This window comes from Mesitornis unicolor, unplaced genomic scaffold (assembly GCF_000695765.1).
Source record: "Mesitornis unicolor isolate BGI_N332 unplaced genomic scaffold, ASM69576v1 scaffold28187, whole genome shotgun sequence".
Lineage (NCBI taxonomy): Eukaryota > Metazoa > Chordata > Aves > Mesitornithiformes > Mesitornithidae > Mesitornis > Mesitornis unicolor.
Window position 1 is genome coordinate 23,211 of NW_010194778.1, and position 52,876 is coordinate 76,086.

Consider the following 52,876-nt stretch of genomic DNA (forward strand, 5'->3'; position numbering starts at 1 on the left):
GGTGGAACTGAGCATAAGTGACAGCAAAGGTGCAATGCTGTGGCAAATGCATTTATGATCTTAAAAAAATAAGAATCAAGATTTTTTTGATAATTAACTCTGGAGAAAGAAAAATAACTGCATGACTTAACAGCACCTGCTGCCAGCCAGTCTATGGCGGAGCACTGATGCTGTGGTCCCTTATGACGAGGAAGGGGATGATATTCTTCCCACAGAGAAGGAAGAAATGTTGTAGCATCATCATGCTACAACATGTGAATTAATGCAAGAAGGGGAACTGATAATCAGTAAGTCATAGAATATGACAAAGATTTAAAGAAAAGCCTTCAGATTATTTACAGAAAACAAAATCTGTTCTTCTTTTTGTGCCAGATTTATATATCTGACCCTTTAACTCACAAGGTGCTGCTTTACCTTTTAGGAGTAGAACAGAGCCCTTGTAAAGGCACTGTAATGAGTATCAAAGAAAGGAATGTCAAGACTGACAAAAATCTGTCACACAGTCTTATAGACAAAGTAGGATCTCAGGGCATCTTCACATGCTATTCAGTATTCAAAGATCACAATCTGTGTCCTGCCTCTGCAAAAGTCCACTACAGGAAAGGAACAGGCTACTTTCGCCTAATTTACCTAGCCCACAGAGGAGCCAGGCAGGATTTTGGTCACAAATTATGCCATTATGCTCTTCCCACAGGGAAAAAAATCCAAATAGGTAAATTGCCAGAACTGGCTTCTGCTCCCCACAGCTTTTTGCTGGGGATGCGGTCATTCACAACATCCCACTTATACCCTCAGCTTGGAAATCATCCCATGGTAAGCAAGGCTATTCAAACCTGAGAGCACAAGCACAGAGGCCACTGTGACTGTTAGTAAAATACATGTTGTAAGCAGTCCCTTCTCATGTTCCTGTTCGATTTCTCTTAAGGGAGGTAGGCTTCCTGGACACTAAACTACTAGACCGCAGTCCAGACTTATTTCTTCTCCACCTACAGGTTTATGTATGTTTAAGTTTCACTTTGAAGAAAACTGTAAATACTGACTACCCAATGACTTGACATTAAGAGACTGGCTAAGGAATTGCTGTTGTAAGTCCTTTTAAAGTTTTGTCTAGTGGAGGTATCCTCCATTAGCTTGCTAAAATTTGGTGTTTGAAAACTGAAGGCTTTTGATTAATTTGTAAGGGCAATTCTAGATTTAAAGCTCTGCAACAGAGTGGAAAAAAACCCAACAATGAAACCAGACCAAACCAAAATGAAACCCATAATCTGAGCTTGTAGTTCTTAATATAATGCTGGAGTTTAGTAAAACTTCTGAGTGAAAAAAAAACAACCACAACCAAAACAAATCCAGAAGCTAATGGTCTCAGTTAAATGCAACTGAATGCAGTGGTTTCTTTGTCTAAAGGAAACAAGGTGTTGACATGCTAGCCAGTTCGCATTTTGCAGTTGCATTTCCTCAATTCTCAGAGCTACTTTTCAGCACAGCAGGCAGTTAGCTCACCCTAATGACTGCCACTGAGGCCCAGATGCTTTTGTCAGCTCTTCAAGCACGGAAAACGATTACCAGCAGACAAGCCAGACATTAGGATCAAGGATGGTTCCTAACAGGAGACTTGTAAGAAATCCGCTAATACTTATATTCTCTACTGAACAGAACAAATCCAACCACTTTACAAATCTGTGATCAAGCCTGATTATTCATATACAGGATTATCTTCCATGCTGATGAGACAAATACAAATGCAGTCAATTAAAGAGCGAGTTATTGAAATGAAACCATTTTTCATGTAATTTGGCAAGATAAAAAGCACTGCCTTAAGCAAATATAAAGACGTGACAGTGGCCGTTCCACTGATGTGCCTGCCCACCAAAAGGAATGGCTGTGACAAAAAGATGCGGGGTCCAGCATCATTTGCAGCCATGTACAGGTTCAAAATTGTACCAAGTGCAGCAACAGAGGAAGCTGGGGACCAAAGCATGCTGCCACTTACTTACATGGATACTCAGAATGAAGTAAAAGCAATTACTATTTCCCACATTTTGAAATTACATGGAGAGTATTCTCCATTCTCTTGCAAATTGAATTTCACAACCCTTCAAAGTAATTCGGCTTAAGCTTGAGAAATAGACTCAGTGGCAGCTCTTTATCCAATGGTAGTGGGGGAGGCCAGTGGCTGTTATCACTGATTTCAGCATCTGGTTGAAGCCAGCACAAATCCCCTATCACCATACAAAATACAATTACCCTTTTCTCTCCCCTTCACATAAGAGAAGGAAAAAAACACCTGTTTGTTTGAAAATTAGGACTGCAGCTTAACCCCATATAGTTTCTTATGTTCAGTTATATGATTAAAAAAAAAAGACAAAAAAAAGAGACAAACCTGATTAATGCAGTTCAGGGTTGCATGTGTTGTAATTCTGAAACAATTTACTGACTTTTTTTATACAGTGAAACTTGCCTGTGTCAAATACAGCTTTTAACTACAAAGGCAGCCTCAGGAGACCTTAGCTCTCCCATTCCCTCTCTCTGCTGATTGCTGATTTTGAACAAGTCACTTCAGCTTCTGCATCTCTGTAAAATAAGCAGTCTCCTTTGCAAAAGTCACAGAGGCACACTGATTGGAGAGGATGTGTTGAAAGTCAAATATTAGTATTATTGCCATTACTTTGTTAGGAGTGAGATCCTATTTTGAGCAAAAAAACATTAGAAAATTTGGAGGGATGATCTTCTTGTTGCCACAAAAGCTCGTTTTTAATGTCCAGGGCATGGCTTCACAGCGGTATGTCCACCTTCGATGCCCCAGGGAGCACTGGCTGCTCCTCACTGCCTCTCCAGAAGGGCACAGGGCTCCTGCAAGCCCCGTGTCACATCTACAGCCCCCGTGCAAGTCTACAATAACCCAGGGCATCCAAAATGGACACCTCTGTGTGGGCAGCTGTGTGGAGCCCCACATGACTTCATGCAACATTCAAGTACTGACAATATCTGAATTAGAAAATTAGTGAGCAAATTAAATGCACTGCCTGAAATGACAGGATAATATTCAGGGGAGAGAGTCTTATCTCAGTACAAATCTATTGCTCTTAATTTGTCTTGCATAAACAAACATTAACTTTGGACCTAAATCTTGGGTAATTTGCATATGCCATAGCACACAATGTTGGTGCCTACCTGAGTAGCTTGTGGTTAATGGGGCTGACTGCAAAGGCAGGTGGTTTGCTGCCACTTTGCATGTTTGTTCATTTGAAATTCTCAGCTCAATAGCACCTACTTTCTTTTTTCTTTCACAGCTTTATCTGTCTTGCTGGTGTTGGTGGCGGTAGCGTATGTTAAATCTGCACAGGTACCTTTGTTTAAGACTTTTCTTGCTCTTCCAGTTAAAACTCTATCTCCCTAATCTTTGGTGCTGTCACCTTTAACCTTTAACTTCCTCTTTTCTGCTTCAAACTCATTATTTGGTTTGTCACAAATTTATATACAAAGAAATAGAGTGATTAATGTCTTTTCAAAATACAGATGGCCTCGAGGTAGCGCGTAGAAACAACTTCATGATTTACATTCTCCTCTCGGCTACACTGATGCCCATAACTGAAGTCAATAGAGTTGTACCACCGTGACTGAGAACTTGGCTTGATGTATGAAGCATTCATTAAACAGTTTCATTTATTTGGCCAAAGTCAAGGATCTGTTACCCTTTGATTTCTTTCCATTTCTAGTGTCAGGATAATACATATTTCTGATCCAACTCTCAAAGCATATTAATTTGTAATTATAATAAAATTTTAGCTATTTGGCTGCTTTCAATTGTACTAATAGCTTTTTGCCCTTCTTTGAGAAACACTTCCTCTCAAAGAAACAAAAATGTGGAAGCCCTGACAGTACTAAGAAACTTGCCAAGCACATCCCAGGGAATTTGCAACAGAAGTTCATCCTTCCTAGCCCACAAATTACAATCTCCTCTTGGTCAATAGTGGCTGCAAGTTATTCTGTGCAATGTATGCTTTTTTGTGCTTTCAATGGGTGTTTTCACTCCAGTTCCCAGAGTGAAGTGAAAAAGTCACTATTTCCAGCATTAAATGAGAGCTTTTCTGGAAGCCTTGGCAGAAAGGACTGACATTAGTAGCAGAATAAGCAACATTTATCCCAACTTTTCTACAAAGTCATAGCTAGGAACTTGGAGAGAGTAATGGAAGTTTGTACTGGGGAAAATTGTAACAAAATTTATATTATACCATAACATGCCATAATATTTGCAGATATGAGGTCTACTTTGATTCATGGTTACAGTATTCATGTTTTGTCTTCTAGCAACCTATAATTTCAGCTTCATCAGGACTGTTATAACTATGGGATATTCTAAGAAGATTAATTTATCCAATCTAACTTCTCAAAATGTCTTCATTATCCAATCCACATTTATAAAGAAAGGTCTTGCGGGCCTTAAATACCTTCTGTTCAAGATCCCACAGATTACTTTGCTCCCATGGGAAGTTAAATACAGGCTCCTATGACAAATATGGCAGCAAAGCACATAGAAAAACAATCTGTCAATTATTCATGTATTTGTAACCATCAGTAGTGCGGTACAGCAAGTGGAAATAATGGAAGAAAGCCAACAAAATAATGAGTCATCTTCTCTGCAGATCACCAGTAAATGCTCCGTCAGTCACAAAAAACCACAATTAAGAGACTGCTGGCATTAATGATTAATGATCTATTTAAAACAAGCAAATAAGAATGCACTTTACATGCCCTATCACCTGTGGGTGAGGTTTTGTAGAATGTAATTCACAGACACCCAATCTGGATAGAAATAAAACAATTAATTCATTTCAAATTTTTGTTACAAAACAGTGGCACAGATATCAGAACCACACCTTATGTCACATCTTAATTAGAAAAATGAAAGAAAACAAAGCTTCTTCTTCTGTAGAGAATTAATGAGAACTCATTCAGATTTTACGTTTACTTCAGCTCTAGGCTAAAATGGCACTGGAATGGGCAGAATTATTTCTAATTTGGTTGCTCATTCAAGAAGAGACTTGAAAAGCACATGTTTAAATCCCTTCCAATTCCAGCATTTACTTAAGCACACGTTTAAAGAAAACACATATATTTAAATGCTATCTTGTATAGGAATTACTTTGTGTACTCGGGCCCAAATGTACCATCTAAAAAATCTCACATGCCTTATTCATTAGCAAATAGATTTGATGAAATTTCTTTTTACACTACTGAAAGAAAACCAAGCAATTTCAACTGTTACAGTCAATACTCAGAAAATGCAGCATTACAGCTCTATCTTACTGTTAGCATTTGTAAATAAAATCATGCTCATACTGCGACTTTCACCCATGTCACTGCATTTTTCTTTTCTTTAACCAACAAAGAGGTAAGGGAATGCCAACTGAGCATTTTACTCTAACTTCCTATGTTCTTCCACAAGCGTACAGTCCCTTCTTGTTACCTGACTGAAGTACCTGATTACAGTTTCTTTAATGCTTCTGATTTTTTTATTCCCTTGGTATGGGATCATATAGGTACAGTTTAATACTGATGAACTTGCCCTGCCAAAACTTCAGAAAGAAAACCTGTAATTTGGTTTGTTTTGTTAGTCAGCTGATCAACATGAGCAAAGTTAGCAAATAATTCTGGGGAAACTGTGCTTAAAACCCAACCATTAATTGAAACATGAGCATCTATCTTCAGAAAAACAAAAAACAAAAACCAGAAGCCACACCATGTTATGAAAATGCCATACCTGGTCAGTTTAAAGGTTCCTCTAGTCTGGTATTCTTTCCCTGTGATGGTTAATAGCAGACACCAAGAGCATAGGAATGCAGCAAGCAGAAGCTAATACTTTCCTAGAATACCCTCCCTAATCTGTAACAATTCCCAGCTCAGACAAATCCAACACTTTTCACATACCACCAACACAGAGGGATAAACTTTACATTAGACAACTGGCATTCTTTGACACTGAGAGATCTATTTTAACTGTTGATGAATAGAAATAATGTGAAAGAAACATGTAGGCAATGCATTAGCACTCCTGCTCACTGTTACCAGAAAACAGAGTATTTACCCCGTGAGCTTCACACTAGCATCCCTTGAACAGGGCTGTTGTCCTCACCTGTATCAGCATCCTGCAGTTTTGAGGTGGTGAAGTCTTCTTAGGTTATATAGGTCATTTTACCATCAGCCCAGGACTAAAGAGGGGAAACCACAATACACTGCTTGTGATGTTTAGTACCAAGTTAAATCCACCACTGGTTGCTTCTTAATGTTGGTGAAACTTCCACCTACTAATATTAACAATGTTACTCAGTGTTCATTATTATAATTTTAATATTGCTCTAGAAAGAAAATGAAGTTGCCACATGGTGAATTATCATGTCACACATTTGCTAACTCCCTCTTATGGAAAAACAAACACTTTAATATATTCACATGGTAAGCAAGCTGACAGCTATTTTTAATATATGAAGATATTAGGTGTTTTGCCCCACATTGTAGGATTTTCTTCAGAGGCTTACCTCTGAAGGCTTACCTGTGCAACAGTGAAAAAATAGATAATGATTCCTAGCTAATAGATTTTCCTAGATAATAGATAATTCCTAGATAATTCCTAGATAATAGATAATAGATTCCTGTGGGGACTCATAGCACTGCAAAAACTATCAGAAAAGTTTAAATGCTAAGGTCAGTTAAGATTACACAGGAGGCACTGTCACAACAGATTTGTAAAGCTTTTTGGACAGTTGACTGAAAACATTGGACTGATCTCAGCCCTTTACATATTTAAGTCTAAATAGATGAATATAATACACTCAAAACATTTTTAAACACGAGTCTTGTTTGAATTTTCAGTTTGAATCTTTTTCTTCAAATTAGCTTGAACTTAACAATAAAGAATAAAAAAATAATCAAACAGAAATATATTTGAACAAAAGAGTTTATTCTCCTTTGTTCTTGTTATTTTGCTGATAAAAATGGAAAAACTGTTTTGGGTCATCCCAAATAATTCTTCCATCAATCATTTCTTTGAGGAAAACAGCAACAACAACTCTTCTGCCACTTGTGCAAATAGTTTTAACCATGACTCCCATTTCATAAATAAAATGCTACAACTGCCTTTATCCCTCATTTAATTATAATATATAGCTGTTAGTATTACACTAGAAAATATTATTTCTTAACTTTTTCCTGCACATAGTGATTCACGCTACCAGCATCAAACTCAGGGAGAGGAAATGTTAATGTCAATGACATTATCAGGGAAATATTTTAGTTATTTATGCTATCCTAGTTGCAATTGGACATCACCACAAAAATGTAACTAGGAAATTATGTTTATACACTCAAATACATATGTAAATCCTTGTAATTTTTAGAAGGCAACACATTGCTATTCTACATTGTGGACTGATATAGGAAGGTATTGATAATGCTTTGGTATGGATTATATAAGTTTGTTAGCAAGTCCATCACACCTAGACAAAATGTATTCAGGCTGTCATATTCCATACCACTGGGAGCCTGGAATTAAACAACTAAGTCTTAATACTAATTAAGGAATTATAAGCTTTACTGAACATATTCAATCTAAATGAATCTCCCTAAAGCATTCAGTAAAACTCCCAAGGACCTAGTTTCAGTGAATTCATGACTTTGTTATACATGGAGGCTGGATCTGCACTCCTTTTCCCAAAATATGACCAGGAATAGACAAGAAGGAAGGGGGAATATTCTCTTAAGGTTTTATACTTATTAATGCCAGCACATATGTGAAAGTCACAGGAGAAACTGTATAGGAAGAAAAAAGCAAATTATCAACTCTTGAATCTATTAGTTGGTGGAGTCACCTATAGCTACACGGACATCAGAATCTCACTCTTACTGTTCCCAGCATTATCATAGCATCTACTCACCACGGATACTAATGCTCTGCTTTAAAAACCTGAAAATAATACGCAAGTGTCATTTAAGATAAGTCTAAGGCCATTTATTCTGACCTCATCCTTTTTTTTAAAGCATGAAAATGTCAGAAAAAATGTGTTGTCTGTATTTATAGTGTTATGCTGGGAGCTGAGCAAAACCTTGTGCAAGCTGATGGGCATTTCAACAACCCTGTCAACCTCTTCAGTCTTTCTTCTTGACAGAATCCACCCACAAAATCCCCAAAAATTATTATATAGCTAGATTAAAGATCTAGCAAAATAATAGTGTATATTATACCTTCAAATGTTTTGTTCCCTATACAAGATTTTTTTCTTCCTGGATTCTAAGGATATGTCAGCACCATGCAATCTCTTCACACAAGCTTCTTTCCACATAATTACTGCTCTTTCCAGAACTACTTCTTATTTACCTGCTACATGTTCTTCTAAAATCTGGTAGTTCCACTTCTGTGTTTCTAGATAACAGACATAATCCCTAATAATGTATCTGAATACATCAAAGCCACTCATGGATTTCATCCTTACCCCATCATTGTCTTACAGCAGGCAAGTACTCAGTTAATTTATTAATGAGAGATTAACTGGAGGAAGATGGTATCATTTCTCCCAGGTCAGAATACAAACCTAAGTCTTTGATTTCTGTTTAATGATCAATACATTGTCTCATCCTCCAGAGTGGATTTTAAGGAAATAGTTCCAGTTTCTTAGTCCATGTTTCTATGCACTTCTAGGAGAGAGCTGTATAGTTAGATCCATGGGACAGCTTGGGCTCTTCTCTTCCTCAACGCAGATGTCCCTGACCATCATTTATATTCCCTCTTGTGAGAAATTGGCAAGTCTCACAGGTTCCTTCCTTAAGTCCCTTCAGAGACTTTACTGTTCACCTTTGCATGTAAAAAATTCCAATCTAATAACTTCATCTGGCTTTTATAAGTCTGTACATGGAATCATAGAATCATTTAGGCTGGAAAATACCTTTAAGATCATTGAGTCCAACTATTAAACTAGCACTGCCAAATCCACCACAAAAATTAAGTCCACCACAAAACCTAACATCTACATATATTTAAAACACCTCCTGGGATGGTGATTCCACCGCTTCCCCAAGCAGCCTGTTCCAATGCTTGACAATCCTTTTGGTGAAAAAGAATTCCTAATATCCAATCTAAACCTCCCTTGATATATGTGTATATAATATATGCTTGCAAAACCAAGCTGAAAAAAAAAAAAAGAAACATTTCAACAGAAAGTGGTTAAAATAAAGGAAAACTTTGCAAAGAAATAATACACTGCCTGCATGCAAAATTATTTGTAACAAAATTGCAAATGCTCTAGGTAAAGAGCATGGAGAGATAACTATTAGAAATTACCTAAGTCTGAAGCAATGCCCATATATTATCAAAACCTGAGCACCAGCTATTCAGATCAAATGCTGCACACCAGATGGAACCAAATACTTAAAGACAATTTTACCTAACAGATTAAATGAAAAGTAATAAAATAATTATTAGTTTATTCAAGACAAATATAGGACAAATATATATAAAAAAGTAAATGTTTTTAGAATAAACCTTCTATACTAACTTATTAACTGAACATGGTGACAAGAGTTATTTCATTAAAGAAAGTGATCTGCAGTCTAAGAAACAGGCATGTCTGTGAATGAAACTGTGTTCTTAATAACAATAAGTGAGCAGAAAGGCTTCATGCATTAGTGTCACTGTCATGTTTAGAGGAAACTTCCAGTATACAATATGGTTGTACAACCTACATTTTGAAAAGTTCTGGTATGTTTGATGTTCAACAAAACATCAAGCGACATAATGTTGTAGACAGGTCCTTGCCAGCCATACGTAAAAGCACACTGAACACTGCAACCTGCAAGAATTAACCTGAGAGGCACTCACATACGTACAGCGTGGAAACTATTGCGGTCATCGTTTGCTGCAGCAGCAGGACTGATACTTTGCTGCAGTGTGCTGTGGGAGGTCTGCCAGTGTAGCAGTACATCTCAGCTGAGGTGGCTACCTGCTTTGGGTCCCCATTGCTCAGAGAGGAGAGTCCCCACCCTGAGTCAATCTACCATTCTTTCTCTCAGCTCTAAGGAATCATACACAAAAGTAAAGAAACAGAATGCATTATTTCATGCTTTCTGAAAGGAAATTGTGTGAGCCAAGTATGTAAAACACACAGCACTTCAATCACAGAGATTCACCAAAGGAAACAGTGAACAAGATCTTCAGGCTTACCACAGCTCCAGTGAATGATAAGGGGACTGAACGACTATCACTTTCTTTTCACAGGAGAACAACAGCTCTCAGACACAATGCAAGGATTTCTGTTCTGCCAGGCTACTGAAAATCATCAATGCCTGTAACACTCAGGCCTCTTCAGCCATTCCAAATGCAGAAAACTGTGTAACAGCTATGTGACTACATTTATGGGTCACCAACTCTGCAACAGCTTCTTGTTCCACATGGGTGAAACAATCCTATTTCCATATAATCCTGATGTCATGATGTTTGTTTAGTGTGCTGGGAGGCACTGAGGGGAAACAGCAGAGAGATACAGAGTATGAGACAGAACTGAGCACCACATACGAGAGGGCTGTTCCTAAGAAGGTGGTTGGAAGAGCCTTCTGAATGCAAAGTGAATGTTTCTTCAGCACCAAATCACTGGCTAAATTTGGGGGTGGCTTTGCTCAGCAACCATTAGATATCATATCTCATCTTATGCAAAGGGATGTTTTAGAAATATAGTGCTAATGTGACACAAGCAACATGTTAGGAAAAAAGAAACTCAGCATGCTACAAAAAAACGCTGGTGTGAAGATTATATTTGGTGTACTTGAAAATTAAAATTTACCATATTTTAAAAATGCAAACAGTCGGAACTTGAGACTGGATAACACCAAGATGAGTTAAAAAACCACATACAATAAAGCAAACTTCGTAATAAATGAGCTTGGTCATTTGAACATGAAAGAACAACAAAATTGAAGCTGCAAGTGGCCTCAGATCCATTTTCTCAAATTGAACTTAAAAAGAAACTTTGATTTGCAACCAATTAATCAACAATTTAGACAAGTGTCTTGAGGTTCTTTGGATATTAGCAACGCTGTAATTTAATTTACAAACATTTTTTTTCCCTGTGTGTGCACACTGTAGGGGGTATTTTCAAAGCAGTTCTTAAGGTTTTAGACAGAATCCACTAGCTTAATGGAAAATGCATGGCTTAGCTTCCTTTTAGAGCAACTGGAAACCTATTCCACTCAGCTTTCTCACTGAACAACAACAACAAAGGAAGGAAGGAAGTGGAGGGATGCCAGTGAAAGATACTTCCAAGTTTCTATTAATTCTTTAAAACTCTGTTCCTAAGTCAGAATAGCAACTCACAGAGTGAAGGTGAAAAGGCCCCTTCTATTCTGCTCCTTCTCAGGTAATACCTGTGAAAGGCAAGCCTTTGCAGCATGCCTCATGACCAAACTGCATCAGAGCCAGCCTAGATGGTGCCTCTTGAAGATAATCAACAGCAGATCTAAAGACAAAGCAACCCACACAGAAGTTGGTCTTCTCTGGGCCGTATAGTGCAGTAGATGTTAAGTATCATTGCTGATCAGGTCCAGGCATTTTTATGCCTGTAGTTTCTCAAGCAACAGGTCAATATTTGCCTTTCGTGACTCACTGAGCTGCAGACTGCCTGTATGAACCCTTCCACTCTTAACAAATGCCAACAACAACTAACAGTGAGTCTTATCCTCTGAGTTTGACACAAAACTCTGGTTTCAGATGTAGAAACAGGTTCTCTGTAGACTATAAAGCTAATGACAGTCACTATTATTTATGAGTTCAATGGCAAGACTACATGCTTAAAAGAGTGTATTTCTCAAGTTGATAACTTACACATTAAAGACAGTGTTATAGTGTGTGTATATATATATGTTTATAAATGTGTTAGGGTAAGATTTTCAAAAACATTGAAGTAATCCAGAAATATTAATGAGTTTGAGGGAACTTTTGAAAACCTCATCCTAAGCACATATTCACTTTCTTTTTTGTTTTAATCTTTGCTTTTTAAAAACAAACTAGGGAAAAACATGGCTCTGCAATATGCAACGGAAGACCAGGATGGGCACAAGAATTCTTGCAATTTGACTTCTCTGGTAGCATAATGTCCTTGAAATCTTTATGCCAAAGACAGATTTGACTGAATTAGTCAAGGGATTCAATATTTATTAAGAGGGACAGACCAACAACCATGTGATCACATAAGTCATACTTAAAAATAACAAACCGATGACCCAACCCAATGCACAAGTGTGCTGAATGCCGCTTTACTAAAGCTACCCTATTTATATAACTTCAGTACTCCAACTGAACAGCCAGTGTTCAATATGCAAATATTTTACAGAAGAATGGGAAAGTCAGGTAGCAAATATTAAAACACAGCTAGACTATTTTAGTGTTCACTGTATCCTATTTAAATTTTTTAGAGATCTTACTTGAGTGCCAGTACTAACAATTATGTTTTAAAATAATTAATCATATTATCAAAAATCACTTGAAGAAACTAAAAATGCATAGTATCTTATTTCAAACAAACCAAAAAAGCAAAAAAAAGTCATGGCTTTCATGTATCCAGCTATTTTTCTGTCTACATACAATTAAAATGAGAATACTTCCCCAACTATCATATTTGCATAGAGATCCTACTGCAAGTGAGATTTGTGCTTAACATGTGAATTCCCCAGGTCCTGTCATCTAGCAAGAATGTGTGGGTGCTGACCACTGTTATGCTGGAAGCTGCAGGATTCATTATACACTAGTGAGCACCTGTTGAGTCAAATCCTTGTGATTTACCAGACCCCAGGAGAAGAGTTTTGCCTACTGGGGTCGGTGAATTGTGGACTGGTTGGCATGAATGTCCAAAAGAAGAAGTGGCAGCAGCGCAGGGGCACAGAAAGAACCTAATCCCTGTGTATAAGAACAAGCATTGCAAACCATGCAGTGGATAATTTTAAACCGAGATGAGTGGAAAATAGTTTTCCTCCTAATAACTATGTTGATTTAATGATTAGTTTATCTCCATATAATATATTCTCATTTACTACCCTATGTAAAGTTCATGCACTCAGCTGCCGTTCTTAAAATTGAACTCCTTCTATAGAGAACACCCGTCTCTTTTTCAAATGCTTGCTTGTATTTGACAGGTGAAGATGCTGAGCCAAGCCTGTCATTGTTGCTGCTACAATGAATACCATTTACATCCACTGCTTCAATAAACATAAAGAAATGTACCCTTCACCAGATGTATGCCCTCCAAGGCAATTGACCAAATTTCAGCTCGTCAATTTAATATGAAGTCAATTTAATTCTGCTTAACCAAAACTCAGTGCCTATTGTTCCAAAACATGCAATCATCTCACAGTATATCGCAATTGCTGGATAAGTGGCTTAGTGTTATTGATAAGAGCCTACTGTGATGAGAACAAAGAGGAGTGCCAGAATCCCTAATGAAAAAATAAAAAAGCTATTTTGCACACAACTTCCAAAAATGTTTCCAACACATGAGAGCAGAGGCTGCTTTGTGGATGGGCTGTCATAAACAAATCCTTAGGAATGGATGAGAAATGAGCATATTATTCTTCATTTACTATCACTTTATTTATGATTTCCATTTAATGCAGATCCACAAAGCCATGCCAAAGAGATACTAAAGGCCTGATTGTGCTATCCTAATTCAAGCAAAACCCATGCTCAAAGTCCTTTTTGAAGCCTTTCTGCTTCTGTCAACTTGTGTAATTTTTATTGCAAGCCTTGCAGTACTTGATGTTTTGCTTAACATTCTGGCTCCTGGAGTTATAGAATGTATGAATCTCCTTTATTTTCAATTTTAAAAGAAGTTCATTGCCTTCATGATTGAATAGAAAAACTTGCAAATGAGTATTTTTAAGAGAGTCAAAAATAAAAGTGAAAAAGAAGAAAGAACTTAACTATATTGTTTTGCTGAATAACTTCATAAAGACGATGATATTATTAGATAAAATTCATTATTTCTGAGCCCTAGTGTGTACTTACAGCTTGCCAAAAAGTAGCAACACATAGCTGGTTATTTCCACTTAACAGAAGTCCTGTTCTTGTGACACTTAAGGTCGGGGAATTCTTTTCATGTAAATAAATTTATGCAAGATTTTGAGCCTTCTCCCATCCAGCATGGGGAGAGCGAAAGACCTCTCCTGAAATCTTCAGCTCCTGACCCTGTGGCCATGGGTTCCCTCAAGCGTCAGTGGCAAAGTGAGGAGCAAAGTAGAGAAAACCTCTCATCAGCCACCCAACTGGTGCTGATTTTGCACCAACTGCCTAACTGAGACAAACTGGTCAGCCCAGTCCTTTAATTGCCTGCTCCAGAGTCTACCATAAGCTACAGGACAGCTGTAGCTCAGGGGTTGCTATCTGAAGATCCTGGATCAAAACCCAGACAGCAAACGATCCCTCCCATGATGGCTGCAAATCCACTCATAGCTTGTTAACACTGAAACAGCACGATGCTGTATTTCCCCTGTCCCTCCTGCCTCCTATTTTCCATTCCCGCCCCCCTCCTTACCTGATACCTTTTGTTTACTCTGTAAGCGAATTGAGGCAGGGGCTGTTACTTTCTATGTGTTTATCCCGTGCCTTGCATGAAGGCTGACAGCTCTAGATGCCATTATAATCAAAGAGGGTGAGGGGTGGGATTTTTGAGGTGCTAAGGAAAATGAGGCATTCACCTACCATTGACATTCAATAAGCCTTGAGTACCTTTCTCTCTCCTTTGAAAAATCTACATTTACAAGTATAATAATTAAGATGTCTGTCATCATCAAAAAGTCCATTGTTAAAATATGACACGGCCTCCAAGTAGGGAAAACCTTAATTTAAAGCAGAGTCACTAACAAAAAGCATTTTTTTTCAGAAGCACTACAACCTTATTTGTATAAAATCATGCACAACAGTATTCAACACACTTTCTGGAAGTACCATGTCTATCTTGTATTGCATTAGTTAGGTATCTGCTAAGAAGCACACACACCATCAATTTAAGCACTAACATTCTAGTTTTTTTAAAAGAACATTTCCTATAAATAGAGATTTAAATGATCTTCTTTAAGTATTGTAATTTTTAATTTAATTCAATACCTCTGCAAACAGAGCAAACCATCTCTGACTGATTAGATCATTTGCTTCTATTCTATTTCAGACATGCACTGGTTTGCATGTAAGGTTTTTTCATTAGCAATTGTTGTTCAGCTGCATATTTTCTTCAGTAAACTAATTAATGCCAGAAAGGTAACTTTTCTTGTCAATGTAGCTGACACTCATACAGAGGTTATATATAAATAAAAATCAGAAAAAAAATTTAAAGGACAAAAATGTAAGGGAATGCAGAAATTAAAAGTAGATTTTCCATGAGGTGGTGAATGCCTTCATCTCCCAGTCACATCAAGATAGAAATTGGCTACTCAGCACCCTGCAGGACAGACCCTTGAGAGTCCTATGGGCCACTATCCCAGAAATTACTACATGCAGGTAGAATAAGAAAATGGGTCTTAATTAAGTGAAAAAATTATGTCCTTAATTTGATTCAGTAGCTTTCTAGATCTGAGTTTGTTGCATGAATGACATAGCATCCTGCAGGCTTTGACTTTGGGATGTTATCAATCTCTTCAAATTAAATCATCGGCCTGATTGCAAACTATGTTCTAGTGCAGTCCCTGACTAATTAAGTGTATAGTCATAATGACAACACAGATCCTACCAGGCAGGATGTTTAGACATAGCTGAAGTAAACCACGGTGTATGATGGACTCAGGATGTCATGGGCTATCGTGACACTAACACTTAGTGCTTTCCTCAGAAATGTTGATCTCTGGCTGCATCAAGGGTTCACAGCAGTCAAGGACATGCCAGCTAATAGGTGAGAGAGGTTAATCAAAATCTTCACCCTCAAAATGTGCTTTGGTGAGATGCTGTGCACCTCTGGATGCTCCTGGAGCCTGCCTGAGGCTTGTGGGACATTAAACAGCAGATGCTCATGGTATTTTGGTGTAGCCACTTCAGCCAAGAGGGGATGAGAGAACAACACAGTTGCATTGAGGTCACTCAGCTCCAGTGGCAGTGAGGTGCTCTAGAAAAATTGTGTAAATGCTCTGACAAAGTCAGTAAGGGCCACAGCTAACTTCAGGCACCAGTCTAGAAATGGAAGATCTTTGGAAGATCATTTTGCCTAATCATCTGTTTCCCCTCTTCAGAAAAAATTACACCTCACCATAGTTGTTAGCTTAAGAAACTTTTTCCTCCCCCAAATATGTCATTGAAAAACCTCAAAAATAAAAATCTCAGTGGCTCAACAATCAAACAAGTGAGTAAATCATACAGGAGAATATTCCTGGAAACTGAAGCTAACTGGCAAAGCAACTAAACCAGTAAACTCCCATTGCCCACAGATTATGCAAGGTGCCAACTGGGAATGCTTCCTGTGATGTTCTTCCACCCAAATTATGCTTGGGAGTTGCCTGAAAGAGTGGCAGAGGCCAAAATCATACTGAGAACTGTTATTACAGTTTAACATAGTTAAATTTTAATTTAGTAGCATTAATGTAGACCAAATTCTTCCACTCTATGAGGATGTCCTGCACTTTTAGATGCAGATCTTCCTCTGTGTTCATTTGATGAGGTCTTACATTTCATTGGTGCAAAATACTGAGATGAGAGTAGTTGGATAATAGAGTGAGAGATTCTATTTTAAAAAGAATTAATAACAAAGAAAATTTATTGCCTATTTAAGAAAAACGCTGTAGCTTACTACAGTAATAATTAAAAAAACCTTCATCCTATGATCTGCAATGGATGTCAGTTTTTGGAGGCAGCTGGTTCCAGGTATCTCTAGTTGGGTTTTAGCTGCCCTTGCCTCCTTTTTCCTTTGGATTCTCATGCTTTTTACATAAACAAGGAAAATGCATAAAACCTGTGTTTGTTTGAAAATACAAGTAAAAATGTGGGGTTTTTTAAAGCTCATTTTAGCTTAAATATTTTGCTTCTGTTTATAAAATAACAATTTGTACTTTTTCATCACTGTAGAATTTAGTCTGTAGTGTAAAGTGTACCAAAATACTACAAACAGAAAAGCTGAAGTGTCGAGTTTACTGCTCCAGTCAAATTCCAACTGTGAGTTGAGGTTTTACACAGAAAACAGGCAACTTGACCTCAGCCTCCCAGTCTAATCAGCATGTTCTCCTCCACTCTTGAGAAAAATTAACCTCATTCATCACGTCATGCTCCTGTTCCTCCCTACGGCTCATCACACTTTCTTTGCTCCTTGTCCTACTTCTAGATCTCAGAGCATAGCTGTCATGGTTTGATAGCACAGTGGGTGCACAAGCAACCATGGGAACCAAGTGAACATAGGAAAAGCTTTTAGCAGCATACCTTTCTTTTTGAATTTTGAGGGGTTTTTTAGGCAGAATAAAATAATCTTTTCTGCCACAGAAATGTCCTGGTAAGTTTTAGGTTTTTAAAGCACAAAGTTTGAATGCTATTACTCAGGGTATCCACAAGATGAAGGTACTTAATTCACTCACCTGTCTTCCCCCCTCCTTTTCCCAATAATTAAATTCCCCCACATATTATACAGAGATCTTGACAAAACCTGAAAGCTACTAAATATATCATTACATTCATGAGATGCAAATAACCTCAACAAACAGTAAACAACAGCCTCTGACTTGGAGCCTGAGTCTCCCAGGGTGCAGAATGCTCTTAATTCCCCTCTGCTGCCACTGCCTCTTATGACGAATTCTGCCTGAGAAGACGACCATTCATGGAACTAGAGAAACTGCTAATTCCTTCTTTTCCAGTCTCTTCCAACTTTTTGTCTTCACACCTCCTTCCTGTTCCCTCTTCAAACTGGGTCTCTTTTCTCTATCTCATGGATAAATCACCATTTCATTATATCTAATTCCAGACATATTGCATTTCTACACTGAAAATAATCGAAATAAGTCATCAAAGGAAGAAAGAGTATTTTAAAATGTGCACTACTATGAAGATGGATGACAGGGCAGTAAAACTCAGCAGCAGAAAAATCTGAACTGGTAAGTTTGCCTAATTCAGAAGAAAAGCAAAGTCCTTACTGAACATTGCAACCATGAGCCATGTATGGTACACAACTTTTATCTGTAATTCATGCATTTCTTCAACAGGAACAATTTCATCTGTAGAGTGAATGTGATACAGAAAGCCACACTCAAAGATGGAAATACAGTCACAAAAGGCAAGGAAGCCAACTAACCTGACCAATAGGTTCCTTTGTCGGGGCCTTTCCTCTTCTAGCGGTGCTTGTAGCCAAAGTGGTGGTTGTTTCCATGACTGACGTGGACATCTCAGACTGCATCGCTGTGGCTGTGGACTCAGTTGTCATAGAGGAAGGCACTTCACCAACAAGTCTCACATTTCCTTCTATCACGATGTTGGCATCATTTTCTGCTGCCATATTCAGAACTTTCAAGCCATTGTAGTAAAGACCAGAGAGCTGGCCTTGGAAAGGATGCCCACGTTCCTTGCCTCCAATTTTTATGGTTGCTTGGCTATTGAAGATTGTGAGCTGACGCCCTGTGAAAATAATATTATATACATGCAAAAATGTTGACTGTGAACACTATATTCTACATGAGTGATAACAGATTTTCATGGGGTGAATAATGAGAGCAATAAACTATAAGAAAAGGAATTGACTCATAATTCATTGCTTTTTAATGAGGTGTCCATGAAATGTATAAATTTTGAGAACATTTGCATTTTTCTTAATTTATGACATTTTGGGATTATTTAGGTTTTTTTGCTAAAAGGCCAATCAAATATATTTGCAAACATGTTTAGTACTAAAAATGATACCTCTCTTCATTTTACCCGAAAACAGTGTTAAGCTTTTTGGTGTGTGTCAAGAATGCCAGGTTTCTAATTCCTTAAGAGAACTTTTTCTTCAAGTCTGCCATCATTTCAAAGTTATTTCCACGCAACACAGCATAGGGCCTAGAGCACATGTAAATTTATGTATGTATAGACATATACAAATATGTCTATACATACAGAAAGAGTTTATATATATGCCAACACATCACTTGGTCAAGTGATTTTTAAAGAATATGTTATGCAATAATCCGTCATATCTCTATATAAGTGAATAAAATATTTACATTTTTAATTAACTGTTTCCTTTTTGTATTTAAATGTTTATTTTCCTTCAACATGCACACTGAAAAGAAACACATGGTTCATAATAAGTATCTCAGAGGCAGATTCAAAAATAGATGTCTGATTGGCTTTCAGCAACGCTATCAATTAAAATCAAAGATTTTAGATGTAAAAGCGGCTTCAGGAATGATACACATACCGATGGAGAAATCATGGCACATTTCCATTAAACAGAGAAATCCTCAGCAACAGTACCACTCTTAGTAAATAGAATAATCACTTTAGCAGATTGGTTTCTGCTCACAAAAAGCATGCACACAACTTTAAGTTCTGTTTTAATTAGTGTTTGTTCCAAAATCCCCTTAGAAGGTTGCAAACGTTAAAGGGACTTCATTTTGATTGGCAATTCATATTGCCCACTATTTAAGATACCTACAGTTTAAACAAATTTTTTTTCAGGACCATAATGAAGATATCATAACTACATATATTTTTAGTTAATAATTTAGATGCTGGAACATGTAATATAATCTATGAATGATTTATAATTTTTGGTTAATGTTTGCTATAAGTACCTTCATAGATTGAGTTAGTGGATTATATTTAACAGTCCCTTTAACCTTAAGTTAACAGGGTAAGATTATTAAACAGCTGGTACTTCTAGAAATGTATAGAAATTATTATACAAGGTATGCAAATATTACTCTATATTTTACTTTTTTTAAATTTGTTTTTAATTTAGTTTTACTGAAATTTATTTTTTATGTTTATTAGTGTTACAATGAAGTACTACTTGGTTATGTTCAAATTATTTTTTTATTTGAAGTTTTAATCAATGTTTTTTACCTTTGTCGAGTAGCCATTCATCAACTACTCGACCAAGTCGATATGGAATTCGCTGTCTAGCAATCGCCAGGCGCTCGTTATCATTGTTTCCTTTAAAGTTTAAAGAGACATTTCATTGGTTAAAATCTGTAAGGTCAAAGGTTAAAAGTTAATACTTAAAGCTTGAGCTATACAGTTGCCACATGATTTTTTGAAATTTGGAATTTTAAAAAGTGCTACCTAGAACAGTTCATGGTTCAGACTTTTCATTCATTCATTTATTTTATTTTAGCAAACAAAATTATTCCTATGTTAATTGAAAATTAGAAATCTGCATTTGAGCTAGGTTATTAAACTTATGTTATAGACAGACCCAAAAAACAAATTTAAACATCATCGAATGGCTTTACAAAAAATGATCATTGACTTCAGGGTTTTGTCTTTTTTGATGTTTCTTATTAACTAGTTAAACATGTTCAGGTGAAACAGGTTTAAGTTTTCAAAAGACATCCAACCTCTCACTGCAGGTTAGTCATTTAAAGAAGAAGAAGAACACAACTCTTAATCACCATCTAAGGCACACTTACTTCTGCTGTCTAGAAATAGACCTGCTGTAACTTTTTTCGTCATCAGAAAAAAATACATTCTTATTCACTTCATTTAAATAAATTCCAGAGATTCAAATATACGATACAAAACAGACCAAGGTATTCATTGTACATTCTCATAGGACATGTTGACAATGTCTTGAAGGGACACCAAGGCTTTGACAAAAGTGACTTGCTGAAAGGTAGCCTGGTTCTGAAACATAGAAGCACTTCAAAATTTAGCAAGTGGTCATCTGTAATGGGGTTTCATAAATTAAGAACTAATCAGAACTTGGCAATGCAAAACACAAACCTGTCATATTTGCAAACTGTATCTATTCTCAGTCTGTGCAAAGATCTTTGACTTCTTTAAGTAAGAGAAAATAAATGAGATAAAATAAGGCTGGTAGAATCAGAAAAATATCAGACAACCAGAAGTAATTAGCAATTCACTTTAAAAAATTATTTCTAATTATAACTTTTTATGTCTGAATTATATAGGTGTGAGCCCTCAGAAAACTGTATCTTCTACTTAAAACTTTTCTTAGGAGTTTGGTAAACCTAATATTTCCTTCAATGTACAGGTTTGCGGTGGCAGTAGTATTTTAGACCAACAATACATTTTTTCTTCCATTGTATTCGTTCATATCAGTAAAGAACATGAGAGATAAAAAGAGCCAGATGAGTTAAAAGTGGTCATTCCTAATTCAGGTCCGAATCCAAAGTCTATCTTGCTAGCTCATATGTGCATACTGTCTTTGACTTCAAAACCCACCAATGAACCAAGTCCTGTATCAGAAATGGAAATGTAAGTACAGAATGCAGTAGCCCACGTAGTGCTCAGAAATACATTTTCTTGAGCTAGAAGGAACCTACAGCTAATTACTGAACCAAAGTATTATCCAAATTCAGAAAAACAATGTTCTAGTTTGCCAGACAATTATCCTGGCTATCAGCATCACAAGTCTAACAGGCTTCCAGGGAACAATCAGTACCATAGACCCCAGAAACAGCAAAAGTAACAGCTTCTGTGCCAAAAAAACACGGTGGTTTTATGCAGATACTTATTCCGCAGTGACATGAACTGCTACTTTCCACGTGTCATGTCTCTCTCATTTGGTTTAGCATGGACATAGATCACTATGCCAAAAACTGATTTATTTTATTTTGAGAAGATGACCTTTTCCTATTTACCTTTCAATACAGAATCATAGAATGGTTTGGTTTGGAAGGGACATTTGAAGATCATCTAGTACACCTCCCCTGTCATGGGCAGGGACATCTTTCACTAGACCAGGTTGCTCAAAGCCCATTCAGTCTGACCTTGAACACTTCCAATGATGACGCATCCACAGCTTCTCTGGGAACCACAGAAGCTGGTTCCACAACCTCTCTGGGCAAATGAGCTATATGAACTTCTATGTGCACATCAATATTAAGAAGTCCATGGGTGTATACATAAAAGCATATAATTTTTTTCACATGTACATTTTGTTCTATTCTCAACTTTTAGAAATATTCTCTGTAAAACAATATTTTGCCAAAGCTTTCCTTTCTCTGCCTTTCCAAGATACTGAAAATTTAGAATAAAAGGCTTCAGAACACAACTCTTGTGATGTTGTGAGAATACAGAATGTCTTAACTTTTTATTGCTGTTATGAATTTCTTTAAAATTACTGCTCTTCATCATGTTCTCCTTTACTTACAACATCCATCCTGTGACTAAATGAAAATCTGAGAAGTACCGGAAAAACATGAAAAATGTAATGTGATCAACATGGGAATAAAGATAAAAAGTGTGATCCTTCATGTTTCTGTTCTCGATTTGTATCTTCTATTAAATACCTATCTATTTATCTATCTATATACACAAACCAGTGAGTTATTCCCTAGCAGCCAGTAACTTTTAACACATTTAGCTTTTCAATAAGATGTTTCTACAATTTTTATTGAGGCATTATCAGTTGTTTCATGAATAAGTGAGAAAGCATCCTATTTTCAAAAGGTTTCCTTAACTTAAAACAAATGAATAATGAGGTTTTGTTGCTGCTATGTGTGGTTTTTTGCTTATCTGTATTTAAAATAAAAAGGGTGGGTGGCATTCTTCGATGTCATTTACAAGAAAAGGGTAAATTGTTCAGAAGAAGTTTGCGGGCATAAGGAATCTATTAGTGCAAAATGGAAAGAAGTCTCATGGATGAAGATCATCTTTCACTCATCAGATTCACCCACTGTTCACTGTTGTTCACTGGATGACTTTCATGAAGAAATGCTCCGTAGACCTCAGAAGAACCATAGAATCATGTCAAAATGACACGTTGTTCACAACTGCATATGCTGGGAAGACATTAAACTCTATGTTGCTTATTCAAGCAGAGGGTGTAAATTAGGTGTATTTGGTAGAAGGACCCTCTGCAGTCACCAGTCTGGATCCCTAATGCTATGGCATCTCTCTACTGTAATTCCATTATTGACACATTTATCCTAGACAAGGTTTATTGCTGCCTCTGGTTTCACTACTTGGCAGCTGCTCCAAGACATCTCTATGGTGACAGTGGAAACTCCTCTATGAATTAGCAACATAAATTTAGTCTTGGCCAGCCTATACATTTCCTTGAATTATTTCATTTAAAAGTCATGCAGTATGTGTGTTTTTTGAGAATATTGCACCCTATTATAATGTGATTCTATCTATAAATTATGTTTTATACTAACCGCAGCAATCCTGCACCACTGGGAGCAAAATACAAATGAAAAGCAAGGAAATAACCATTGGATTTGTAAAGGTCACACAGAAAAATAAATGCTGATTACATTAGCCCATCCCTCATCAGAGGAAAAGTTCATTGTCAAATGCATCTCAATTTGAGACTATTACATTAGCTTAAATTCTTCTAGAATATAATGTAAATTGAAGGGCTAGGGGGAAATGGTGTGGAACTTATCCAGATTTAGTTACACATAGGTTTAGTAATGATGGAACTAGTAGACACATAGGTAACTTAACAACTACATTTGGGAAAAAAAAAGATATGTACCACTGAAAATAATGGAAACTACATTAAAAGCAACAAAAGTCCTATTATTGCATCATGAAGTACACACATCTTTTCAGTAGCTGCTTCTTCCCATTTGAGTCATACACTCAGCTACAACAAATCTGGATAGCCCCACCAAATTCAGTAAAACTATGTTCATTTACTTCATTTGGTAATATTATCACCAGTAGGGAAAACATAAATACCACATATGGCTTTTCTCAGTAGTATTCAGTGCACATTCTTCATATTTCCTTTATTTATGCTTTGTTTTACCAATATGGTGAGCCACAAAGAACTTATACAGTAAAAACACTTCCAAAAAGGTTAATAAATATTTTTGTACTCTAAGTAAGCCTCTGGCTTTGAGATTTTATTTCTGTTACCTGTCTGAAAGATTAAGTGCTCTGGCAGGCTTGCTTTTCAACCATAATTCATAAAAAAGAACTGATATACCTGAACTTTAGTTGTAGACAGCTATGTAACAATCCAGCATAACACCTCCTGGTTATATGACCGAGATTTCTTTGATTAAAAAAGCTAGGTAGAAATGATTCATTCAGGATGTGCATCATGACATTGTGTAACCTGATTGAATTCCAGATGGCTTCATTCTTCTGCCAGATAGATAATATTCTGTGGCAACACAGTGTTAATTCTGTACAGGCATAAAGGTTTCAAGGAAATAACAATAATTCCAAAGAATCAAGGTAAGCAGAGAGGAGCAGCAAGGGTCAAATATTTGAGACAGAGCTAAATCTTGTGGCAAGATTGAGAAGAAGCAGTCCAAAAAAACTTTAATCATACCTTTAAATCTATAGGTCAGCTGGGACAAACCAACTATGTGAACTTCACTAATATGTATTTTATCCCTCCTGATTTATTATATTGTCAGTGCTGGAGTGTAATTCTATTTTGTTCTCTGAAATAAAGGTGTCAGTTATTGATGTAAAATAACAGCATCCTTGAAAAAGAGTAAGTAGGAAGGTTGAAAATCGAGACTCTGTGAAGAACTTGAGAATATTTTCTTTGAAACAAACCCTTTAACAGAATACAAATTCACCTTGTTAGTCTCAGTGCTCTGCTAGGGAAATAAATAGTGATGAAACCAAGGTCTATTTCCATTTATGAACAACCCTCCCCTGCTCTCCCTAGCTTTGCTCATCATGATCTTGACACTGCTATTTCTGAATCATGACTCCCCTGACATCTGCAGAGACTCATATCATTCCTGCAGATGCAGTCAGGGATGAAACCTGACTGAAGTGTCAGCGGTATAGGAGGAAACCACAGCAGCTCTGTGGTGCAGGGGCAGACAGTCCACAGTTTCTGACACGTCCAGGCTAAGAAATGAAAGCAATCTCAGTAATGGCCCATACTAAAGTTCTGTTGAATCATCTATTAATGTACACACAGTATATATTATTATTATATATATTTATGTTGGAATAAAGTGGAGATGCAAAGACTGTGGTCTTAAATTTGGACAACAGATTATTTTGCAAGTGCAGCTTGCCTCTGCCCAGGAAAAAAAGGGAGTGATATTTTAAGTGCTTTTAATTGTAAGAACAAAGTTTTACATGACTTGCACATAATTTTGTCATGCTGCTGTTCACACTGGCTCCATGTCTTGGCCATATGTGAATGTTTTCAGAATCATCATAGTTACAACATAAATTGATGTTAACAATACAATAGATTCAGACCAGAATGCATTTTTAATAGACCATATACAGACAGTCTCTAAAGCTATATTAAGATTCAAATAGACTTTAAGATTAAATAGATTTTAACTGTCATCTAAGGAATTCAGTGGCTTTGTCTACATCACTCTGTTTGACCAACGACCCCTTAGAGAAGTCACTCGGGCTGGGGCTCCCCACCCACATGTACACTGCAGACCCATAGTATGTTCCCAGGCTTTCCATGCATGATAAGTAGGGTGTGCTAGGATATAACCTTACTTCATCTGTCACTGTGTAACTCTGGCAAGTCTTGCTCCTAACAGACTTAGCTCCTAAATACTCTGCAGCACATCTCATTGTCTGATCATGCCTGTTGCCTTCATAAATAGCCCTACTATTACCCGCAAGTATCTTGTCCTCAGCAGCCATCAGTAAGCTTGCTTCAATGCCTGCAAACACAAGATTACCTTTTCTACCACAATGCCCTGGGCCCATGATATATGGGCATGAGACTGGGTTGCATGGGGCAGAGGACAAGAGATCCAGGTCCACTTCAGGAAGTAATTGTGTTTGAGGGAAACACTGACACTCCTCTGACCTATATTTTTGCTGAGTGTTTACAGACTTGGCTGGCGGGTGTTTGGTCCAGGAATGAGTTCTGGATGGATCAAATGAAGCTGTGTGTCTTTTTCTGTTGCTAAAATATGCCAGCTTTACCCGTTACAATGTGTGCATCGACAACCTGGGAGAAATGGAGGAGGATACAGTGGTCAGCTTCAAAGTCTATTGTACCAGGAGTTACATATCCAGAAGGCTGATTTGGGCCTCCTCCAGTGCTCAAAGGGAAGGCAGACACACAGTCCTAGGATGTGGGCTTTTTCCTGTTGCACATCTTGAACAAATCTTACTGTCAGCGTGGTGTGAAGATAAAAGTGCAAAGAAACAATAAAGTTAGAGAAAGAACCTGTAGTAGGTATGTAAGAGTGCAACTCTACAATGCCTTACCTTATTCCAAAAGAGCTAACATATAAATAAAGAAACCACCATGAGGTATGACTTCTCCAGACTTCAAAGTGTCAAACCTGGCCTGTTTTACCCTACAGGGACTCCCAAATTCCTTATAATGAATATTAAGTATCCCAAGAGAATATTCTGCACACAGAATGACTGACATCAGTCTTCATAGCAGAACGTAATCTCTCATCAGTGGCTTATAATACTGCTAAACACTAAGCAAAACTTAGGTTGCCTTAAAGAATAATTCAGTTGCCAGATTTATTGAAAGATGTATAAGTTGATTCCCATTCCACTGATACCACACACTGCATCAAAACATCTTACGCTCACCTGTAAGCTCCTTGCTTCATGGTTGCATATTAAACAAACTAAATCATATTTTTACAACTTTCTACAGGATAAAACTGGGAACTTCCATTAACCTCTCAGGAAGATCTGAACCTTCATTTCAAATCAACTACCTTCCGCTTTGCTTTGTTTTGTTTTTTATTATTTTTCACTAGATTAATTAGTAATTAAATGAAGAGGGAGCTCTTCCTGTCTCTCACTTCCTCACTATAATGCAGTATCTGTCTCAGTTTGTGCAGTCTTGGATTGCTTACTTTGAGAGATTGGTGTATTATATCAAAAGCAAGAAAGAGAAGATGAAAAGCAACAAGAAGGAGATAAGAAAACATAGGACTTGTCTGATAAATTAAAGGCCATATTTTGTTATCACAAGTTTTAAAAAGATCCTTTGTACCACCTGCGCAGCATTTAAGGAGAACATATTGTATGGCTGCTGCTAAAATAGGCAGGAAATTTGATAGGAATGATTAAAAAGGAAGATCAAAGTATAAAAAAATGAATTGTTATAAGTACAGTACCATGCCCCACATCACTCCAAGAGTGACACTTTGCAGTTCTCCAAGGTAAAAGGACCCTGAACTGTTTCTAAATCATAATGTCACAGCATTTAAGGTTACTTTCCCTATAGACATTTAACCAGAAGTTGACTGTAAGCAGTTTCTTGTTCAATTGGTTTTCAACAGCTGGAAAATGGAGAATATTTCAACCTACTGTATCTAAAATTAGCTAGCTCTGAGAAAGCAACTACTGAATGCATTCTTCTGACTTTCACTCAGGTAGCAATCTGGGTGATCTTCACTTCATATTAGCAAAGAGCTGCTATATAGAATGTTTCTTGACAGAAATAATATTCACATTATATAAGAGAACAAAGGCAAATGGAAAATACTGTGCTTAGCTCTTATTTTAAATTGCTATTGGTCTGCAACCCCATGAGTATCCGGTATTCAGGTAGAAGCCATTAATGATAAAAGTTCTTATTAACTATGTGGAAGCCTCCCAAATTTAATCACACTTGCAAGTGTGATGGAATGGAAGGAAAGCAAGGATGGAATAGGACAAGCTGCCAAAAGGTCATTGCTTATATCATTGCATTTTATTGCAGTCAGTGAAAGGCTTTGGGAAATTCTATGTATTTTTTCTATATATTATTTCTGGACCATTTGCAACATGAAAAGTTATCTAAAACAATTTAAAAAAAAATCTTCTGGGCTTGAATTCTTCTCTTGTTTATGTGATTTATAAGAGAGAATAGAGTTTGGCCTTCAGTTGTGATCACCAAAGCCACTGGAATTGAACTGCTCTAGCAGACTGGAGGCAGCACAGTATGCAGTGAGGATAATTTCATGTTCATTCCATAAACAGAGACACAAAAAACATAAGAAATCCAAGGCAATCAGCATCAAACCTCATAAACAGCACACAAACTACCTTGACTGCAACTGCATGTATTAAAAATGTTGATTTCATGTTCTTTCATGAAGCATGAAAATGTTAGATTTAACCACCACTATGTCCCAAAGTCCTGGACCATACAGGTGCTTTGTCACACTCACTACATCTGCTGAGGCTGTGTCAGCTTGTTCTCCCAGGGATATGCATGATTACACAGAAGCCAACGGATACAACAAAAGTGAGGTCATTATTTGGACAAGCCTTTGCCAAGCAGATGAAACCAAATGCACCCATACAGATAGAAAATGGCATTTAAGAGATAAAAATCTGTTCTGTGTCAGCAGTGCAGCAAAAAAAGTAGCCCTTGGCCAAAGCAAGCCCCAGACTTTCAGTTCTGTCTAAAAGTGGCATTTCAATTTGTGTGTTTATGCCTTGCAGACATTCTACTATAAAAGAATAATCTATTTCAAATTGAAAGGTTTAAACTTGTACATATAGGGTTTTTTAAAAATGCTTTTGGCAAGACATAGAAAAAGAAACTGTAAATAATAGAAACAGATGCTCACACAGATAAAAGCAGAGGAATGCTTTAGGAATGAAAAACTATGAAGAACAGTCCACTATGCGATAGCATAATGACCATGGGTAGACTCACAGTAGTGATTTAGTTTTATCTGTTAAAAGGTAAAATAATTTGGTTCCCTAATTATACATTAAAAAAAGCTTCATTGATATTTTCCATTGAAATTAATCTATGATATGTAGCATGTCACTATAACTTTTTATGAAATACAGTTCATTTTTTTAAATCTACTAAATGTTTCCAATTAACTAAGTATTTTCCCCTTGTGATTATGTTTCACCTCAACTTCTGTGTAGTCTGACTTAGAAGACTGAGAATTATTGTGAAAAATTTCATTTTGCTTTGAGATTACAATTTTGAAGAAAATTGCACTGCTTATGTGCTCTGGGTTTCCATGTCCAAAACTCTTCTGTAGCCTCCTCCTTTTGTGATTTCGGAAGTTTTTGAGTGAAGGAAAATATAGTTGCCATATTTATCGCTTTCCTGAAATCTGTGCTTCATGACGTCTCATATTCTCTGTGTAAAAATGGGAGAAAAACCCACTGGTGAATAAAGCATTTGTTAGGGGGGATAGATGTGAGAAAGGCTGTCAGTGTTGTCACCAACCACTCCTATGGAAAGTTCATTTCAGTGCACCCTATTCTTCAAAAGAATTTAAAGACATGCTGAACATCAACCGCAGAAGCAATTTTCAAGTGCTGTGCTAAATCATGGCCTGAATAGACCTTTGAAGCTACAGCTCTCTTCTTAGATGTTTTCAGAGGAAAGCTGGTGTCAACGCAGCTTTGAGCAACTAGAAGAGAAAGCCACTGACTCCAATGCCAGATCTGAAATATGGATCTGACCTGCATCAGCAGATATCCCAATTCTTTAAGCCCTTGCCCAGAACACAATTTCATATCAGGAGCTATTCTGTTTTAAAGTTAACAAGGCCACAATTTAGCCAGACAACCGAAAGATGGCAGCTAACTTGCAAGTAGGTCTAAATTTATTGGCTTGACTTTCAGAGTTAGTCTGAGTTGAAACAACAGAATGAAAAAACAATCAATACTGAACTCTTTAAGCGTATACGAATTTGCAAGGAAATATGTAGTCACTAGTCAACTGTCAATATGTTTAATTGTTCATTTTATTTTACAAAAACCTGTTTGCTGGTGCAATATCCTAAAAGTGGACTCTACATTTACTTTGAAACACTATGAAATGTTAAATGGGAAAAAGAACAACTTTTGAAAGAAAATAGCTCTGCTAGCACAGTTTACACATCCACTTTTTCTCAGAAAACCACTTGACCTTTTAAAAACATACTGAAACTCACTATGCTGAAGAAATTAGATAAGGATATTGTCATCTTTCCAGCTTTATGAACTATACTAGCTTGTCTAAACATGAAACACTAATGCATTATTAAAATATAATTCAATATGCTATTTATCTTTATTTTTAAATGACAGTACTGAGAATGATGAAGTATTAAATAAACATCTAATCCTAAGCAGATAATACATTAACAGCTAAACGTGCAGATGGCTTACTAATAAAATATTAATGCATTCCAGTTTAATAAGCATATTTTCAAGACAAAATTCAGGACTCTTAAGAAGGAAGGACTACATCAATCCATCAATCCACCGTCCACCATCACCCATGAAAGTACTGCCATGGAATCAATAGATTAGATGGGAAAAGGAAACTGCCTACAATCTTTGCTTTCATTAATATGTCCATGGATTTGCCACTGTTTCCAAAGTAGAGTACTAGAACTTATAAAAAAACTTTGATGGCTAAGGCTGAAGCAAATCCAATTAATATTAAAATATGTCTAACTGCCAGGATGGATTGTTACTATCAATAAAGCATAAGGCTAAAACACACTTCTGACAAAGATTGGAGTAACATCCCATTTTGTTTTCTGCACAAAACACCCATGATGTCCATATCCACAGAGTGACGGCAGATAAGGAAAGTGTACAGACAGCAGATTATTTTTGACAGACTCTTGCGACATGGTTCATCTCTCCAGCTGGAAAAGCTGTAAGCAAGCTTACTCCATAGAATGCACTTTAACTAAAGTCAGCTACTGGAGAAAATACATGTAACAAACTGTGAGATATCAGATAGAATGGCTAAGCAAGCAGCTAACTAATAATCATTTTCCTAGCAACCAGAATTTGTGGATGTGTAAATATACAAAGCTGAAAAAGAGAAAGATAAATGATACATTAGGATTGGGATAATATTTTCAGTATTCTTTCTCTGCTCTTCTGCAAGCACCTTCTCAGTTTAATACAATAGGACTGACATATTTAAGCCATTGCATAGCTGCTGTTTAGCACAGTAATATTTCTGGATATAGACATTATTTCTGGATATAGAAATTATACCTGGAAATATTCTGGTACAATTTGGTTGATTTTGGAAAAGTAAATCTGCATTAAGAACACAATGGTAGCATAGTACTTAAATATTCTTATATTGATAGTATACTCCTAATATAGACATACGTATAATCTGATCTGCATATCACAGGATACGAATAGTGAGGCACTTGATTCAGTATTCAGCCATAAAAGTAATGTTTGGTTAATGCATAACCTGTAACAAGCTCAAACAGGTCTTCCAGGAAAATATCTTCTCCTAACATGATGACGCACAGTAGAGGAAAACCTTTCAGAAGTGAATTCCAAAGCTTACTTTTGAAATCATGGGCTTCATTTCTTGCTTGAATTTCTTAGTTCTGGTTATGGCTTTCTAGGAACAGCTAAAGAGCACTGTAAGCACTTAGTGTTTTCTCCCCCTCAAAGCACTTATACTGTAATCAAGTCACTACTTAGTTTTCCTTTTCACTGTAAGTCAGTTGTGATACAGCCTCTTTTGGGCTCTTGTTACACATCCTCCAGTTTTTTCCCACAGAACCACAGGCCCCTGGTACAGCCTCTGATACCCATTTCAGAGCTGGCTTCAAAGTGCTGTAAAGGGTGGTAAAGTCCTCCCCCATTCTTAAGTTTTAGCATTTTGTGCCCACAAACCAATTTCCATAAACTCCTGTGTCACAGCACTACATGATGTTTCATATGGAGCAACCTGGAAGATGAAACCTCACAAGTGCTTTCTCAGAATTATACATTTCCAGGACATTGTCTATGTTGCTGTAACCTTCACTCTTCACTTAGACCCATATCTTGGCACTTAACACTGCTGCAGCCTAACTTTCTTAAATTCTCCTGGCTTCCCAAGCAATCATGTTCACATACCACTTTTACCCTGTCCTCACTATTATTTACCACTTTTTTTTGGTCTTTGTAAGCCATTTATTAAATTGTTAGATAATTTCGAGCCCCACAGGACATGTTTCCAGTCAATGACTACTCCTCAATGATAACTATTTGTTGTATGCAATATTGAGTTTATTAGCTCAAGGTGACTAATGAAAAATTAACTATATTCATTGTTCATCACTTTTATGAAGAGCATCCATCAGCTTTGGGACTGACAATGAGATGTGTGACTGTGATATGCAGGCTCCCCAAAGATACTGCAACACTGAACACTACAGTGCTGCACATTTATGGATGGTAATCTGGCTCATAAAGGATGATTTATACACACAAGATACCTAGATGTGCCACAGAAGTTAGAAAGGGGAGGAAGAACCCTGAAGCTGAGCCCAAAACATCTCTGTCCAAATCCTTCACATGTACCTTATACTACCACAGTTTTTTTGAATCAACAGTGCAACCATAGCACTGTCTACAGTCTGAGTTTCTATTTTAGTTCAGACAAAAACACACATGAATTTGCATGAGGGAAAACTACAAGACTAGGACCCTAAAGTGAGATGCTCAAGAATTCTTTGGTTGAAAAATGCTGAGAGACAATTGTTGTACTCTGAAAATGAGAGCAAGACTTAGCCCTATACCCAGCTACAGTTAAAACATTTGGTGCCATTTGTTCTTCTGAAAAGGGCATATTTATGATTCTCTCCCTATTGTGCAACTGTAATATTCAAATTTTAAACCAGAAGTCTTAATAACACCCATCAGATCTGTAAAACAGGACAAATCAAAATTGTCTTATATATACGTAACCCTGACAATATTGTGTTCCATTCAGTTTTTTAATGTCCAGTAAACTCAGTGCTGCTCCAGAAAGGCCATTTAACTCCTTAGAAATAGTCCATTGAGGAAAATAAACAATTCACATCTCAATTAAGCCAATTTGTAAAAGCATAATTTCACTGCCTTTAATTCAGCTAACTTCTGCTTGTAAGGGGTTGAAATCAGAGTATCATTCTCAATGCTTTGTGCTCCTGATACAGCAACAGGCAATTTCTGCTTCAAATTTATTTGAAATTATGTGTACTAAAGAACCTGACTCTTATGAAGCTCACAAGGGTCCTCGGTTATGTAAATAATACAAGCTTTTCTGTTTTTTTTCCTGACAGGTAGGTTAGACTGCAAAAAAAAGACCCTCTGGTTTAGCTACACCTTACTAGGGTCAAGTTAACTCTTTGAACACTCCTGGAACACTCTGAACTTGCTTTTAAATGCATGTTATAGTTAATATAACAGTCCTGTAGAATTGGTTACAGCCAAGTTGCCATTAATCACAAATCCAAAGTATTAAAGAAAAAGTTGAAAGTGTGGATGCTGCAGTTTCAAGATGTTTTCTTTTTGTAACCAACAGCGCTTAATACTGCAGAAAGTTAACCACACCGCAGGATAAAGGGATGGGTGTACATCTTCTTTCCTGTTCACATGGTACAAAGAGAGAAAGAGAGCCTGAAATATATACATGCTCATACGCTCAAGACAGCTATGATTTGTGTCCTCCTGGATACCTGGTTAATGTGGCTTAGTCTCTTGAAAATGTATCTAGGACAGAGCAGGTTACAGTTTTCCCTGCTGCAATATGACTTACAGTGACTGCTTCTGAATTAGTTAGTTTAATGGAAGTTCTTATCCTGAAGACATAAAGTACTATTCTGCTGTCACATCTTTCAACACTAGTAAAATATATCTGGGGACACATGCACCAGTGTGCCCCAAATAAAAAACAAACAAACAAACAAACAAAAAAACCCTCCTCTTCTGAGAGCACCTAAAACACAATAGCACTGCAGAGAAATTAATTTTGTTTTTCATATGATAGATTGTCTGGTTGGAAGTCTCAACATTGCATTGATTTGTTCTATCCTGAGAAAGGATCCCATTTCAGGATTACTTCAGTGTTGCCCCAGAAGCTAATGGAAACAAACTGCATCGCAGAAGAAACACATGGCAGAAGTTCACTCTCATACTCTTCTCTTGCATGCTCTATCAGCCACTGGGAGCGCTAATACCAGTCTTAAAGGAAACGTATGTGTATGCCCTGCAATTAAGTCATTTAAAGTGAGGAGCATCATCACAACCACACCAATGCTTAGTCACGTAAGGGCTACACAAAAGTAACTTTACTGAACTCAGTGGATACTGGTTTGGCTTAGTGAGTGACACATTACAAAGTTTTGTGTAATCCTGAATGAGACAGCTATGAACCTATTAGAGGGCTAGCTGAAAGGAAAGATAATCAGAGGAATCTGGTGTTCACACCTTTGCATTGACAATGTGGTCCTGCCACTGTGAAGGAAAAGAATGACAACGAATATGTTTTAAGACATTGATTCTACCACATTTATCAGCACTGTGTTGTTAAGGAAGCTACTGAATACCTAAAATGCCTTGGTAAAGAATTTGATTGAATCACTTTTTTTTTTAACCAACAACAAACACATTAATCCTCCATTTTGAACTTACTCTACTACATTTTAGAAGTTGTGATACTGCAGGTTACATGGGAAATATATGTCAAACCAAATAAAAGTGTGCAAAAGAATCCCTACATATGAGCAATGTTTCATCTTTTGTGATCTGGCTTTTACTGAAGAGGTAATGGCCTTCCTGAAGAGGTGAATGGGATCAGCTGTGACAGATTTTCCATCTCTCATTTCAAGATCTGTTTTCACTCCCACTTTCTTCCTCTAGCTTGAGTCTCCACAGATTGTGGTCTTCTTCAGAAATTCCATTTCCATATCACCCTGTGCCTCATTATGGTAAGCAGTTAGAGACACCATCCTTAGCCACAAGACACAAAAAAGAACAGATATCTGTTTCTTTCAGTATTTTAGAACACCTTTTTTCTGAATCACTGCTCATTTAACATTTCCTTTCTCCTTCTAAACTAGATGCATTGTGCCATCTTGCTGTATTTAACTGAAAGGTGTTATACCTTCTGTGATCAAGGAATGACAACTGTGCCACACATTTTATCAAGATGTGAATTTAATTACAGGATCTATCAAGCCTAAAAAGAGATGAGCCTTTGTATTTCACCAGGATATCCAAGATGAAAAATAAAGGAAAAAAAGAAAATCTGTCTGCAGACTTAGAATAGCATTATTATATAGCATTATCTGACAGAAAAACCTGATAAGATGTCAAATTAAAAAGCTGATTTGAGAAACTTTACTGAAACCACTTTCTGAAAAGAGACTTACTGTAGTGTCTTGTTTGGATATCACCTAGGCTCTTTATTTAGGAGGAGTGCAGGGTAATTCATAATCTCTCAAAGGGCAGCAGTGCTGTTTTTTTAAGAAAATATTTCAGTGAATTTGGATAAACTGTAACAGAGTTTCACTCAAAGAGAATGTGAAAATAAATCACCATTTTTGTTAGCATTAATCTTGCACATGAAAAATAAAATTATACTGCAATTTAGACATAGATACATGCTGAAAAACTATATTTATTCATAGCCAGAGAGTAGTTAGAACTGTATGAATCATAAAGAGATGCAGGAAATCAGTTGTGCAATTACATGTTGGCAAAGGTAAGGTAGCATGCTGACCTAGTTACATCCATCACTTAACTGCTGGTTTGTGGCTCAGTAACTAAGATTAATTTTTAATCTACTTTGATTCCTGCTAAATTAGTTTCCTGCATCTTACTATACTCTAGAGAACTTGATGAAGTGAGTTTCACAGATTTTCTTGTCTTAATTTTAATTCTCTATGCCATTAGTCTACACACTGCTGTAATGCCTTCTTTTATTCATATTACAACTGAACACAACATCAAGTTCAACACCATCAAGTTCAACAACATCAAGTGAACACCAGTGACGAATGGCATTCCTCATGGGTCAGTATGGGGACCAGCACTTTTTAATATCTTTGTTGGCGACATGGACAGTGTGACTGAGTCCACTCTCAGCAAGTTTGCTAATGACATCAAGCTGGTTGGTATGACCAAGATGCTGGAGGGAAGGGATGCCATCTACAGAGACTTTGACATGCTTGAGAGGTGGCCCTGTGCCAACCTCATGAAGTTCAACAAGGCCAAGTGCAAGGTTCTGCAGATGGGTCAGGGCAATCCCAAGCAAAACTGCAGGGTGGATGGAGAATGGATTGAGAGCAGTCCCAAAGAGAAGGACTTGGGAGTGTTGGTTGATGAGAAGCATCATGAGAACATGACCCAGCAACGTGTACTTGCAGCCCAGAAAGCCAACCATATCCTGGGCTACATCAAGAGAAGCGTGGCCAGGAGGTTGAGGGAGATGATTCTCCCCCTCTTCTTTGCTCTCGTGAGACCCCATCCGGAGTACTGTGTCCAGTTCTGTGGCCCTCAGTATAAGGAAGACATGGACCTAGTGCAGTAAGTCCACAAGAGGGCCGTGAAGATGGATCAGGGGGCTGGAGCACCTCCCCTATGAGGTCAGGCTAAGAGAGTTGGGGTTATTTAGCCTAGGGAAAAGAAGGCTCCAGGGAGACCTTATAGTCTTATAGCCTTCCAGTACTGAGAGGGAACATACAGGAAAGATGAGAAAGGACTCTTTATCAGGAAGTATAGTGATAGGACAAGAGCTAATAGTTTCAAACTGAAAAAGAGTGGACATAGATTAGATACTAAGATATTTTTTACTGTGAGGGTGGTGAGACACTGGCACAGGTTGTCCAGAGAAGCTGTGGATGCCCCATCCCAGGAAGTGTTCAAGGCCAGGTTGGACAGGGCTTTGAGCAACCTGGTCTAGTGGGAGATGTTCCTGCCCATAGCAAGGGGTTTGGAACTAGATGGTCTTTAAGGTCCCTTCCAACCCAAACCATTGTATGATATGATTCCATGATAACTGTATAAATACAAGTAGCTATCAGCTTCCTCTAATACTCACTGAACATTTTGTCTAGTTGAAACAAACAAAAAACAATGCTATCTTAGCTTCACTTTGAATAAATAATAAAAACAACATAGAAAAGTTAATTGTAGGAAATATTTTTTGATTGAGTAGTCATGAGTTGACTCAAATTAATACAAGGAAAACTAAAAATAAAACTGTAAATCAGATTCTTAATTTCAAAAGAAGAAAATTTGATAAAGTGAAGGAAACCAGATTGTGTAATTAGTCTAAGGGGCTGGACTCAGCCAGGATGGAAATTTGAAAATTTATGGTATATTAAAAAAAATAAAAAATAATAATATATATATATATTTGGACTTGTACCTGCAAGGTTAAAAATATATGAGGGGAGACCTACTAGGCTAAATAAATACACTATATTATAGGAGGTTAAAAATCCAGATTTGCTCAGCAAAGAAAGTAGCAACTTTCAGAATTACAACCAGAAAAAAATATACAAGTAAATTTGCCAAAACTCTAGCTCAAAGGGGCCTTTCAAAGAAAGTAAAATAAATTTAAAAGCCAGAAGTTCTTCAGCATTATAAGCAAAAAAAGCTCATGGAAAGAAGTGGAGTCACTTTGTAGTAAAGCTGATGATGATCCAAGGGAGCAGATTGGATTGACTACCAGAAATGTGTGTCTGTAAAATGTAGATTTGCACAGTTCAGAAGAAAGCAACATACACGTTCTTGGATGGAAATACGCTTTGCTGGGTTAAAAACTGGTTGGATGGCCAAGCACAGACGGTTGTGGTGAATGGAGCTAAATCCAGTTGGCGACCAGTCACAAGCAGTGTTCCCCAGGGCTCTGTTTTGAGGCCAGTCCTGTTTAACATCTTTATCAATGATCTGGATGAGGGGATTGAGTGCTCCCTCAGCAAGTTTGCAGATGACAATAAGTTGGGAGGGAGTGTAGATCTGCCTGAGGGTAGGAAGGCTCTGCAGTGGGACCTGGATAGGCTGAATCAATGGGCTGAGGACAACTGTATGAGCTGGGTCTCTTTAGCTTGGAGAAGAGGAGACTGAGGGGAGACCTCATTCATGCTTATAAATTTGTAAAGGGCGAGTGTCAGGAGGAAGGAGCCAGGCTCTTCTCTCTGATGTCTCATGACAGGACAAGGGGCAATGGGTGCAAGCTGGAACATAGGAGGTTCCATGTGAACATGAGGAAAAACTTTTTTACTGTAAGGGTTACAGAACAATGGAACAGGCTGCCCAGTGAGGTTGTGGAGTCTCCTTCTCTGGAGACATTCAAAACCAACTTGGACGCGTTCCTGTGTGACCTAGTTTAGGTGATCCTGCTCTGGCAGGGGGGTTGGACTGGATGATCTTTCGAGGTCCCTTCCAACTCCTGAGATTCTGTGATTCTGTGATTCTTAATGAACTCGTGCGGTCAGAATGTGAGGCCTCTATTCCTGAGCTTAAAAATAACAAGACAGGAATTTTTAAATACAGCTGTCCACCAGGGCATGCTACTTCTTGTACCAGAACACAGGAGAAAGGAAAAAAAGTTATCCAGTCAAACTATTTAGTCTGACCTTAGCAGTACACAATTTAGAACAAATTCCAAAGGAAATAATTAAAGACATGGAAGCGATTGGAAAATGAGATAAAATGCAAAACTTTACTAAATCATGTTGTACTAATCTGATAGCTGTATTTGATAAGTTAACTGATTTTCTAGATGAAGGAAATGAAGTATATCTAATTTATCTGGATGTCAGTAAAGCATTTTATATGATGCCATGTAGCAAATCATTGATTAACTGTGAAACAGAGTATAAAAATTGTGCAGTAAGGAGCTGAATAAAAAAGACAATAAGGGATAGCATTGAACAAGGAATTTTTCATCTCCTCTTCTCTCTCTCACCGAAAGACCACAGCCTGATACCCTGCTTCTGTATCTATTGATTGGCTTTTGAATGCAAGGGATGCTTGTTTTAGGCCACACTCAAGGTGTCCATCTTCCCTGGATGCAAGTCCCTTCCAGGAACTAGCTAGTGTATTGGAATTTCCTTCTCATTAATACTTCCACTTCATTAAGGTGTCAGCTTCAACTTCTTGGTGAATTATTCACACAGATGATAAACAGTCATTACTGGTGGCATTTAGACCTGCCAATGTGCCAACTATACCTTATTCTGGCCCACTATATCACCTTTATTTGAAAACTAAAAATCCTCAAGAGACAATAGGTCAGTTTGACCTATGAAGGCTCTCCAAGTGTTTTGGAGAGCCGATGCCATCTAGTTGAATGGCTGGAAGATCTATGTGAACTTAAGTCAAACAAGTGTAATAAACTAAATCCTGAGTCCTGTGTTAACAAGATGAATATCATGGTGAATTCCAAAACTGTGTTAAGACTATGCCATAGGAGCTAGCATTAAGGCCACTGCAGGTATGTAAGGAAAATCAGTGTTTTCCCACAGGAAAACTACCAGGGTGGAACTCCTAAAAAAGTGACCATGATGAGTTCCAGGATCAATCTTCTCTGGTGTTTTCTTCAGTGGTCTCAATATAAAATGTTGACCACACACTAAAATCTGCAGATGACACAAAATTAGAAATATTGGTAACTCTGAAGAGGCCACAGAAATCTGTCATGAGGAACTGAGTTAACAGAAGCTCATACTGCAAAGTCATACACTTAAGCTATAAGATCAGTCACATCATTGTTTGCTGTAAACTTGGATATTACAAGAGAATCCATGAGGAATGTTCAGTGGGTATACTAGTCAGCTGCAGAATGATATTGAGTCATCCAGCACTAAGGTATGAAATGGGAAAATAAGATTTTAGAATGTAAAGATGACATTCAACATTGGAACAGGTTGTGCAGAGAGGTGTTAGAGGCCCAATCTCTGGAAATATCCAAGATCTGGTTAAACGGGGCTCTGAGCAACTTGATCTTGTCAAAGATGTCCCTGGTCACTGCAGGGGGTTGGACTAGACGACCTCTAAAGATTCCTTCCAACACAAAGCATTCTGTGATTAATGTATTCAGATGTCTTTACATGAGACCCTAGTGTTCTCTCATTATTGTCCATTTCCAGGCACAGGTGCTTTTGAAAAATTGAATAAGCATCAAAAGAAAGGCTATCATGATAAGCAGAGAAATGAGAAAACTACTTTGTGAAAAGACATATAAGAACATAGTGGGATGAACTGGAAAGTGTTTGGATTGGAAACGGAAAGAAAATTTCTAAGTGCAGGAGTTTTCTCCTAAGTTACCCTCTAAGAGAAGCAATTTATGCAAAGAGGCAGACTTGACTCAGTACGTATTTCTTTCTCATTTCTTAAGCCCTTCTGCCACTAACATAACTTTTAAATACACATGGGGAAAAAAGAAATGGGAATGGGAAAAAAAACCAAACCCAAACCAAACCCACTGATCCTTTAAAGGTGAAGTGGGCCATTGATTAAATACATTTCCATTAATAAATTCTTTAGTATTCTAACTGTTCTCAGATCTTCCTTGGTTTTTGTCTGCTGATGAAAATAATCTATAAACTGTCTACAGCATTAAACCTTTATCTTGAGCCAGTAAAATTAATTCAAAATATTTTCTATAAAAATACAAATTATCTTACCTCTGTGCATTATCTTTCATATATCAACTTTTCTTTTGCTGTTACAATGCCTACCCAACAGACTAAGTTGATATTTAACTCTGGGACAAGAATGAAAAATGCTTTCATCACTATAAGATTAAAAATCTGTTTAAGATAATGAAAATTTTACAAAATCTCTCACTCTAGAAGAATGGAAATAAATTGCACAAATCTCTAAATTTTTCATTTTTAAATTTTGGAAATGTAAAAATTAGTGGGTTTCAAATACTTATGTTTTAAAATAGGTTTGTCGTTTTTTTAAAATGTTTTTCATTTTTTCATTGCCTGCCAATGCAAGCATATATTTTTTTTAATTCTCCATTCACCAATATTTGTCAATTATCTTGAAATCTTCTCCAGTACATTGAGTATACAGGGTTTATTACTTATTTCTGGTTCTTATTGAAAAAAAAAATCAATGTTAATAAATATAACTTAAGCTTTAAATGATCAATACCTTAATTGAAAAATCAATGGATGTACTCCATTGACTTTCATTAGGTGAGAATCTGTGCCTCTGTTCTCCCTAAGCCAGGGTCTAATTCATGAAAGCACTCTGCTTTTCCCACAAGGGTTACATAATTTCTTCCTGAATATTTTCACATATGGAACATCATCAAAGACTTTGTGCAAATAAAAAAAATTAAAAAAAAAAATTAAAAAAACCAAACAAAAGAAAAAGTATGTTAACTCATTCATACTTATGCCCCATTACTTCCTGTCATACCATAGGAGGTTTAACTATAATAGTTAACAGCAGAAATTTCCAGATGGAGACCTCAGAATAAACAGAATCCCAGAGAGGTGTCACTCCATGGACACATGAAAGGCCATAAAGAACATTGACAAGTTTTGCTTTCCAAATCTGAGAGGATGAGACATTACTCAGTAACCAAGGAACTACTGACTTGGCTGGTATTTTTACCTTTCTCCTCTTATTAATTCCATGGACTAAATATTTTAGACACATATCTGTAGCCTAAATTTATACATATGGCATAAATTTATACATAAAGTGTTCGCTTGCACTGTATAAATAATCTTCTACATATTCCCAGATGGAGAGTTCCTGAGAAGTCCTCCTGTTTTTTCCACACACTGTTATCTCCAAGGGGAATAAAGTATTATGAGATGTTCTTTTTTCACTGGCCCCTCACAGCAGGAAAATGACATACAAAACAGGAGACATTGGGCAGTATCTGTTTCACAGAAGCTTAATTGCTGTGAACAAAACTTTAGTCTTTTCCATTACATTTCCCTTCTCAGCAGAAAGGTAGTCTTCATTTTGTCTTTGGGAGCATTGCCCCCACCAGGTAATGAGAAACTGCTCCAACCTTATGAGCTTTGCAGCTCATCAGAAAATGGCGTTCTTCATATCCTCTGTGTTTACTATCAGGATTTACTTATCAATGTGGCAGATCTGACTGTAAGAGTGTCAAAACTCTGACTATAGCAAAGGAAAGTATATGAGAGAGAACCAAGATGTATTCTGTTATCCAAAGAAGCGAGAGAAAAGGTGAAGACTATGTGATGCTGGACAAATAAATAAATAAATAGGAGTCAGAAGGCTTATACTATTTCAGCATGGAAAACACCCTGAAAGTCTCATGTCCTAACAGCAGTGGCCAGGGAGGTTCGAAAAATCACCCTAAGGCAAATGCAATGTAAATATTAAGTGATCATTTACTTTTAGGTTTCTACCTCACCTTTACCATTACAATTTTGTATGAATGCGACTGTAACACGCTATCTGTATATTTTATTAGAATATTCAAAGATACATTTGTGAAAGCGTTTGAGATCTCTCCTGGCCACTACAGTTATGCCTGAGAAACAGACCTTTGATTATCTTCAGAAATGGCTGTAGAGGGGCCTGAATTTGTAATGTATTTCTCAGTCGATGGTATGCATGTTAGACATCTATATAGATTGCTTGGGAAATACTAATCCATTCCAGAGAAACTAATGTATTGACACAAAAGTGTCCTGTTAATTTTATGGTCAATCTGAACACAAAAACCCAAGACAAATGGATAGCACTTATCCTAAATAGGATACATGGTGATAGCTGACTCTTAGCATTTATCTTGAAGTCAGATGCTTTGTCTGTTTTTCAGAATGCAGTGACCAAAGGAAGCATTTAAATTAGATGCCCCCTTACTCTAGCCCTTGAATGTTCTGCAATACCAACCTTTAGCTCACACATCCAGAGAAAGTCCCTAAGACAACATGTATGCTCTCAGATGTTTAACCTTATGTGATAAAGCCAAAAAAAAAACCAAAAAAACAAAACCAAAACCAAAACCCAGAACAGAATTATTCAGTATTATACCAGAGTCCTAAGAGCTTAGCTGCCAATTGCTCTATTGCAGAAGTACTTGACATTAACCATAGTGCTAACCTGCAGTTTGATCTTCTGCCAACATACATGGACTCTCACACAGGTTCTTCTTTGGTGCACATGCTCGTTCGTAATTTATGCTCCCCAATCACAGAGATATATCTGTTCCAGTAGTCTGGCAGTGTTTTGGATAATCTTTCTTGTGTGAAGAATATGTGCAAGACGCTCATGTTGTCAGATCTAGGTCTGTCAGACACATCCCTAACAGCATCTGCTGACTCACTGGGTACATAAGAACAGCTGCAACTATGTTAAGCATTTCTAAGGCTGACCAGAGATCCAGGGGTGGCCAGGAAGGCTTTGTCATAGATATTTGCCTACACTAGGCTGTATCTTCGAGACTGCTACAGGGTCCTGGGTTCTGCTCAGTATTCCCAGCAGTCTGAACAGCTTTGAAACCATAGAGCAATTGGCCAATAGCTAGCAGATCATCTTATATCCAGAAAATTCTGCATCAGTCTGTTCTATGATAGAAGTTCTGAAGAGTAGGTTCCCACTGGTAAAAAGGATCAGCATTGTGCAAACGTCCTTTGCAGAAAGTGTAGAATTATTCACAGAAAAGTGTTTTTTTAAATCCTTCACATTAAATGGTGATTATTGTGGCTTTAGAAAGTCACCTAGCGTGTTCCAATATACTTTCCCAGACTTGTAAAATGCCCACTCTTCACTACTAAGGAAAGAAAATTGGAAAATTGAGAAAATTGTTTTTCTTGTTAAATAGATATGGTTATGAGTACTGCTGTGAGAACGATTTTTTTTTTCTCCCATTTGACTTGAAACAGATTTTCTTTCAGGTAAGGAGGAAAAGGTTGTTTCAAATTAAATGAAATCTTTTGTTCTCAGATTATCTAAATCCCCTATAAGCATTAGGCAATCTTGACATGAAAAGTCAGAACAATTTATTTAGAAAATATTGAAATTAATATTTTGATATTACTAAAACAAATTGCCTATTATTTTGGTTTTTTCTTTGGCTATAATTGTTAGTTCAGTTTGATCCAATTTAACAAGTCCTTTGGTTTCCTACCATAAAAACATTCTTAGCAAACCTGCAGAATCACAGGTTCAGAGAATCACAGAATATTAGGAGTTGGAAGGATCCTTGAAAGATCACCTAGTCCAAACTCCCTGCCAGAGCAGGATCACCTAGACTAGGTCACACAGGAATGTGTCCAGGCGGGTCTTGAATGTCACATTTCAGTGTAGAATTATTACCTAACTGAAGTTATGAGAGCAGCCTGTTCATAGTAGCTAGAGCTGCTACTATGGTGCAGTCCCATCGAAACAACAGTAGACAGGGAGTGGCAATTAAAACTAAGTTGTGAAGCAGACAAGATAAGCCATAAGGAGTAGAAAGGATCAGCGTGGAAAAGGGAGTTAGTCTATTGATTAGGAACTCCTGACTGCACAGTCCACGGTTTTCCCATTCCTGTTTAATATGATCATAAATTAGGCTGCATCCCAATAAGTTAAGGGGAAATCACTATCTGAAAAAGAGGCCAAGACGAAATATTAAAGTTCTTTGGGAAGGTGCAGAGGGATGGTAATCATTAAGTAAAGAGGCATAAGATTGAATTCAGTCAAGAAAGATGGAATATACAAATCCACTACAGATCTGGGCATCTTAGTCAGCTATCAAAAAACTACAATATGACATTCTCAATCATAGAGCTACCCATCAACCACTGACACAATGAGAAAGTGGGAAAACAGGAAGAATATTTAATAAAGGGCAGAAATTGAAGTGTGCATCCTCATAGCCCTAGCATAGCACTCAGGCAAATGGCAAGAGAGAAACTTTGGAGTAAAAAAATAAAAGACTTTGATGGAAGACTGGAAGAATGTACATATCTAAATCTAAACCTCTGTTTCTGAAAATCATCCAGCCATTTCAGAACACCGATGTCTTCACATTTGTCTAGGACTAAAACTCATTTTCCTTTTACAGCTCTCTCATTTCTTGTCTACTCAGACACAAACTGAAGTTGCATTAGCCAGACAAAATTCCTGAGAAAATACACACTCTAGTCTAGTGGGTCGGAGAATCATGCACAAGAGAAATATGCTAGATGCTAATCATCCTCCTGGATAATTTCTGCATTTTATTCATCTCTAGGATAAAACACACAAAGCAACCATGGAAGCCTTTATGGACCATTGCCACATGATACTTTTTGCAAAGTGTCTACCTCTCTGACTTCTTATAAAGCAATATTAGAGAATCATCTGTGTGACACCAGGTAGAAAACCCTTTGTGAGAGCACTGAACTCTGGGCAGTCTCCGAGACCCAGGCCTGAGTTCAGACTTCCTACAAATCCCACATAGACTTGTGGTAATCAGGGCCACAGCTCTTTTTCAGAATATGCTAGCTTTGAGTATCGACAGGGATACCCACAGGCATCCTCCTAGCAAGTGATGCAACACCAACTGCTACTGGGCTTTGGGTGCCATTATCTACAGCAGTTAGATGGGATGATATGAAGATTACATAGGCAATGAAACTGGAAAATCCTGAGCCTCTGACAGAAACAACTCTCAGAAAATCTTCACCCAGTATCTTAAGATAACGAACACAAACAAGGAATGTCTTGTATTCAGACAATCCAACCAGAAGTGTAATTCAGAGTATAATCTTTCCTTGTAAAGAAAGGAGAATTGAACAGTTGGTACGCTTTAGACAACCAACTGATTTTTTAAAAATACTATTTAAAAAAAAAACGAAATCCAGCATACTTAAGTCTCATCCCAAGGAAATCACTCTATTTTCTAAATTTATCTATGTTCAGTATAAACAAATTCTGTGTGCCACTATCTTCAAAACTCAACTGTAGTTCATCCTTGTTGTAGCCACTTCGTATTTTCATGAAGAAACAAAACTGAGAATAAAAATAAAAGAAATACTTTCATGCTTGTCATTTTAGGTAAAAAAAAAAAAAAAAAGAAATAAAAATCCTGCAACCAAATCTACTTTTTTTCCTTTCTGCTACACTGGTCTTGAACACAAACTAAGTTGCATTCTTCCCGAGCTTCCACCATATTATTTCAGCTACTATTTACCAGACAATACAAAAGTTAAAAACAGAAGGGTTAGGGGGAAACAGGAATATCTGAAAGATCACAGGATGTATTTAATTCAGAATCCCCCATTTCCCCCAAGAGTTTATCACCTCTCAGAGATGTGTCTAACTTAAAGCCATTGTTTCTGACCACCAGAACTGTCACTGATTCATAATGCATTAGCGCACAGTTTTTTTGAGAACTCCCGCTACACATAGTTTCATTTATCATGCTCACTTTCGTTCTTACTTTAAATTCCAAATTATTTCCAATAAATTATCTGGATGATACTTCAGCTATAGAATTTTAAAAAATTATTTTTATTTTTTAAGAAGTCAGGTGAACAGATGAACTACAATTCAAACACCAACTAAAAAACCAAACCCTAAGCACTAATAATTAGTACAGGGAATGGCTTATGCATTCCTTATTAGCGAAACATACCCTCCCGTCCCACGCCACCCTCAAAATTAACAATTTTCTACTTTTAAACAGATAAACCAGAACTATAATTTATCTAATAGCAAATATGAAAACCAGAATACCTTTTGCTTTTATCTCCAGATTTGCTGCCTTTTGTTTAATAATATAAACACACAGAGCAATTGTTAACAGATAACATGCAATTTGGAAGTTACCATTAACAGCTCAGTAGTCCTATTCAATAAGAAAGGGATTGCGTATCTGAAAAACCTGTTGCCTTTAAAAATGAATAGAATTAGTAACACAGTAATCTTCAGTGTATGGTGTTTGCATAAAATTAAATATGGGCCCAACCAAGGCAACTCTGTATTCACACGAGCAGTCCCATTCAAGTAACCAGCATCACTTGCGTAATAGCCTATAGTTTGCATTTTAAGTTAAGGCATTTTAATTTGGATCGTTAGTAGTACAACTGGTAGCTGATACACCTTTTATTTTATGTCTGTTGGAACACTTCTGCTAAATTCATAAGTTTCAGACTGCTTTAATAACAACTTGTAAATAAAAGAACACAGACAACCTTTTCCTCAGTAAATGTTTTACCCCATCACAAGGAGATTGATCTGGGAGTCACTTTATTGTGTAGCTTTTGTCAAAGCCTTATTTTTTTCCCCTAAAATAATAATCTGATAAAAACAAATGAAAACAATAAACAATACCACTATTTCATGCCTTGATAGCTGTATTTTTCCACTTCCAGTAATAATTTGAATTTGTGCTTTTAAACTCACTTAGGAAATGCCATAATCATAAATTGCACATTGCTCAGGACTATTTAACTACTTAATTAGCTACTAAAACACTGCAAAGGAGCTGACATCGTATTAGAAGAGAAGCAAAATGAGCCAAACTCCATGCATCTCCCCACCCTCTTACTCACAAGCGTTTGTGTAAGCCCTTACCTGCTGGGTAACGTTCGATAACTGGCCAGTTGTCCACCTGTAATGTGGCATTGCCACCACTTCTTGTGAAACGTACTACATGGTATTTTCCATCATTAATGATTGCGTTGATCTCTTCAATAGAGATGTCATCAGTTCCAACATTAAATTTAACTCCAATTTTTCCCTGGTGCTGCATATATATATATGAAAAAAAAAAAGAAAAAAAGAAAAAAAGAAAAAAAAAGAAAAAAAAGAGGAAGAAGAAAAAGAAGAACTAATTAGGGGTTGTTTTAGCAAGAAATAAAGACAGCATGTCATACAGGGAAAGATTTCTAACAACATCTTCCCTCCTCAGATGTAACTTCTGAAGACTTGCATGTGGCAGTGACAAGCCTTCTGACAGCTTAGTAAGTCCAGGACATCTCTTTGATGGATAATTGCTATTTCACTGAATTTAGGTCTCTCCTTTTCCAAGAGATATGAGGATTTTCTGGCTATAAAAGCCAAGGTCCAGCCCTGCATCTCCTTTTTTCCAAACCTCATTCATACTCTGAGTCTTCACAAATAATAACAAAGGAGGAAAGATTTTTTTTTCCTCTAATGGAGATTTTTTTGTATCATATTGTAGTAGCTCCAAATTAAGACAAGAACAGGCCAGCTGAGGAACAAGGACTTTTCTGATCAGAGCCAGAGAGGAGTGAAAGGCATTTGTGTCACAGGGATAATGTCCTGTTCCCACTAAGGACAGAGACTCTTGATTTTTTTGCTGGGATTTCCCTGTAAGATCCTGTGCCTGAGGGGTCAAGGGCTAAGGGAACTTTGCATGCCCATTCATACCATTTCCAGATGAGTATGATATTGGTGTGTTTTCATTCTTAGTGTCTTTTAATTATTAAGACATTCCTTCTAATGGGACATTTACATTTTAACAAAATCCTTTAATGTCTATTAAAAGTTTAAATTAAGGGCTTTATGTTTTGTTGTTTGTTGTTGGTTTTTTCCTCTTATGAAAATAAAATGTATTCCTGAATAAGGATATTTATTAAATTGAGGAGAAAAAAGAGTAAGTATAAGATTAGGGGCTTGTGAATAATAAGGGGTAATTCTATGTGAAATTCCATGTCATCGGTACTGGTACATTCTTCTTAAAAGTTAAAAAACTTCTTGAAGTTTTTACACTACTATATGAAACAGAATGAAACACTTCACTTCATACCTCTTGGTCATTCAGAATCAATTTTCCCAGAACCAGCTCCAACTCTCTCCGCATAGCTTTTGTGTCTGCTCCCTCTTTCTCTTACTACCCTGGCACCACTCCCTGTGGTGTGAATGCTAAAAGTATATCCTGCAGCTCTTCATCTCTGGAAGTCTCTCAAGTGAAGGATTCAGGAGTTCTTCCACTTTATTTTATTCTCTTTTTTGATACCTGACTTCATTTTCCAATAGTGCTTGCATATTCCAGTTACACAATTGAGCAGCTGCTGAACACTTCTGGGGAAAGTCCCTCAATGTTATGGCACTACTCTATCACCTTTTCAGCTATGATCTTTTTAAAACAATAAAAAGACCATTCCCTACCAAGATTTACAGAATGACTCTGAAAGGTTGGGTCTTTTTTATTTGCTCAGTTGCTCAAGTCATGTTCTGAACATTCCTCCTTTTTCCTTGTGGATTTTTTTAACATTTCTCTATGTCCTATTTTTCCATGCCTATAGGAGCACACACTCACCTTGTTTGGACTCTTGTCTGTTCTATTCTGCAGAACAATCTCCCAGTTAACTTGGGAGACTAAATGTTGCTCTATTTTATTTTAACTGGTTCAACTATGACTCAAAACAAATTTCACCCATTTTCTTCCCATAGATGCAGTAGCTTATTTGTTTTACCTGTTCCATTCATAAGCTTACCGTCTTTATAGAGAAATGTATAGAAATAAATATAATGTTGTCCTGGCTCTAAAGCAATCTCCTTTTTTGCTAATTTATGAAATGCAGAAATATGACATGTAATGATAATGGCATATGCACCTTTTCACAGTACTTTCAAGAAATCAAAGGCTTTGAGGATTTAAAATAAGCTAACTAATTTTACGGTGATTCATAATTATACTATTCATAACCTACACTTTACATACCTGTTTTCCTATTTGCTATATATATGTATATAATTTTAGATCAAAAAATGACAAGGAAAAAAAAGCACTTTTGAGTGAATAGGACAGGTGCAGGCAAAATGAACTGGTATAAAAGGCGAATATATCAGCAACTTTTCCAAAATAAGAGAATGTGGTGCTGCAGTGGTTACCAAGTTACCATTAGTAAGTGGCCAGGTATTGGCAAGTGAAATGAATGCTTTACAGCCTTGAAGGCAGACCTTTAGCCTTATTTGATAGATATATATTTCCGAGTGATAAAAAGCAAGTTTCCCTGACTTCTCTACATTGCACAGAAGTACTGTGCACAGATACCATACACGCAGCTGCAATAGCGAAGAATATCACCCTAATAGTTGACAACATACTATAATGATTTTTTGGCTCTATTTCTAACGTATTTGTGTAGCTGAGAACAGGAAAAACTCCATATTTAAAGGATACGTTTTGGGTTTTTTTTCACAGTTCTTCAGCACCTGTGGGCATTTATGTAACCCCCCATAAAACAAGGAAGCAAACCTTGAGATTCAAGTGTAAGTCTTTCTTTTTATTACATCTATATTTAAGTTTGACTTCTGAACATCACACTAAACATGATATTGACTACACTGCCATTGTGCATAGCCATTTACAATCATAAAAATTACGATGCAGAGACATGACAGCGCCTGGGCCCAAACCAATTATGACACCACCACAAAGCAGTAAGTCACCATGTAGCTGCTGAGTTGCAACAAGCACTTCTGTATGTAGATAATGGTTTTTTTAAGCCGTTGCATAATCGTGCAGTAGTTTGACTCACTGTACTCCTCTTTCACTGCAAGATAACTTAAATCACATTATTTTTCATTTTTCACTGGTTGAGACCAAGTGCACATAGAATTATTGTGGATCAGTTGATGTACAGTAACTTGTCAAGAAAAGCTGATCTCAGCCCTCACCCCTATGATAGTTAACATAATGGGCCTATAGCCTGTTAGAAAGAACTGCTTTTTATTTTTCCTTCTTCTTTTTGGAGCAACATGACAGTGAGAAAAGGGAGGAAACTGACAAAACTGAAGCATACTAAATTATTATTTCCACTTTGCCAGCTTCATTTGCACAGTGCAGTAGTAGAAATTTGCCTTTCTCACTTGTTCATTCATAATAACCTTAAAGTTATTCTTCCTATCAGAAACGTCCTCAGACAAATGCTGTATGAGAGGTTCCCTCTGCAGCACTATGATGACAGGCACTATAGAAATGTCTATGCATTACTAAGTACCGCAATAAGTCAACATTACTGTTGAATGATGTTATCCTTGCCTGTGACCTGAAATAGCACAGCATTTCAAGCTCATATTTCTAGGAGCTTATGTTTGCCCACTAGCAAAGACGATCATTTCAGAGCTCCCCTGGTAAAAAAAATCAACTCTTTTCACCGGGCCCATAGAAGTCCACTGTGCTGTTTACGGTTCTTAGCCTGTGTTTTATTGTTCTCAATCCACCCAGTTGTGAGAGAACACAGCAATGAAATAAATTCCTTTTCCTACTGTGCCTTTATTCAAGCTGAACCAGAAAGGCCACAGTAACAGAGTGGAGACATGTAGGAGATAGGAAAGTCCCAAACGTTTTTTCCAAGAGAGGCCAGAGACAGGACAAACCTTCAGGGGAGAAGTGAAGCATTTCAAGAAGCCACATATAAATGCTGATCTCTGTCTCTGGAAATTATTTTGAACCTAAAATCAGAAGGCACTGTGAATACTGCTACAACCATCACAGCACCAGCACTGCTCCCTGGAACAAAGCAGTGCAGGGATGTCCAATTTACCTACAGACAAGGTACTTGACTCTCTGACCCCCAACCAACAGCTCTTAGAAAAGCTGAACTTTTAGTTTTGAGGATGCTTTGGCCATCATCCTCTGTTTCTGAGGCCTGGATTACTTTCTCTGTACCCACACAGGCAGATAAGGTCATTTGTTGTTACCTAATGTACCCCTACATGCAATGTGCAATGTTAGCTTTGCCTACAGTTCAACCTCTGCTGTCCAGCCACTTCTAGGAGTCCAAGCTCACAGGGTGAGGATAAATATGTTAACAGCTTCAAAGAAGTTGGATAAAAGCAAGGGATACACATGTATAGCTCCAATCCTACATTCCTAATATGCTCTGAAACACTAGGATTTTTGATTGCTCAGATAGTATAGGCATGTGTGCATGACTGTGTGTATACCCATCATTTCAAAACATTTTGTCTTCAAAAGCAACTAAAAAAAATAATCTAACAACTCCACTGGAACATTTTCTGTTTTTATGAACTGTGTACTCTAAATACTTCTACCTTGGCCTTAACAGGCTTCTGACAAAGCACCGAGAATGCTGATGAACCTGAGAACCAAACGAGAAATGCTAAATGCAAATCAAGCCAACAGCTGACAATGCAATTTGTTCCCTGTTGGACCCTAGTCCAGTGCTACTGATCTGCCGACTCCAAATGCAGTAAAACCTATGCTAGTACAACATCTCTCTCTCTCTCTCTCCCCGCCCAAATAATAATATTTCCTATGGTATCAGCAAGTTTTTATTGCTCTCTGTAGTAATAATTCTGGCATCAGTCAAACATGACCGCGTGCAAATTTGGCACAACACAGTAGTTTTAGAAGAGACCACAGATAACCTAAGCTCATAATACTTACAACCTTTAACCACCTCCAAAGAAAAGTAATAATACTGTGACTCCCACAGGTGAACAAACAGAGGAAAAAAAATTAAAGCCTGCCAGCTTGCATCTTATAGTGTCAGTCCCTGAGGTACAACTTTCTAGTGAATGTGATAAAAAAGTCTTAAACTAACTGATGGTATACTTTGATTTTATTGAAGAATAAGTTTCTTGAGTTTTATTAAGAAAAATGAGATCATTTTCACTCAGAGGCTAATATTCTATATTATAGAAATGTATGCAAATTAAAACAATTTCTGGGTTTCTGAATGCTATAAGGAAGTGCATATGTGACAATACTACTGTTTGCCTCAGGAAGTGAGGGGAGGGATATGTAATGGACAGAAGATACATTTGAACTCCAAGATTAATTGCGTAACTACAAATGCTTTAGTCTAATGATCCATCAATATTTCCTATTACCAGCTAGTATCTTCCAGAGGAAATGTCTCCCGGGAAAGACAGAGAAAATATAAAATATCTGGGAGAGTTCTTTAAAGGAATCCATCTTTTATCTTCCCATTAAAGAAGTTAACTTTCTGGACATGGATTTTTTAATTCATATTTTCAGGTATTATGTCATTAACATAATAAATAGGTTTTTAGATATTTTTATTACTGTTTTTCTCTATGAGAAGTGATAAAACACTCAACCTAATTTTTATCAACAATAATCAAATTGGTGGTGAATACTCCAAGTGACAAAGTTGT

General features: G+C 37.1%; 1 protein-coding gene across 1 annotated transcript; it reads right to left on the reverse strand.

Moving 5' to 3' along the window:
* Positions 1–18,287: 18,287 nt before the first annotated feature.
* LOC104543335 (neurexin-1-beta) lies at positions 18,288–48,584 on the reverse strand (the record flags this gene model as incomplete). The annotated part of the gene is made up of 4 exons (XM_010187919.1): positions 48,531–48,584; positions 47,333–47,504; positions 20,036–20,125; positions 18,288–18,607 (listed from the first exon to the last, which is right to left on the reverse strand). Coding segments are annotated over exons 1-4 (636 nt in total), but the record flags the coding sequence as incomplete, so codon positions are not given.
* Between the last annotated feature and the right edge of the window lie 4,292 nt (positions 48,585–52,876).